General features: G+C 45.7%; 2 protein-coding genes across 3 annotated transcripts; both read right to left on the bottom strand.

Annotated features, from left to right (window-relative positions):
* Window positions 1-16,791: 16,791 nt before the first annotated feature.
* LOC123445262 (SAC3 family protein A) lies at window positions 16,792-24,893 on the bottom strand. Of its 2 annotated transcripts, none has more exons than XM_045122230.1 (14): window positions 24,497-24,893; window positions 23,100-23,936; window positions 22,351-22,551; window positions 22,076-22,285; window positions 21,681-21,779; window positions 21,047-21,150; window positions 20,038-20,203; window positions 19,385-19,852; window positions 19,104-19,244; window positions 18,813-18,872; window positions 18,323-18,453; window positions 18,111-18,244; window positions 17,815-18,020; window positions 16,792-17,522 (listed from the first exon to the last, which is right to left on the bottom strand). In XM_045122230.1, the coding sequence occupies exons 1-14, from the start codon at window positions 24,548-24,550 to the stop codon at window positions 17,424-17,426; spliced, it is 2,910 nt and encodes a 969-aa protein (XP_044978165.1). In that variant the 5' UTR covers window positions 24,551-24,893; the 3' UTR covers window positions 16,792-17,423. The 2 variants fall into 2 exon arrangements, with proteins under 2 accessions (XP_044978165.1, XP_044978171.1); XM_045122236.1 differs by having other exon boundaries at window positions 22,076-22,273.
* Window positions 24,894-25,155: 262 nt separating this feature from the next.
* LOC123445279 (histone H4) lies at window positions 25,156-25,779 on the bottom strand. Its single transcript, XM_045122246.1, has one exon. The coding sequence runs from the start codon at window positions 25,713-25,715 to the stop codon at window positions 25,404-25,406; it is 312 nt and encodes a 103-aa protein (XP_044978181.1). The 5' UTR covers window positions 25,716-25,779; the 3' UTR covers window positions 25,156-25,403.
* Window positions 25,780-72,089: the final 46,310 nt, after the last annotated feature.

Below are 72,089 nucleotides of genomic sequence, written 5' to 3'. Positions count from 1 at the left end.
TGATAATGCTTGTGCAACTAACCCCTCTTGTGAGCATGTACATCCTGTGGAGGAAAATTCCAAGTTAAAGGAGAAACTTGAGAAGGGTCTTGTGGCATGCATACAAGGTGAGAAGAGTCTGAACGATCTCTTGAGCACTCAAAATGGTGTTGTAGGAAAGGAAGGACTTGGACTTACCTCCAAGTCAAAAGGTAAAAGGAAGAACAAGAACAAACGATCTCTCACCCTCATGGACATCTTTGTCAAAGAGGGTGAGGGGACTCAAAAGGTGAACAGGAACAAGGTGGACTATGGGAACCCCAAGAAGGGCAAAACCGTTCCTACTAACACAACCGGCAAACTCAATTCTTCTTATGTTTTGTGTTGTGCTAGTGATGGGCATGTTTATGCCAGATTTGTTGGTTCCTACGATGAGGATATTGAATGGGCTATCTGGGTTCCTAAGACCCTTGTCTCTAACATGAAAGGACCCATTAAAAAATGGGTACCTAAAACCAAACCTTGATCTATTGCAGGAGTTTTCTTCCCGTGGGGTGTCATGGTTGCTCGATAGTGGAGCAACAAATCATATGACCGGAAGCAAGGACTTAGTGGTGGATGTGCGTCCTTCTCCATCTATGCCCACCCATGTCCAATTCGCCGATGCATCCTCTTCAAAGGTATTGGGATTTGGTAAGGTGGTTGTCTCTCAAGATTTATCTATTGAGAAGGTCATGCTTGTCGAGTCACTTGCCTACAATTTACTTTCGGTTCGTCAACTTGCAATTATGAGTTTTTCCACATTCTTTAATATTGACATATGGTCCTCCTAAGGAGCAAGACTCTTAAAGTAGCCTATGTTGGACATGTCGAGAATGGTCTTTACGTGGTGAACTTCTCAAAGCGACCCACTAAGACTGCGACATGTTTAATGGCTAAAGTTGACGTGGGCTGGCTTTGGCATCGCCGTTTAGCTCATGTCAATATGAGATCTTTGCAAAGTCTCCTGACAGGGGACCATGTTCGAGGACTAACAAATGTGAGCTTTGCTAAACATCGTGTTTGCAGTGCCTGCATTGAAGGAAAGATTCATGAAACTGCTCATCGTCCAACGACTCTTATCTACACTAAGAGGCCATTGAACTTCTCCATATGGATCTGTTTGGTCCTCCATCATTTGATAGTCTTGGAGGCAAAAAGTATTGCCTAGTGATTGTTGACGACTACTCAAGATATACCTGGGTATACTTCTTTAAAAAGAAGAGTGAGACTCAGCCAACGGTCATCAACTTTGCTAATGAAGCGCAACGTCAACATGAAGCAAAGATCTTGATGATTAGGAGTGACAACGGCACAGAGTTCAAGAACTACACCTTAGATGAGTTTCTAGGTGATGAGGGAATAAAGCACCAATATTCTGCACCATATACCCCTCAGCAAAACGGCGTGGCAGAAAGGAAGAACCGGACCTTGATAGACGCTGCAAGGACAATGATGGCAGAATTCAAATCTCCATATAACTTCTGGGCAGAGGCCATCAACACAGCATGTCATGCATCCAATCGGCTCTACATCCGCAAAGGCTTGAACAAGACTCCGTATGAGATTTTAACTGGAAAAAAACCCAATCTCAAGTACTTCTGGGTATTCGGTTGTAAGTGTTTCATTCTCAAGAAAGGAGCACGGCTAGCTAAATTTGATTCTAGAGCACATGAGGGTATCTTTGTTGGTTATGCTACAAACTCTCATGCTTACCGTGTCCTCAACAAGTCCACCGGACTAATTGAGGAGACGTGTAACGTAGAGTTTGATGAAAATAATGGCTCCCAAGTGGAGCAAAGTGGTCTTTGTGATGTAGGTGATGAAATTCCTCCCCAAGCCATAAGAAGAATGGGGATTGGTCAAATACTCCCCATTGAGGAACCCCTTGTGGCCGAAGGAGAAGGACAAGCTCTACTCAAGTGGAGCCATCACCCCCACAAGCCCCACACGCTTCCGATGAACAAAGAGAAGACTCTCAACAAGTTGAACAAGCTCAAGGTCAAGATCAATTGCCCAATAATGGTGATGTGTCCCATGATATTCAAGCACTACCCCAAGACTCCGAACCGGCTCATGGTCAAGATCAAGTGCAACCCCGAGATTCAGACCAAGTAGAAGCACAAGATCAAGAGCAAGAGCAACCACTAATACAAGAACAAGATGATCAGGAGACTGTCTCACAATTCTCGTCTGGAGCTCCAACAACCGGCTCAAGACGCAAGGGCAAGCAAAAGAAACAAGTCGATGCCCCCCCATTATCTAATGAAGAACTCTTGGAACGTCAAGCAGCCAAGAATGCGAACAAGCTGAGAGTCAAGTCACATCTTATGAAGAATGTACTTGGCAGTTTAAAAAGGGGAGTATCCACCCGTCAACAGCTTTGGAATTATTGTGAGCATCACGCGTTTGTCTCGTATTGTGAACCTCAACAGGTACAGGAAGCGCTCGATGATGAGGATTGGCTTATGGCCATGCACGAAGAACTTAACAACTTCGAGCGCAACCAAGTCTGGGATTTAGTGCCTCGGCCAACGGAGGAACATAATGTCATCGGAACCAAATGGATATTCAAGAACAAGCAAGATGCCAATGGAATTGTGATTCGAAACAGGCAAGATTGGTGGCTCAAGGCTACTCCCAAGTCGAGGGTATCGACTACGATGAAACCTTTGCCCCTGTTGCTCGTCTAGAATCTATTCGCATGTTACTTGCATTTGCTTCTCATCATAACTTCAAATTACAGCAAATGGATGTGAAAAGTGCTTTTCTTAATGGTCCTTTGAATGAGTTGGTCTATGTCAAACAACCCCCGGGATTCGAACATCCCAAGCTCCCCAATCATGTGTACAAACTTAATAAGGCACTCTATGGCCTTAAACAAGCCCCACGCGCGTGGTATGAGTATCTTACTGAGTTGTTACAAGATCGTGGGTTTGAAATTGGGAAGATAGATCCAACTCTTTTTACTAAGAGGGTTAAAGGGGATTTGTTCATATGCCAACTATATGTTGATGATATTATCTTTGGCTCTCCTAACATTTCATTCAATGAAGAATTTGATGCACTAATGACTGAGAAGTTTGAGATGTCCATGATGGGAGAGTTGAAGTTGTTCCTCGGGTTCGAGATTAGAGAAGGTCTAGAAGGGACATTCATCAAACAAGCCAAGTACACTCAAGACATGCTCAAACGGTTCGAGCTCGAAGATGTCAAACCGGTCAAGTTCCCCATGCCAACAAGATGCAAGCTTGACAGTGATCCCAATGGTAAAGCAGTGGATCAAAAGGTATACCGCTCTATGATTGGATCCCTCCTTTACCTTTGTGCATCTAGACCGGATATTATGTTGAGTGTAGGGATATGTGCACGGTTTCAATCCGCACCAAAAGAAAGTCATTACATGGATGTTAAGCAAATCTTTCGATATTTGGCTCATACACCAAACTTTGGCCTCTGGTATCCCAAAGGAGCAAACTTCAATCTAGTTGGCTATTCTGACTCAGATTGGGCAGGAGATTGTGTGGAGAGGAAGTCAACGTCTGGAGGATGCCAATTCCTTGGTCGCTCTTTGGTAAGTTGGTCTTCAAAGAAGCAGAATTGCATCTCCTTATCATCCACCGAAGCTGAGTATGTGGCAGCTGCAAGTTGTTGTGCACAATTGCTATGGATGAGGCAGACTTTAAAGGATTATGGTGTCACTTGTGACAAAGTGCCTCTTCTATGTGACAATCAAAGCGCTATCAAGATTTCCCTCAACCCAGTGCAACATAGCAAAACCAAACATATTGATATTCGTCATCACTTCATTCGTGAACATATCAAGCTAGGTGATATTGAGGTTCACTTCATCAACACTGAAGAGCAACTTGCAGATATTTTCACTAAGCCTCTAGATGAAGCAAGGTTCCGGGAGTTAAGGCATGAGCTAAATATCATTGATTCAAGTAATGCGGATTGAAACTAGGCATATTGCACCTCACTTTGCATTCCACCTTGGTCTAGATGTAGGCATGGACATAGGGGGAGTGTTGTTCTCTCAGTGAACTTTCCCTCCCCCTATTATGCATAAATCAATCTAGTCTTTCACTTTAGCCATTGTCAAATGGCACTTGTGCTTCAAAGATGAGCATTGGTCATGAACCCAAGGATAATTCTTCGCGGTGTCATACCATTGTCTCAAACATAGGTGGCCTCGGCCACCGCCCCTCCATCCTTTCTTGCGTATAGAAGAAAGGATATACAATGACAAGTCAGTACATTTTCCTAGATGCTATCTATTTTTACTCACTTGTCATGTGCCCAAGTTCATCTCTTTTCCTTAGCCGCGTTGCGACATTTACAGCGGTACTACCGCCAGGGTAGCGGTACTACCGTCAGGACCCCAGCGGTACTACCGCCAGGGGTAGCGGTACTACCGCCAGGGATAGCGGTACTACCGCCAGGATTCCCATCCAACACGACCGGCTAGGAAATTTTTAGGGCTGCCTCAAGGGGGAGCGGTACTACCGCCAGGACCCCAGCGGTACTACCGCTGCATCTGGCGGTACTACCGCCAGGTAGCGGTACTACCGCTAGGTCCTCAGCGGTACTACCGCTGGCCCGTACCCCTTGGGCTATATAAAGGAGGGGGAGCCCAATTTTCTCAACATGTTTCTTCTTCCTCGCGGCTCCTCCCTCCCCTAGCCCGAAAACTCCCTGTTTGGATCTCGTTTCGTGGAGCTCCTTCTCCCCGTTGGTTTGGAAGGGTTGCTCCACCTCTCCTTCCTCCTCCAAGAGCCATGAATCCCGGTAAAGCTCCTCCCTTCTTCTCTTTGGTTGATGTTCTCGTTCTAGAGATAGGAGCATTGGGGATTGAATCCATATCTTTGATCTTATGGCTAGTTCTTGGGTGGCATGAAGGAGATATTTGAGGGGAGTATAGGTCCAATGGATTTTTGTTGATTATGTTGCCATGCCCTAGGATTTACTTGTTTTAGATCTAGCACTTGAACTTTGTTTGGATTAGATCTAAAACTTGTTCTCTCTTGCCTAGGCATGTACTTATTTCGTGTCACTAGTGTTCCTCATGAAAAGTAGGGCTGGGGTGGAGTTCTTCGTGTTCATATACAGCCCATGCCCTCGTAACGATTTTTATCTGTCAGATCTGAAAAGTCAAACCCCAGCGGTACTACCGCCAGGGGTAGCGGTACTACCGCTATGACCCCCAGCGGTACTACCGCCAGGGGTGGCGGTACTACCACCAGGAGCATTCACTGTGTATTCTTCTTATAAGCTTAGCAATGCGTGTTTATTTCTTGTGTGTTTTCAAGATTCGTTGCCTTGACTCTTTTTGTCGCCGCTTTTCGCTGTGTGTTCTGTGTCATAGGTGGCTCTCGCCGTTCGAACCCCCCACGTGACACGCAGTCCAAGCAGTATCGCAACCAAGAGGCTCCCGAGGGGTCTGCCACCTCAGGTCTGCAACCCAAAAAGCAGTCCTTCAAGAAGGTCGCGCACAAGGAGAAGAGGGTCAATGTCCGAACAATGTCCCCCAAGGACTTTCTGTAGTTTCGCACTCAGAACCACTATCTCAACGAGAGGGCTGTGATCAAGGATGTTGACCATGTCTGGGCAAGGGATCAGTGCAGGATCTACCGGGATGTTGTCGCGCATTTCAAGAAAAACTATGTCTCCGTTCAGTGGATTGACCTAGCTCATCTTCAGCGAAACCTGGACTATTTCGGTGATGCCCTCTCTCTGATTGACAAACTGGGCATCAAGGACATCATCACTTACAAGACAGATTTTGATCCCACTGTTGTTGCTCAGTTCTATGTCATGGTCCACTTCTCTCCTGATGCTGAGCGCTCTATGGTGTGGATGACTGGGACTCAGAAGATGACCGGTACCTGGCTTGAGTTCATGCAATTCCTCAACATTGACTTCCAGGGAGCTGATACTCCACTTGGGCTGCGTCCTCATGCTGCAGCCCCCACCGATAGGGCCCCCGCAAAGGACAGATTGCAGAAGCTCTATGTGAGGAAGGGTGTGCTCCCCAAGCATCTGGACGTCATGCACCGGATCCTTCGCAACACCCTCTTTCCTCGCATTGGTAACTTCGATGAGGTTCATGGTTCCTTGGCTGAGATGCTGCTGCTTTGTGAGGAGGCTATGTCTCAGGAGTCTGCCCCTCTGGATATTTCTGATGTGATGTTCACGGAGCTATGGAACTACATCATCATGCGTAAGGTTCCCATCTACGGGCCCTATCTGTTCGCATATATTCGCCATAAGTGGCAAGAGGCTTTTCCGGAGGAGGTGCTTTACGCTCAGTCAGACTACATTGTGCACGACCCGATCAAGCTTCGCGTCAAGGACAAATGGGCCAACCCATCCACTTCCTCTCAGCACATGGATACTGACACTGAAACTGCTGCTGACAGAGGAACCGCCTCTCAGTCCCGCTCCTCTGCCATGCCATCTTGGGCCATCAAACTGCAGGACAAGATGAAGACTCTATTCTGTATGCAGGCTAAGGGTCAGTACCAGACGCACGTGGCTCAGAAGGAGAGCCGCTAGAGGCATAAGCGTGTTCCCAGGACTCTTGATGTGGACATCTCCAGTGGCTCAGAGGACGACATCACTCCAGAGGCTACTTGGATGCAGGCTCAAGGATACCAGTGGTCTGGCGATGAGGCGGAAGAGGAGGAGCAGGCCGATCAGGAGGGGACCGATGAGTCTGGCGATGCTGAGGATGAGGAGTAGCTACCTGTGGCATTAGGTGTGCCCCTTTTTGGTGTCTTGTGCCAAAGGGGGAGAGAGTCTAGGAGCTGGATTTGCTTTCATATTCAAACTTTGTGTTGCTTTGCTTTATTTCGTGTGGTTTGCTTCGAACTTGGTTTGCTTCTAGTTTGCTATCTTTTGTGAGACATGAACTTATGTGTGATTTATTCCCATCATATGTTGTGAGTCATATGCCCCGTATTGTCATATATCTCTATCTTTTTGTTCTCATATTATTCTCTGTGCAAATCCGGTATTGTCATCAATCCACCAAAAAGGGGGAGATTGTTGGGGCATAGTTTATGCCTAAGTAATTTTGGTGATTGATGACAGTACCGTACAGGACTAATCGTGTGTGTTAAGGTTTCAGATAACACACGTCAACGGCACAAGACGACACGTCTCCTCATACATGGAACGGAAGCACGGCGCTCTCTACGATTCTCTTTATTTGAGTCATAGGAAAGTCGTACTATTAAGAGGGGATCCGTAGTGGAAAGGTTTGGGTGGAATCTATCTTTGCACGCGCACACTTCACATTCTCCCTTTCCTTCATCTTTGGAGCGGCCCCCGCCACTTTGTTTCTCGCATCTGTGCAAAATGGTCCCCAACGGTAGTACCGCTGGCTCTAGCGGTAGTACCGCTGGATAGCTAGCGGTAGTACCGCTAGCTGGCGGTAGTACCGCTCCAGGAGCTTTGTTCCACCTGCCTAGCAGTAGTTCGTGGACGAACCTTTTTTTTGCGAAGACTTCTTGGCGGTAGTAGTGCTTTTGCACTACCAAGGGGCCAGCGGTAGTACCGCTGCTGTCGGCGGTAGTACCGCTGGAGTCCCAGCGGTAGTACTGCTGCATCCGGCGGTAGTACCGCCCCTGTTCAGTGGTAGTACCGCTGGAGTGCCAGCGGTAGTACCGCCGCAAACAGCGGTAATACCGCTGGAGCTCGGGCAGAGAGTGGGAAAACGGTCTGATTTTCCCCCCACTATATAAAGGGTTCTTCTAGCTGAGGAACTCTATCTCTTACCTCTCTAAGCTCCATTGTTGCGCCCCAAGCTCAAAAGTACCCGATCTCTCTCCCTAGCCAATCAAACGTGTTGATTCTTTAGGGATTGGTTGAGAAGGCCTAGATCCACACTTCCACCAAGAGAAAAGTTGATTCCCCCACCAATCCCTTGCGGATCTTGTTACTCTTGGGTGTTTGAGCATCCTAGACGGTTGAGGTCACCTCGAAGCCATATTCCATTGTGGTGAAGCTTCGTGGTCTAGTTGGGAGCCTCCAAGCTTTGTGTGGAGTTGCCCCAACCTTGTTTGTAAAGGTTCGGTCACCGCCTTCAAGGGCACCTATAGTGGAATCACGGTACCTTGCATCGTGCGAGGGCGTGAGGAGAATACGGTGGCCTTAGTGGCTTATTGGGGAGCATTGTGCCTCCACACCGCTCCAACGGAGACGTACTTCCTGTCAAAGGGAAGAAACTTCGATAACACATCCTCGTCTCCATCGGTTCCACTTGTGGTTATCTCTATCCTTCACTTTGTATTTGCATATGCTTGTGACTATATCTTACTTGTCTTAATAACCCTCGTTGTTTGCTTCTTTAGGGTTCACCTCATTGTCGTATTATTTGTGAACCCGTATGTTGTTTACCTTAACTTGCTAAGATTATTTAAAAAGTGGTCGTTGTCTATTCACCCCCCCCCCCTCTAGCCAACCATATCGATCCTTTCACAAGGCAAGCCTCCCCTCCCTCCTCCTATATATATGGAGCAATTAGGGCTGATTTGAGACAACTTTTCAAAGGCAGCTCGACCACATACCTCCACGGTTTTACCTCTAGATCGCATTTCTGCGGAGCTCGGGCGGAGCCCTGCCGAGATCAGATCACCACCAACCTCCGGAGCGCCGTCACGCTGCCGGAGAACTCATCTACCTCTCCGTCTCTCTTGCTGGATCAAGAAGGCCGAGATCATCGTCGAGCTGTACGTGTGCTGAACGTGGAGGTGCCGTCCGTTCGGCACTAGATCGTGGGACGGATCGCGGGACGGTTCGTGGGACGGTTCGCGGGGCGGATCGAGGGACGTGAGGACGTTCCACTACATCAACCGCGTTCACCAACGCTTCTGTTGTGCGATCTACAAGGGTACGTAGATCGGAAATCCCCTCTCGTAGATGAACATCACCATGATAGGTCTTCGTGCGCGTAGGAAAAAATTTGTTTCCCATGCGACGTTCCCCAACAACTACCGCTAGGGGTAGCGGTACTACCGCCAGGACCCCACGGTACTACCGCCAGGGGTAGCGGTACTACCGCCAGGACCCCAGCGGTACTACCGCTAGGATCCCAATCTACCACGACCTAACTAGGACATTTTTAGGGCTGTCTCAGGGGGAGCGGTACTACCGCCAGGAGGATTCTTTGTGTATTCTTTTCATGTGCTTGGCAATGAGTGTTTACTTTTCTGCCTTTTCTTGTTCATTGCCTTGACTCCTTTTGTCGCCCTTTTTCGATGTGTGTTTTGTGTCACAGGTGGTGCTCGCTGCTCGAACCCCCCACGGGACACACAATCCAAGCATTATCGCAATCCTGAGGCTCCAGAGGGCTCCGCCACTTCAGGTCTGCAACCCAAAAAGCAGGCCTTCAAGAAGACCGCTCACAAGGACAAGGGGCTCAACGTTCGCACCATGCCCCCTAAGGACTTTATGCGGTTCCGCAACCAAAACCACTATCTCCAAGAGCGGGCTGTGATCAAGAATGTCGAGCATGTTTGGGCAAGGGATCACTGCAGGATCTACCGTGATATCATCAACCATTTCAAGAAGAACTTTGTCCCCGTTCAGTGGATTGACCTGGCTCACCTTCAGCGGAACATGGACTACTTTGGTGATGCTCTCTCTCTCTAATTGACAAACTAGGCATCAAGGAGATCATCTCTTTCAAGACAGACTTTGACCCCAATGTTGTTGCCCAGTTCTATGTCACGGTCCACTTCTCTCGTGATGACGAGCGCTCCATGGTGTGGATGACTGGGACTCAGAAGATGACCGGTTCCTGGCGTGAATTCATGGCATTCCTCAAGGTTGATTTCCAGGGAGCTGACACTCCACTTGGGTCGCGTCCTCATGCTGCAGCTCCCACTGATAGGGCCTCCGCCAAGGACAGATTGCAGCAACTCTATGTGAAGAAAGGTGTGCTCCCCAGGCATCTGGACATCATGCATCGGATCTTCCGCAACACCGTCTTTCCTCGCATTGGCAACTTCGATGAGGTACATGGCTCACTGGCCGAGATGCTACTGCTCTGTGAGGAGGCTATGACTAAGGAGTCTGCCCCTCTTGATATTTCTGATGTGATGTTCACTGAGCTCTGGAACTGCATCATGATGCGCAAGGTTCCCATCTACGGGCCCTACCTGTTTGATTATATCCGTCAGAAGTGGCAAGACACCTATCCGCAGGAAGAGTTATACATTCAGGCTGACTAAATTGTGCACGATCCTGTCAAACTTCGCGTCAAGGACAAATGGGCCAACCCATCAACTTCATCTCAGCACATGGACACTGACATAGAGACTGCAGCTGACAGAGGAACCGCCTCTCAGTCCCGCTCTTCTGCCATGCCATCTTGGGCCATGAAACTGCAGGATAAGATGAAGACTCTCTTCTGTATGCAGGCTAAGGGCCAGTATCAGACGCACGTGCCTCAAAAGGAGAACCGTCAGAGGCACAAGCGTGTCCTGAGGACACTTGATGTTGACATCTCCAGCGGATCAGAGGACGACATCACTCTAGAGGCTGCTTGGATGCGGGCAAAAGGTTACCAGTGGTCTAGCGCTGAGGAGGAAGAGGACAATGAAGAGGAGCAGGACGATCCGGAGGCTACGGACGAGTCTGGCGATGCTGAGGATGAGGAGTAACCACCTGTGGCGTTAGGTGTGCCCCTTTTTGGTGTCTTGCGCCAAAGGGGGAGAGAGTCTAGGAGCTGGATTTGCTTTGAGAGTTGAACTTTGCTTAGGTTTGCTTATCTTTCGTGAGACATGAACTTGTGTGAGATTTATTTCCATCATATGTTGTGAGTCATATGCTCCTTATTTTCATATATCTCCATCTTTTTGTTCTCATATTATTCTCTGTGCAAATCCGGTATTGTCATCAATCCACCAAAAAGGGGGAGATTGTTGGGGCGTAGTTTATGCCTAAGTAATTTTGGTGATTGATGACAGTACCGCAAAGGACTAACCGTGTGTGTTGAGATTTCAGATAACACACGTCAACGGCACAAGACGACTCGCCCCCCTCTTTCGTGGAACAGAAGCACGGTGCTCTCTACGATCCTCTTTATTTGAGTCATAGGAAAGCCGTACTATTAAGAGGGGAACCGTAGTGGAAAGGTTTGGGTGGAATCAATCTTGCACGCGCACACTTCACCTATTTAACCCCTTGCCGGCAACTTTGGAGTGGCTCCCGCCCTGGTGTTTCTTTCTTCTTTGCAAATGGTCCCCCAGCGATAGTACCGCTGGCCCTAGCGGTGGTACCGCTGCAGCCAGCGGTAGTACCGCCCCTGGTCAGCGGTAGTACCGCTCCAGGAGCTTAGTACCGCCTGCCTAGCGGTTGTACGTGGACGAACCTTTTTGCGAAGACTTTCTTGGCGGTGGTAGTGCTCATGCACTACCATGGGCCCAGCGGTAGTACCACTGCAGCCAGCGGTAGTACTGCTCGAGTGCCAGCGGTACTACCGCTGCATCCAGCGGTACTACCGCTAGGCACGGGCTGTGAGTGGGAAAACGGTTGGATTCCCCCCCCCACTATATAAAGGGTTCTTCTAGCTGTGGAACCCTATCTCTTACCCTCCCAAGCTCCATTGTTGCTCCCTAAGCTCAAAAGTGCTCGATCTCTCTCCCTAGCCAATCAAACTTGTTGATTCTTTAGGGATTGGTTGAGAAGGCCTAGATCCACACTTCCATCAAGAGAAAAGTTGATTCCCCCACCAATCCCTTGCAGATCTTATTACTCTTGGGTGTTTGAGCATCCTAGACGGTTGAGGTCACCTCGAAGCCACATTCCATTGTGGTGAAGCTTCGTGGTTTTGTTGGGAGCCTCCAAGCTTTGTGTGGAGTTTGCCCCAACCTCGTTTGTAAAGGTTCGGTCGCCGCCTTCAAGGGCACCTATAGTGGAATCACGGTACCTTGCATCGTGCGAGGGCGTGAGGAGAATACGGTGGCCTTAGTGGCTTATTGGGGAGCATTGTGCCTCCACACCGCTCCAACGGAGACGTACTTCCTGTCAAAGGGAAGGAACTTCGGTAACACATCCTCGTCTCCATTGGTTCCACTTGTGGTTATCTCTAACCTTTACTTTGTGTATGCTTATGTTGTTGTCTATCTCTTACTTGTCTTAGTAGCTCTCATTGTTAGCTTCATTAAGGTTCACCCCATTGTTGTAATATTTGTGAACCCGTACGTTGTTTACCCTAACTTGCTAAGATTAATTAAAAAGTGGTCGTTGCCTATTCACCCCCCCCCCCTCTAGTCAACCATATCGATCCTTTCAACGTTGATGCAAGCTTTGACACTAATCTAAATAACTATGAGTAGTAAAACGGATTCGTACAGTAGAGTAGATATTTGGAGTATTTCCGAATAGCACGTAGTAGCAACATCTATAAGATGACATAAAGATTTGTAAAGAACACACGGATCTGAAAGTTTCAGAACCGTTGACTAAAACCTCTCTCACGAGCAAGACGTGATCAGACCCCACAACTATATGCGTGTTTGATTCGTTGAAATCACATGGTGATGTGAACTAGATTATTGACTCTAGTGCAAGTGGGAGACTGTTGGAAATATGCCCTAGAGGCAATAATAAATTGGTTATTATTATATTTCTTTGTTCGTGATAATCGTTTATTATCCATGCTATAATTGTATTGATTGGAAACACAAATACATGTGTGGATACATAGACAAACATTGTCCCTAGTAAGCCTCTAGTTGACTAGCTCGTTGATCAAAGATGGTCAAGGTTTCCTAACCATAGACAAGTGTTGTCACTTGATAACGGGATCACATCATTAGGAGAATCATGTGATGGACAAGACCCAAACTATGAACGTAGCATATTGATCGTGTCATTTTATAGCTATTGTTTTATGCGTGTCAAGTATTTGTTCCTATGACCATGAGATCATATAACTCACTGGCACCGGAGGAATACCTTGTGTGCATCAAACGTCACAACGTAAGTGGGTGACTATAAAGGTGTTCTACAGGTATCTCCGAAGGTGTCGGTTGAGTTAGTATGGATCAAGACTGGGATTTGTCACTCCGTGTGACAGAGAGGTATCTCGGGGCCCACTCGATAATACAACATCACACACAAGCCTTGCAAGCAATGTGACTTAGTGTAAGTCACGGGATCTTGTATTACGGAACGAGAAAAGAGACTTGCGGGTAACGAGATTGAAATAGGTATGCGGATATCGACGATCGAATCTCGGGCAAGTAACATACCGAAGGACAAAGCGAATGACATACGGGATTGCATGAATCCTTGACACTGAGGTTCAACCGATAGGTTATTCGGAGAATATGTAGGATCCAATATGGGCATCCAGGTCCCGCTATTGGATATTGACCGAGGAGTACCTCGGGGCATGTCTGCATAGTTCTCGAACCCGCAGGGTCTGCACACTTAAGGTTCGGCGATGTTTTAGTATAGTTGAGTTATATGTGTGGTTACCGAATGTTGTTCGAAGTCCCGAATGAGATCAGGACGTCACGAGGGTTTTCTAAATGGTCCGGAGACAAAGATTGATATATAGGATGACCTCATTTGATTCCCGGAAGGTTTTCAGGCATTACCGGGAATGTACGAGGAGTGACGAATGGGTTCCGGATGTTCACTGGGAGGGGGCCAACCCACCCAGGGAAGCCATAGGACCTAGGGGTGGCGCACCATCCCTTGGTGGGCTGATGGGACAGCCCAATAAGGCCTATCCGCAAGGGATAAGAAAATCAAAGAGAAAAGAAAAAAAAAGAGGTGGGAAGGAAGGGAAGGACTCCACCTTCCAATCCTAGTTGGACTAGGATTGGAGGTGGACTCCTCCACCTCCTTGGCCGGCGCACCCTTGGGGTCTTGGACCCCAAGGCAAGCCTCCCCTCCCCTCCTCCTATATATAGTGGAGTTTTAGGGCTGATTTGAGACAACTTTTGCCACGGCAGCCCGACCACAAACACCACAGTTTTTCCTCTAGATCGTATTTCTGCGGAGCTCGGGCGGAGCCCTGCAGGAGTAGATCCTTCACCACCACCGGAGCGCCATCACGCTGCCGAAGAACTCGTCTACTTCTCTGTCTTGCTTGCTGGATCAAGAAGGCCAAGATCATCGTCGAGTTGTACGTGTGCTGAACGCGGAGGTGTCGTCCGTTCAGCACTAGATCGGAGCGGATCGTGGGACGGATCGCGGGACGGTTCATGGGACGGTTCGCGGGGCGGATCGAGGGACGTGAGGACGTTCCACTATATCAACCGCGTTTCTTAACGCTTCCTGTTGTGCGATCTACAAGAGTACGTAGATCCAAATATCCTCTCGTAGATGGACATCACCATGATAGGTCTTCGTGCGCATAGGAAAATTTTTGTTTCCCATGCGACGTTCCTCAACACTACGAACTACAGCCCCCCGGTTTATATAGATACTAGGGGTGCTAGGTTTACACAACGACGATTACATTAAGGAAAGGAATATGCAGTTTAGCACGTTGTCTTGGTTTGCACGCCACGTCATAGAAAGAGTCCACCTTGATCAATATCTTCAACAACGGTTGAACGGTCCAGGAGTCCGGTCCATGAGAACTGATAAGTGGCCTGAAGGCCCCCCCCCATTAATCCTAAACCCCTCAGACACGAAGGCGGGGGTGAAGACGAACGAGGAGGTTGCCTATCTGGCGACGACGGGACCTCCTTGATCGGGGAACAGCTGGTTGGGATTGCTGGTCCGACAGGGCAGAAATGCATGAATTGTGAGACTGATGTTCTTTTCGAAACAGTCATATAAACACGAAGCATATTTGCTTCTTTTTGTTGTGATTGTGCATGCGATCTAGCGCATTGTGTGGATCGGATCGGAATACATTTGAATTTGAATTTACTGACGGACATATACAAGTTAGCGTTGGATGTCCCCTCATGTATCTGTGTTCACGGACTGGTCCCCCTGTCCACGGCCAGATGCGAGTGAAAATTTACGGGTTGTCGTTGAAGATGCCCTAAGGGCAACTCCATGATCAATCCGGACATGTTTAGTCATCCACCAAATCTACCATAAATGTCCAGATTGAATGGTCCAGACACGTTTAGTCATCCAAAGACGATCATCTAATTTGTTTGAACTAGTCCGGACAGCTGAAATTCTGGTAATCAGCATTGTAGTCATTTGCATGTTGTACTCCGACAACGTGTCCGTTCCGGCTTGACTGCATTCACTCCGATTGAACGGCCTCTAGCCTACCGTATTCATGGTGGCACGGCGACATATAAGCCTACTCCAACTTTAAAGCCGATTGGGCTCCTCCTTTGCAAGTCACACTCGCGTACAATCCTCCTCTCCCACACATCTACTTGCCGCCGCACAAAATCATACCAACGATCCGATGGCCAAGAAGTATGACCCCGCGAAGTGGTCGTCGACGCATGACTCTGGATTCGAGGCAGCTCTGAATCCATTTGGTGTGCGGTCCATGGTCTCTGGTGGCCTCGTCGTCCACAAAGTCCATCCCCTTCATCATGGTAGCTCCCTTGCGGCCGGACCAGGTGCCGCTCTTGGAAGAGGAGGAGGATGAGTTGATGTTGGATGAGGAGCAAGCGCAGGAAGAGGTCACCCTCGTCGTCGGGGAGGGGGGCATCCTTATGGGCTAAATGCCGCGCAGGAGGATCCTGCCCCCGATGAGTACCCGGATTAGAATTCCACAACACAGTCCATTGTGCAGATCTCGAGTGAGATGGAGGAGAGATCTCGTCCAAGCAACGTATATCAACCACCACAAGCTTCGGATAGGAGGGGAGGTGTCGCGGCCTCGAAGGCCACCCTTACGTGGTCATCGTCCGGCTAGTTCGGGCTAGTTTAAATTTAGGTTGAACTTGTTTAATTTCACCAGTTTGGTTGCATATATCAAGTTTCAATTTTGTTGTTTTCCTTCAATTTCATCCAGGTTTGTGGGCGATCCGTTTCAAATGGCCCGAACATTTGATGACTCCGATTGAATGGCCATCACTCCACCCGCTGTCCGCAGATTTGTCTGTTTGATGATCCATGTTGGAGTTGCCCCCAACGACACTTGCCTAAAAAGGTACAGCTCCTAAATGGAGCGAGTGAGTAAACATAGGTTGGGTGCCGGCAATTATAGTGGTTGCCAACTAACACTAGGTGTGTATAGAATTTGCCTAGCTGCTGCGCTTTTTTGCGTTATGAGGTTCCTTCACCAAATTTTTAGGCATGTACTAATGCATCGTTTCTTATCATACTATCATAAAGCATTAATAATTTCACATACAATCATATCAATCATTATTTTTTATGAGTTATATTTACATTTAATAATTTAAGGTAATGCATGCATATGATTGGTTTAGAACCATTTTTTGTCTATGACCATGTGCAAGGATTGTATGTTAGCTAAGATACAACCTCACTTTCATTCTTCATTAACTAGTACTCCCTCCGTTCCTAAATATAAGTCTTTTAAGATATTTCACTAGTAGTCTACATACGAAACAAAATGAGTGAATCTACACTCTAAAGTATTTCTATATACATCCGTATGTAGTCCACTAATGAAACTTTTTTAAAGACTTATATTTAGGAACAGAGGGAGTGTATCATATCAGCAAAATGTCTATAAAACCACGCTAACAAACTAGCATTGGCACAGGCCTTACCGCCTTCTTGATAAGATAAAGCTCACGGGCAACTACCGAGATGGCGCAGGGAGGTTTCCGCGTCACGTCGTGTACGCATCGCTTATAGCTAGAGAAAAAATCTCAAATTCTTTGCAGTTGGGGCAAGATTATATACATACATAGCGTTCCTTTCTCTACATCAGAATTTAGTGGTGTTGTGCCAAACGAAACTTTAGTCTAAATGTCTAATAGCTACAGAAGAATTTAGTAGTGCTGTGCCAAACGAAACTTCGTCAGCATTTAATAGGCTCCGTTGGCAAAAATAGTCACTGGAACTTCTACAAAGAAATGAAATATGCGGTTTCTACAACATTTCCCTCGGAGAGCGGCCTGACAGATAAAATGTGGCTCTCTGCGGGTAGCCGTTGCTCATGTTGGTCGATGCTCCGAATTTGCGTTGCGGCAGCTCACTGGAGTGTGCAACTGCAGCCGTCCAGTGCACAGGCCATAGTCCGGTGGGGCTGTCTATCCTTGCTCCAACTTTCCAGCCCCACAGATGCATCTTGAGCTGATCCATTTCATGTTCCTAGTCGCACATACTCCCTATGTACCTAAATAGGTCTAGTTCTCCCCACTAACTACAAGTATTTAGGTACAGAGGGAGTAACAGCGTATTCTCATCCGGGCAGGTGCAAATGCATGCATCCATATGCACCAACACGCCGATGAGTTGCACCGCCATACGTACACCTTCTACGACGTACGTGCAAAGAAGTCGTTAACTGCAAGTGACGCATCGCCATGTGCAACCGCATTCTCTGGCTCCGGCATGAAAAGCATACTAGAAGAAGCCTGTGGAGCAACGTAATGCCGGAAAAAAAATGCCAGATTAGAACATCAAAATAGATTAAACCAGTAGTTTACATTTACTAAAACGTATATACTGTTCTCTAGTATTGGACAGACAGGGTTAGCAACACTGTAAAGCACTTCGTTGGCATGTTCTGCATCAAGTGCTTTACAGATCAAACCCCCCTGCACACTATGCCAAGACAATGATCCAACTTTGCATAACTGAATTAAAACATACTTTCGAGGAACAGAATTAAGGTATGTACTACATTGTCCAGAGAGAGAACATTACCTTTGTGTCTATCTGCAATTCTCCACTGTTATCTACTGAAAGAACAGCACCATGTGCTTTTAACCATATTTCACATTCTTCCGATCTGTCGTCCCCATTCAGTAAGAATCCCAAAACCTGTGCAACATACCCCACAGGTACTGTGGGGCGATATGATCTAGACATACATTTTATAGCCTCGAAACGCATCCTCTCCACATACAGATCTGTTGAAGAGGAGAGCTACAGACATCAAAACCTCTTAAGAAAACAGAAGTGCACTGAATTAACATGGAAGGTGGTAAATTGCCCTTTACCCATGAGGCATGAGTTCAAGTTGGGCCCTTGCTTGTATAATTTGAAAAATATTACATAATTGCCCGATGAAACAGCAGCATGAACTGCAAGGGCATGCTTGACAGCTCCATCTTGTTTGGCTTCTTTTGATAAGCTGAAAATAATGTATATATCAAATTTGGTCCACTTATGAACTAAATAGGTTGCTATGGTACTGTTTATAAAATGATACCTTGCCATTGATGACAGCAGGTCTCGTTTGTTACTAGAGTGTAGCATGACGCAGAGCAAATTGTAGGCAGCGAATTCAAAATAACAACCATTGTTTCCCTCTCTATATAACCTCTTCAGTTGTGACTGGCACTGAAAAAAGTTGCCCGTAGAGTTTAAATTATGTCACTAATGCAGCAGTTGAATGACAAATATGAACACTACAAAGTTCTAATGCCAATAACTATTCCTGAACCAGTAGCACTACCAGAAAAGCAATCTTTTTCTTAGTAAAGCATACACTGGATGAAACCTGATAACTAGAATAGCTCTAAGAAAGTGTAACCAAACTTCTGACTGCTACTAACAGGAAAGCAAAACCCTTCTTGGGCATTCCGTACAACACTATATACAAAGTTGATTGCAATGACTATTGGCTAGCAAACAGAACGTGCGTACCATTGTTTGATACTTCGAAATAATCAGAATCAGATAAGACGAGACAAACTGACCTGGTTAAATTCAGGTAGATCACCAGCTTGCAATGCTAAACGCGCATGAGTTTCATAAACCTGAAATAGGAAATCTGAAGGTCACAAAACACTGGATTGCTAATTTATTTCCTAGTGCAGAACATTAAAAAATATTTTCTTTTGGTCAACTGCAGGAGATAACTAATATATCGAGTATGGTATCCTGACTAGCAACTAAATAGACATATAGACATTGTGCATTTCTCGAGTTGCTGATATAATGATGTCCACAGTTCCAGGCAACTGGATGCCATGAAGAATGAAAACTACCTTCACAGTCAGTTCATTCTGGATCCTCTGAACCGTAAGATCTTGGCGAATGGACTTCAGTTGATCACACTTGTAAAGATAATTCTTTTGAGATGTTTCAACCATGGAAAGAGCCTTCTCCAAGACATGTTCTGGTCTTACCTGCAAAGAGCATATTCAGATAAATAAGCAAACTAACAGCAGAAAGGATAGACTGCCAGCTAGAAATAACAATGTTGCACTGATGCTACCAATGCCTTTCGGTTTATAGAGTTAAGAAAGACAATTAGTGAGTAATATACCGTGGAAGGATCAGGCGCTGATGTAAGGCGAAGATAGCGTTTCTCAATTTCCTGACATGTTCCCTTGACTGTCAGTGCATCCCAGTCCATATCCTCGACAGCCAAGCTGCTGCCATCTTTATAACTTCCGGTAACAAGAGCTGAGATAGGTCTTCTTGTATGTATATGAGCCCCGGCATCTTTATTCACTGCAGAATTTCTTGATTTTGATGATGAATCCTTACTCTTCTCAAAACGCTTAGATCTGTGTTCCCTGCGTTTCTTTTCCTCTGGTGAATTTGCTAATGCAGATGCATTGGCGTAATATTTGGTCAGATCCTTCTCCTTATCACTATCACTGGAGGCGTTTCCATTCTGTACCACACTTGAATAACTACCCATCTTTTGCTTCTTCGAAAGCCGGTGGGCGATTTTGTTTGAAGGTGTATGTGGAGACTGGAGAGACTTCCCTAAATTCCAACTATCACCCTGCATAACACGTAATTAGGTATTTCAGAGAAAGAGCTAACTTAAGCATAAATATAAGCATGTGATAATGCATAAATCGATAATGACAATTTGGAAATTAAAGGCTTCGGATAACAGTGCAGAATCCATTCTGTACGTTCCGTTTGATAACAAAATTTGAACAAGAGCAAAATGCCAGTTCTCACCATCCTGATTTGGGCTTTCAAATTATTGTGGGTGTTACCATTCATCAATGCTTTTGCTAGTTGCTCCACCTTTTCAGTAACCTTTTCCTCAGGAACAGGCTCCCACCTACTTTTCAGTCGTCTTTTAGGAGTAGATTTTGACAAGGAACTTGAATTGTTTGCACTGCTGTAGAGGACCAAAAAAGTAAAAGATTACAAAAAAGTATCAGACTTCTATGATCCTGCGAACCACAGAAACAGAAGAAGGCCTAATTTTCTCAAGTCAAATGAAGGAACTGTAATTACAAGTTCACAACATGTATATGGTGTGCAACTAATGGGTTTACATGGCTTGCAATTTACCAGGCTCATAAATTATACAGCCATTTTATTAATCTTGTGTTTATTTCCTTCAGCAGTTAAGGACATGATTTCCAGTAAACCCTTGAAATGTACCATAATCTGTTTATTGCCGCTTTTATTCCATTAGCCACTAGGATCAATATGATTCACAATCAAACAAGGTTAGATTTTCATGATTATTAACTAAGTGATACTTCCCTAGCTCCACTGTATAGATCTTGCTTGAATTATCAGTGTTAAAAATGTCCACGAAGTGCCGAAGCTCATCTAGTGGTCATTATACAACTATTGAAATAATAAAATGCTCTGGTCTTTTCTTAGTTTGCAGCACTTCTCTAGGGTGTTAGTCCAAGATGATACAAATATATGGAAATAGTGTGAACTGAAAAATGCAATCATTATAGAGGTGTTAAAAGCACTCAAAAGCAAAGGGGGGGCAGCCCGGTGCATGTAGCTCCCGCTTGCGCAGGTTCCGGGGAAGGGTCCGACCACTTTGGGTCTATTGTACGCAGCCTTTCCCTACATTTCTGCAGGAGGCTGTTTCCAGGAAGCAACAGACCACAAAATTGCACTGCCTAATGTATTCAGGTCTAAATGACACTGCATCGTCACCTTACAGATTTATTTATTGTTTTGGCAGGGGTGGGCATATAAAAGAAGCACGGACCTTGTTTCGGTCATGGTCAAAAGATTCTCTTGCAAAGGAATCAGCGGCTCAGTGTCCCAGTTCTTAGTAAGGAGAGTTCCATTGCTAATAGCTTTGCCTGTGATCTGAAAATAAACATAAAGAAAAGAGAGAAACTGATATGACAAAACCGATCAAACAATTTCAACCATTCAAATGATGTAGCAGAACCAAGAGAATCAATAAAGGGGGGGAAATGAAACCCGGTATTCAATCAGATGCTCAGTTACTGAAACAACTTCAGTTACAGAACTAACATCAGGCATTTGCTCGTGAATAGCAGCATATGTAGTCATGAGACATCAAACATGCCAACTTCATTATGCATATATCATCAATATAGGGTGGATAGCTCATCAACTCTGTTATGGCTAAGGGCATGTACAATATAGGGTGGATAGCACATCAACTCTGTTATGGCTTACAAAAGAAAACTGCTTTTCGTTGCAACCTAGGAAAATTAAGGTACTAATTTAATAGCACCAATGCTTGAGTAGGCATCGGTTTATAACAGACATGTAGGCAGATAACAACCCCATCTGACTGACATTGATAAAATGATGGCATTTTTTACAAATGGTGGAAACTAACAAAAGCCAACAAAACGGGACTTCACCTGTTGTATCATACTTTGGCAAGCAGCCCTCTGGGCCTCATCCTTGCAACGGCTAAGATTCCTCGTGGCATAATTACGCAGCGAAAAAGGAAGGGATCTCTAAACATGGGATGAAAAAAATGTTTGTGAATACACAAATACCACAAAATATGACCAACCGCAGTTGTGGAGTTATAAACATAAGATTTACAGTATTATTTCGTAATCCTGGTTTTAAAAATGATGAACCAATGCACTTCATCAATACTGAACAAATTTAAGTAAGACGGTCGGGATTAAACAATTAAGATGCACTTTGGGCCTTCATTTGATAATAACTTACCTTGTGATTCAAAAACAAAGACCTAAGCCCATAACAGGTACTAACAACGACAAAAAAAGGAGGAGAAAATTACAGCGTCTGGGCCATGTTGAACTGCTGCACCATCGTTCTTCGGCACAGAAACACTAACATAGGCAGGTTTCTTTGCCAAATCAGCACCTACAATTTTCTTCTCACTCTTTGGTATTACCATAGAGAAACCTGGAGCAATTCGAGGAATGATCGGAATCTGTGTTTTGTTTTCGCTAAAAATACCTGTCGTCAAAGAACCCTGCATATTTGGCTGAAGGTTTATCAGAAAACATGGTTAATTGAGAAATTATTTGAGCTTAAACCTTTTGAACCTACACTCTTCTGTTGATCACCATGGTTGTTCAAAGGTGCCTGATTCACATTCATATTGTTTTGTGGATATGCTGGTGCCTGGTTGGCGTAATAATTTTGAGCCACTGGGACACCTGGAGCCTGATAGGCATACTGGTTTTGCAACACTGGAGTTACTTGCGCATGTTGGACGTATTGATTTTGAGGTTCTGGCACGCTCGGAACCTGTACAGTAGTAAAACTTAGGTGAAAAGTAATTCTCTTACCATGATGGAAAAAATTGCAAATAACATGCTACAATTCACATGCCATGCCATTATGTATCAACTCGCAATTCAAGGGGTTCAAAAATAGTATGTCAAAGGCCCTAAAGACCTACAGACAACAAAACTCGGGAAGGGGCATTTTATAAGAAATAGAAGGGGCATTGCAATAGTCCCAATAGAGTTGAAAACCAAGCAAGTGCACGGTTGTAAGCTCACCCACCCGTGTTCGATCCGCAGGGTGTCTCATTTCTACCTAACAACATACAGGTAAGGGAGGGAACTTCCCCCTTTCACCGCCTTTTTTAAGTCCCAATAGAATATCTGGAACCATTTTTTGTTTCCAGAGCAATTAAACATGGCTAGACAAACTAAAGCTTATGAAAAATCATTGTCCAGAATAACAAAGATAGCTAGACAGACTAAAACTTGTGAGAAACAATTGACAGAGTCTGACGGAAAAAACTATGCACAGTAACTAACAATTTACAATGGAAGGAAGGAACATACCTGTACGGGAGGTGCAACAGAAGCACCTGAATTACTTTTCCATGGCGTAGTACCCGGCGGAGGTGGCTCCATACTAGGATAAGAGTAACCAGAAGTGGTGTTAACGGCTGTATTATCTATGTTACTGCTCCCAGCAACTGGATTGCCAGCAGGAGTTGGCACAGATTGATTGTAATAGTATGGCCACTGGTTGTACTGTTGCTGATATGAGAAAGAATTGGCAGGGACTGTACTGGAACTTTGGGCTGCATTGGTATCGGAGGATGGGTAGTTCTGGTATGACTGGGCATAATTGTTTCCTGAGCTTCCATCATTACGAGTGTCGGTCTGATAATAATAGTTGCTGGTTGCATATCCTGGCGCAGTCTGGTGACCACCAGCATTGTAATATGTGTTACTTGAAGGATCAATGTAAGACCCAGAATTCTGAAATGAAGTAAGAGGCTGATAAGCTGCACCTGGATGTTGGTTTGCCCCTCCTTGCTGTGCAGAACAACTATTTGTTGCTTGTGGGTAGTTATAGTAATAATTTGCATATTCTGCAGGATTGTAGCCCTGCTGAAGTGAACTTGCGTAAGGCACATGAGAATGACTTGCATTTGTCAAGCCCATAGTCGACTGTACAGCAGGAGGTGCACTGCTTGCCACATTTTGATTATCTCCTGAAACAGATACATCCCTCTGTGGGTCATAGTATACTGCATCTTGGCTTTGATTGGCTACTGGATAGTTCCACGAAGCTGCTGCTGCTGCTGCCCCAGTTGAAGAGGACCATGAATGATCCCCAGAAACAAAAGGCGGGTAAGCAGGCTGGTTTGTCTGGCCCGTGCCGCTAACCTGCCATTAGCAAAGGAAAATCATCATCATCATTCTGATAGATTCAAAAGGGTCATCCTCAGTGTGGCGCTAATCATCTATAAAGGCCAGTTCAGTTTGCAGGGGGTATAAAATGTTTTAGTTCTGCATCGCAGCATTAGTGAAATTCGTAAACGCTAGAATGGTCTACTAGGCTTCCATAAGATTCAGTAGTACCGCACTACGACGCCCTTATAAACTGCAGCAGGGGCGTAGAATATTATCGTATCTCACACCTAAGATAATGGGGGAAATTGCAACGAAACACGACAAAACAACACTCGCATGAATTACTCAGTCAGCTAAGAACTCTAATTTCCCAAGCACATGCCCAGGTTAGCTCGAGTACTAAAACTACACCTTATGCCCGGAATCAACTGCACAGCGTATCATCACAAGGCTGAACCCCCAACAACTGCAGTGAATACCACAGCTTAATAATAATTACGAATTGGTTACCTCCCGATTACGCCGGACCAATAACAAACATTTTTTCCTGAAAATAATAAAATAAAAATCAACAGGCGAGTCACGTGGCGTACCTCGACGCGCGCGGCGTCGGATCCAGCGGCCGGCGCAGCTCCGTGGCTGGCCATCGTCCCCGAGCCCGAACCCTAGCGGCGACAAGGCCGGCCGATTCGGCCCAACCGGAGACGACGAGTGGGTGGGTGGGTGGGGGAAATCGGCGGCGGACGAATCGAATTCGGAAGAAAAAAAAACACACGGGGAGATCGGGTCAACGGGTTGGTTCGGCGGGGCGGATTCAGGAGGAAATCGAGTGGTCCGGATTCAGGGGAGATTTTCCGGGGGCGGAGGCGGCGATGCAGAAAGCGAGGGTGGGAGAGGGGTGAGGGTGCGGAAAGCGAGATGCGGGAGAAAGGAGCAGCCCCTTTTCGGATGCGTTGCGTTGCGGCTTGGTTGGGTGTCGTCGTAACGAGTTCGTCGGAGACAGAAGGGAGCGTGCCGGAGACGGAATGAATAACTACCGCGGCGCTTGCGTTGCGTGTACGGGCCGTGGGCCTTGGATGGGCCCGCAGACTGTTCTATTTGAGCCCAGCTACTATTAGCAACCTGGCCTTTTTCGTTGAAAAAAAAAAACAGATCTCCAGGGATTCAGACTTTCAGAGAGCTGTGGGGGGATTCAGAGAGCGGTAGGAGTAAATCACAACATCTCAACGAACTCGGAGCATTTGCTCGCACGGGCAGGAAGACGGTACATTCGATTCCACAACTGGGCTCATGGAGCTACGGGCTCACTAGAGGAATTGTGCGATGGGCTAATGGGAGAACAGGTAGTAACATTGCTCCGGATACGACTGCTACTGAACAAAAGACATGGCTGTTTCTTCGCGCCTGCGGCCACGGCGGGGCAGAGTTGTTGGCCGACGGCGGTGCGGACTGCGGACGGCGAGGAGGCGACGGGCTGCGGGCGCAGATGGACGCCTAGGCCTAGCCGCCGAATCCGTAGAGGGTGCGTCCCTGGCGCTTGAGCGCGTAGACGACGTCCATGGCGGTGACGGTCTTGCGGCGGGCGTGCTCGGTGTAGGTGACGGCGTCGCGGATGACGTTCTCGAGGAAGATCTTGAGGACGCCGCGGGTCTCCTCGTAGATGAGCCCCGAGATGCGCTTCACGCCGCCCCTCCTCGCCAGGCGACGGATGGCCGGCTTGGTGATGCCCTGGATGTTGTCGCGCAGCACCTTCCGGTGGCGCTTGGCGCCGCCCTTGCCGAGACCCTTGCCTCCCTTGCCGCGCCCGGACATGGCTGACGATCTCTCCCTGGTTCCAGCTGCGAGCGGGTGTGGAACTGGGACGAGCGGCGGTGGTGGCGTGATTTGGGGGAAGCGGGGACGGGGGGTTAAAAGGGGCGGGAGGAAGGCGCGGACCGCGGAATTGGGAAGGTCGAGACCGCGATCCGGGCATGGTTGCCGCGGATCAGTGACGTGCCCGGTAGATTGGCGGGGTGCATCTGAAATTTCGTTCCGTGAGGCGCGCCAGCTTGAAACTTTTTGGCCACCGGCGCCATGTTTGTGCGTTTCCGTCGTGCAGGTGCGCGCAACGGCGCCAGCAAGAAATGGCAACGGAGCGACTTGCTCTTAGCAGCAGATTGTCCCCTCCGTATCAAATACTAAAAGATACAGAAAAATTTGCTATCCATGATGATAGGTACACATGGACCAAATTTATATCTCTAATTATTTTAGTAAATTATTTTGTACTATAAAATATAATTCTATAGTCAAAATATCATGACTTTAAACCAGTCGAGCTAGCAAACAGGCAATCATGCCAAAAAGGCAAGCAAAAAGACCGAAAGAAGTGAGAACCGTCATTTCTACACAACGAAAAGTCACTTGTGTCAAAAAGATAAATAAAAAAGACAAAATTAAGTGGGTGAAGGTAATTTCTATACAACAAACATGCACTTGTGTCAATGCCATGAAATCCCGACACTCAGGGACGGAGCCAGGATTTGAGCATGGGGGCAAAGACAATGGCATAAGAGATTATTTTTTCCTTTGGTTAACACATTGTCCATTAGTTCTTATAAGAGAAAAAATGAGATAGAAAATACGAGCGCTAACAGAAAGCCAACTATAGAAGAAATATTTTTTAATTAACAGCTTGCATATCAACTAATTTATGCTCTGGCTATTACCTTGGTTCTTGTAATCGTCATTTTGACCATTTTCTCTAAAGGTACATGTTTGGAACATTAACCACCTAATGCAATCAATGGGAAATAATTGTTCGATATCATGTACTAAGAAATTCTAAATGTTTGGAATAAATAAAAAATTCTTACCTTGGTTAGGATTTGGTTAGTGCCCTTCACGAGATTGGATGGTAGCATCATGCTTCGATGGTTGAGAGCTTGAACCAGAAAAACATATGAATCAGTTCAGACTTTTTTCCCGTTCATGTCTACAAAAGCACAAATAAACAACTAATTTTAATACCTATAGTCTGTATAGTTATACTTTTATAATTTGTAGAGGAACAAACTAATCAGATCTGAAAATAAACTACCTTTTTCCCGCTCATCCATGCTTCCTGTTTGCCGGGAACTGTCTGCGATCCGTAGATTGGCGCCCGCCTGTGTCGGCCTCCCTTTCCTTCCTCCACTTCTCGATGGCGGCGCGATTGCGCGATGTAAACATCCTATCACAACAGCTAGGGTCGGTCTTGATTGCAGCAAGGCCAGCGCTATGTGACAGCTTGGAACCAAAGAGATTCATTTTTTAAGATGGGAAACAACGAGATTAGGAGCGATATTTGCGTGCATAGTGGCTGCAACAAACACGCCTTTTGATCATTCACGGTTAAACGTGAGAATGGTTATTAAAAAACCGGGTGTAACAGTTCGGTTCTTACTTTGGGTTTGATTGGTTCAGGTTTTATTGGGCTGAGATTTTTTTAGTTTGGTTTTGGTTTGGGTATATGGAGAAACCAGTTTGGGTATAGTTGGTTATGGGTTTAAACGGTTTGGTTATTAGCGGTTATGAACTATGGGTCCAAACCGATTTTTAGGCATTGGTTATATGAAATAATCAACTACGACCGAGAACGAGTATCTTTGATCCGCGTGCATGCTGTAACGCACTATGTAATTATGTATTATGGGGAAACAACAGATAAAAATCGAAAGTGTTTTCTTGTGTTTTCGCTAAGCAACTTGATTTTAATACACTTGTTAGTGAGCTTATCAGCCATGGACACGTTCTTTTTGTCTCTTACTCTGTGTTGACTGTATCTCAAGGATTACTTTGTTTCTAAACTGTTGTAGATGCACTTATGCCTTTTCTATCTTATTTGTTTCTTAACATGTCAATTTGTGCAATTGTATGTACATTAAAGCAAACCCATGGTTATGTATTGGGTTTAAACCCATGGTTATGTTTTGGGTTTAAATTGATTCGGGTGAAAAAAATAATGGGTTTGGTTTTGGTTGGGCTAAAAATGATACTAAATGGGTATGGTTCAAGTATGGTTTTGAGAGATAAATAAATGGATATGGTTCAAGTATGAAACCATTCTCAGGTTTATTCACGATAGCCTGGTTTTTTTATTGGACCATGATGGCCCGCTTAGCATTCTCGTATGTAGACTTTGTGCTTTTAGCATGTAAAAAAAGGTTGTACATGGGCTCAGGCTTCAAGCTAATAATAGATATGGAAGGATTAGGGGGGCGAAGCTAGCTAACATCAATTAAAAACGTCCAAAAAATACCGAATAACTGATCGCTGCCCCTGCATCCGTCCCTGCTGGCACCGTATATATTTAAAAAGGCATTTATGTCAGAAGATGTGTAGCTACCATCATACATAAAAAATCTTCTTTAAGACGTTTTTGGTATGTGGGTAGTACATTCCACAAACTTGCCCGTGTCTTTTTTTACGAGTGCATTCCACGGACTTGCGTTAATTAACGCGAGCCTATCCAAATTAACGCAAATTTCATAAACTTGCGTTAATTTGGATAGCAGCAGATTGTCGTCCGCAGACTTACGTTAATTCGACAAGATTATACTTCCTCAAATTGGGGTATTTTAAACAACAGAATGATTTTCAAATTCAAAAAGTTAGGCCTCCTTTGATTCATAGGGTAGAAAAGTAATAGGAATAGAAAATTCATAGAAAATGAGATGCATGTATCTCAAATCCTTTGAAAAGGATAACGAAAGAATATGATATTTGTTTCACATCATAGGATTTTTTTTTTCCTTGAGTCTAGACTAATGTTTATTTTTCCTATGAAATGTGGAGGATAAAAAGGATTCCTCCATAGTAATAGGATTCTATTCCTACCAATCCAAGGACTCTGGAGTATTTTTTTTTATAGAAATCCTATCCTATGAAATCCCTACAAAACTCCTACAAACCAAAAGAGGCATTAACGTATTAGTAGGACATATAAATATATCATTGCCATAAACTTATGAACGCAAATGTTGGTGCAATTAACTATTTTGCTCCACACCCCACCCCTCGATCTGTCACCTCATGAGCTTCGTCATTGCCAATCAGACGGCCCTGCCAAGTGCCAAGCTCCTTCGCAAATTCGTCACCGCAACGCCACTCCTCTAACCCTTCACACCCTCCCTAACGGTGTGGCATGAGGAGAAAAATAACAATGTTGCGTGCAGCGGCATGCCATGCCGTGACGACCCATCTGCATCTATAATATACTTTCACAATGGGTAGAATCTGTTTCATGCATTATGAAGTTGTCAGCAGGGTACAAAGTAGCAACTAATATTGTTTCTCCTGAATTACTACCTCCGGTCACGTTTATTATATCCTCCATATTCTTTATCATATTTTGACATTAAGTTTGATTGACAAAAATATAAGTTGTATGTCATAAAATTTTCATAAGTATTCCTTTTTCCTATGTTGGTTTGGATCCTATTGGAATTTTTCTTATGGATTTCTTTGTACTATTTTTATAGCATTTCTAGCATCCACTCAAATCTCTTTGAAACAATCATTTCCTAAGATGCAATCAAAGATCCCAAAACACGTATGATTGGGATGACCACGACACTCCAATCATATGTTTTTCATATTCCGTGTTTTTTAAATACCGCGAATTGAAGAGGCCCTAAAACACTGATATCAAAACGAAGTAGGGCTAAAATCAGGCATATAATTTTGGTCTACAATATATTAAGGCACTAATATAACATTAAAGTATTGTGTAATGAAATCTTGTACCAAGTGTTGACCTTTACTTTATGGTACAAAGACTACTAATGGATCATACATTCACATTGGCGATGTGTCTTGTTTGTTTTTTTGGTACCGCACTAATGTGTCATTCCTTTGTGTGCTTCGTCATTAACTGGCTTAAGTGCGATCGGAGGCACAACTGAAGCACCTAATAACAAAAAGAAGAATGAAGACATACTAAGGAGGGGACCTAAAAGAACACCCCGACAACGTTTGTTGTTGTCGTATGGCTGCCGGCAACTTCAGTTGTCGGCACGTCCACGGTGCGGGCAGGCTCATCGGTTGAAGTCCTTGCCGACAAGTTGCTCTCCGGAATGGTAGATGTCGGGGGCGTCACCGAAGGATCAACTTCTTGGCACTCCTCTTCACGATGCCCGCCTTCTGCGTCTTTGCCGGCTTCGGAGATGGGGGCGTGTGTAGTGGTGCTTGCAGTGGATAGTGGATACCAGTCTCACGCTCGGGGCTGACAACCAGAAAGTCGGGAGATGTTGCGCCTCGCTCGGCGCTTGTCACTAGATCAACAGTCCCTTAGCTTCTTCCAGGACCTATGCTCCAGCATCTCCTCATCTCTGCAAGACCAAGAAAAAACACATGTCAAGACAACAACAACAGTAAGAAATCAAGAATAAATGAAGAAAGATTGAAGCACTCACTCCTCTTCCTCGCAGTCGCTGAGATTGGACAAATCCCAGTAGGGCTCAACACCAGTGGTACTAGGAGGTGGAGATGGTGTCCTGGCGCGCTTCCCTGCTGAAGAAGTCGGGGTTGTGAGGTTCCCAATTCTTCCGCGGTTGACGGAGTTGCTTGCCGAGATGATGAACGCCTAAGCGGTTTCTGTTAGGAAGCTTGCCGCCGAAGAGTTTGTTGTCGGGCAACCGTCTATCAGGGAACCTTGGTGGTTGCCTATGCGCGGGCAAGCTCGTCACTTGTCGGCCGAGGGTGCATCGTCCTCTTCCTGGTTGATTTCTTCACAACGGTGGCATTGGTTCAAACACGAGGAGCAAAGGGCTCTTCCTCCTCCTCCTCTTCCTTCATATGCTTCCCGTCATGTTCTGCTTCACGCCCATGCTCGTCGGCGTGCCCCTCTTCATGAACGTGGTCGCCGGCTCATTGATAACCCACAAGTATAGGGGATCACAACCGTCTTCGCGGGTAGTATTACACCCTGATTTATTGATTCGACACAAGGGAGCCGAAGAATATTCATTGGTCTTAGCAGCTGAGTTATCAATTCAACCACACCTGGGATACCTCTCTACAACAAAGATTTTAGTAGTACGACAAAATAGTAGTAGTAACGGTAACAGCGGCAGTTTGTAGTGATTGTAACAGTAGAAGCAACAATAGTAACTTAGCAAGATTCAGTATATGAAAATAATAGGCACGTGGACGTGTGATGGATAATGATTTAGATGACATCAATGTAGGTAAACGTAGCATAAATTCAAAATTTTCCTACGCATATTCAGATCTTCCTATGGAGAGACCAGCAACGAGAGAGGGGTAAGAGCATCTTCATACCTTTGAAGATCGCTAAGCGGAAGCGTTGCTAGAACGCGGTTGATGGAGTCGTACTCGCAGCGATTCCGATCTAGTGCCGAACTACGGCACCTCCGCGTTCAACACACGTGCAGCCCGGTGACGTCTCCCGCACCTTGATCCAGCAAGGAGGAGGGAGAGGTTGGGGAAGAACTCCAGCAGCACGATGACGTGGTGTCGATGGAGAGACGAGGTCTCCCGACAGGGCTTCGCCAAGCACCGGCAGAGAGGAGGAGGAAGAAGGGCACGGCTGCGCCGAGGGAGAGGGAGAAGTCTGTCTCCCAAGGGCCAAAACCCCTCTCTATTTATAGGAGGAGGGGAAGGGCTGCGCCACCCCTAGGGTTCCCTCCCTAGGAACCGACGGCCACCAGATGGGAAAAGGGGGGGGGCGGCAGCTAGGGTGGGAGGAGGTGGCGCACCACCTGGTGGGCCTAAGGCCCACCTGCGCCTAGGGTTGCCCCCTCTCCCCACCACTTGCGCATTGGGCTGATTGTGGGAGGCGCACCAGCCCACCTAGGGGCTGGTTCCCTCCCGCGCTAGGCCCATCTAGCCTTTTGGGGTCGTTGCCCCCCTTCGGTGGACCCCCGGGGCCACCTCCGGTGGTCCTGGTGGTCCCGGTACGTTACTGGTGACGCCCGAAACACTTCCGGTGTCCAAAACCATCCATCCTATATATCAATCTTTACCTCCGGACCATTCCGGAGCTCCTCGTGACGTCCGAGATCTCATCCGGGACTCCGAGAAACTTTCGGTAACCTTGTATAACAATTCCCTATAACCCTAGCGTCATCGAACCTTAAGTGTGTAGACCCTACGGGTTCGGGAGACAGGCAGACATGACCGAGGCGCCTCTCCGACCAAAAACCATCAGCGGGGTCTGGATACCCATGGTGGCTCCCACTTTCTCCACGATGATCTCATCAGATGAACCACGATGTCAAGGATTCAATTAATCCCGTATACGATTCCCTTTGTCTGTCGGTATAGAACTTGCCCGAGATTCGATCGTCGGTATACCTATACCTTGTTCAATCTCGTTACCGGTAAGTCTCTTTACTCGTTCCGTAGCACATCATCGTGTGACTAACTCCTTAGTCACATTGAGTTCATGATGATGTTCTACGGAGTGGGCCCAGAGATACCTCTCCGTCACACGGAGTGACAAATCCCGATCTCGATTCGTACCAACCCAACAGACACTTTCAGAGATACCCGTAGTGCACCTTTATAGTCACCCAGTTACGTTGTGACGTTTGATACACCCAAAGCACTCCTACGGTATCCGGGAGTTGCACAATCTCACGGTCGAAGGAAAAGACACTTGACATTAGAAAAGCTTTAGCATACGAACAATACGATCTAGTGCTATGCTTAGGATTGGGTCTTGTCCATCACATCATTCTCCAATGATGTGATCCCGTCATCAATGACATCTAATACCCATGATCAGGAAACCATGATCATCTATTGACTAACGAGCTAGCTAACTAGAGGCTTGCTAGGGACACATTGTGATCTATTTATTCACACATGTATTATTGTTTCCTGTTAATACAATTATAGCATGAACAATAGACGATTATCATGAACAAGGAAATATGATAATAACCATTTTATTATTGCCTCTAGGGCATATTTCCAACAGTCTCCCACTTGCACTAGAGTCAATAATCTAGTTACATTGTGATGTATCAAACACCCATAGCAGTATGGTGTTGATCATGTTTTGCTCGTGGAAGAGGTTTAGTCAACGGGTCTGCAATATTCAGATCCGTGTGTACTTTACAAATATCTATTACTCCACTCTCGACATGGTATTGGATGGAGTTGTAGCGGCGTTTGATGTGCTTCGTCTTCCGGTGAAACCTGGGCTCCTTGGCTATGGCAATGGTCCGAGTGTTATCACAGAAGAGTGTCATTGGACCCGACGCGCTTGGAACCACTCCAAGGTCGGTGATGAGCTCCTTCATCCAAATTCCTTCATGAGCCGCTTCTGAAGCAGCTATGTACTCCGCTTCACATGTAGATGCTGCCACGACTTCTTGCTTGCTGCTGCACCAGCTCACTGCCCCACCATTCAAAACATATACATATCCGGTTTGTGACTTAGAGTCATCCGGATCTGTGTCGAAGCTAGGATCGGCGTAACCCTTTATGACGAGCTCTTCGTCACCTCCATAAACGAGAAACATTTCCTTAGTCCTTTTCAGGTACTTAAGGATATTCTTGACCGCTGTCCAGTGTTCCATACCGGGATCACTTTGGTACCTCCCTACCAAACTTATGGCAAGGTTTATATCAGGTCTGGTACACAGCATGGCATACATTAGAGAGCCTACGGCTGAAGCGTAGGGGACAGAACTCATCTTCTCTCTATCTGCTGCCGTGGTCGGCGACTGAGTCTTACTCAATCTCATACCTTGCAAAACTGGCAAGAACCCTTTCTTTGAGTTTTCCATATTGAACTTCTTCAATATCTTGTCAAGGTATGTACTTTGCGAAAGACCTATGAGGCGTCTTGATCTATCTCTATAGATCTTGATGCCTAATATGTATGCAGCTTCTCCAAGGTCCTTCATTGAAAACCTTTTGTTCAAATAGGCCTTTATGCTCTCCAACATCACTATATTATTCCCCATCAATAATATGTCATCCACATACAATATGAGGAAAGCTATAGAGCTCCCACTCACTTTCTTGTACAGACAGGCTTCTCCGTAAACCTGTATGAACCCAAACGCTTTAATCACCTCATTAAAGCGAATGTTCCAACTCCGAGATGCTTGCACCAGCCCATAGATGGAGCGTCGGAGCTTGCATACTTTGTTAGCACCCTTAGGGTCGACAAAACCTTCTGGTTGCATCATATACAACTCTTCCTTAAGGTTCCCGTTAAGGAACGTTGTTTTGACGTCCATTTGCCAAATTTCATAATCATAAAAGGCGACAATCGCTAACATGATTCGGACTGATTTCAGCTTCGCTACGGGAGAGAAAGTCTCTTCGTAGTCAACTCCTTGAATTTGTCGAAAACCCTTTGCGACAAGTCGAGCTTTGTAACCGGTTACATTACCGTTTGCATCGGTCTTCTTCTTGAAGATCCATTTATTTTCTATGGCTCGCTGGTCATCGGGAAAGTCCACCAAAGTCCATACTTTGTTCTCATACATGGATCCTATCTCGGATTTCATAGCCTCAAGCCATTTGTTGGAATCCAGGCCCGCCATCGCTTCTTCATAGTTAGAAGGTTCACCGTTGTCTAACAACATGATTTCCATCACAGGGTTGCCGTACCACTCTGGTGCGGAGTGTGCCCTTGTGGACCTTCGCGGTTCAGTAGTAACTTGATCCGAAGCTTCATGATCATCATCATTAACTTCCTCTTCAGTTGGTGTAGGCGCCACAGGAACAACTTCCCGCGCTGCGGTATTATCCTATTCGAGAGCGGGTGTAATTACCTCATCAAGTTCTACCTTCCTCCCACTTACTTCTTTCGAGAGAAACTCTTTCTCTAGAAAGGATCCGTTCTTGGCAACAAAGGTTTTACCTTTGGATCTAAGATAGAAGGTATACCCAATAGTTTCCTTAGGGTATCCTATGAATACGCATTTCTCCGCTTTGGGTTCGAGCTTTTCTGGTTGAAGTTTCTTCACATAAGCATCACAGTCCCAAACTTTAAGAAACGACAACTTAGGTTTCTTGCCAAACCATAGTTCATACGGTGTCATCTCAACGGATTTAGACGGTGGCCTATTTAAAGTGAATGCTGCAGTTTCTAATGCGTATCCCCAAAATGACAGCGGTAAATCGGTAAGAGACATCATAGATCGTACCATATCTAATAAAGTGCGATTATGATGTTCAGACACTCCGTTGCGATGCGGTGTGCCAGGCGGCGTCAGTTGTGAAACGATTCCACACTTCCTTAGGTGTGTGCCAAACTCGTGACTCAAATATTCTCCTCCACGATCAGATCGTAGACACTTAATTTTTCTGTCACGTTGATTCTCGACCTCACTCTGAAATTCCTTGAACTTTTCAAATGTCTCATATTTGTGCTTCATCAAGTAGATATACCCATACCTACTCAAATCATCGGTGAGTGTGAGAACATAACAATAGCCACCGCGAGCTTCAACGTTCATTGGACCACACACATTAGTATGTATTATTTCCAATAAGTCGGTTGCTCTCTCCATTATTCCTGAGAATGGAGTCTTAGTCATCTTGCCCATGAGGCACGGTTCGCATGTGTCAAATGATTAAAAGTCAAGAGACTCTAATAGTCCATCAGTATGGAGATTCTTCATGCGCTTAACGCCGATATGACCAAGGCGGCAGTGCCACAAGTATGTGGGACTATCATTATCAACTTTACATCTTTTGGTACTCACACTATGAATATGTGTAACATCACGATCGAGATTCATCAAGAATAAACCATTCACCAGCGGAGCATGACCATAAAACATATCACTCATATAAATAGAACAACCATTATTCTCTGACTTAAATGAGTAGCCGTCTCGCATTAAGCAAGACCCATGATACAATATTCATGCTCAAAGCTGGTACTAAATAACAATTATTAAGGTTTAAAACTAATCCGGACAGTAGATGTAGAGGTAGCGTGCCGACGGCGATCACATCGACTTTGGAACCATTCCCCACGCGCATCGTCACCTCGTCCTTGGCGAGTCTCCGTTTATTCCGCAGTTCCTGCTTTGAGTTGCAAATGTGAGCAACAACACCGGTATCAAATACCCAGGAGCTACTACGAGCGCTGGTAAGGTACACATCAATAACATGTATATCACATATACCTTTAACGTTGTCGGCCTTCTTGTCCGCTAAGTATTTGGGGCAGTTCCGCTTCCAGTGACCTTTTCCCTTGCAATAGAAGCACTCAGTCTCAGGCTTGGGTCCATTCTTTTTCTTCTTCCCGGCATCTGGCTTACTGGGCGCGGCAATAGCTTTGCCGTCTTTCTTGAAGTTCTTCTTACCCTTGCCTTTCTTGAAACTAGTGATCTTGTTGACTATCAACACTTGATGCTCTTTCTTGATTTCTACTTCTGTAGACTTGAGCATCGAGTACAACTCGGGAATGGTCTTTTCCATCCCTTGCATGTTGTAGTTAAGCACAAAGCCTTTGTAGCTTGGTGGGAGAGACTGGAGGATTCTGTCGATTATAGCATCATCCGGAAGTCCGACTCCAAGTGAAGTCAGACGACCGTGTAACCCAGACATTTTGAGTATGTGCTCACTGACAGAACTGTTCTCCTCCATTTTACAGCTAAAGAACTTGTCGGAGACTTCATATCTCTCAACACGGGCATGAGCTTGAAAAACTAGCTTCAGCTCCTGGAACATCTCATATGCTCCGTGTTGCTCAAAACGCCTTTGGAGCCCCGTTTCTAAACTGTATAACATTCCACACCTAACCAGAGAGTAGTCATCACTCCGCGTTTGCCAGACATTCAGAATGTCCTGGGCTGCTGCGGGAGCGGGAGGGTCACCTAGCGACGCATCAAGGACATAAGCCTTTTTAGCTGCTTCAAAGATGAGCTTCAAGTTGCGAACCGAGTCCGCATAGTTGCTACCATCATCTTTCAACTTGTTTTTCTCTAGGAATGCGTTGAAATTGAGGTTGACGTTGGCCATCTACAATATTTATAAAGACAACTTTTAGACTAAGTTCATGACAATTAAGTTCATTTAATCAAATTAAGTATGAACTCCCACTTAAATCGACATCCCTCTAGTCATCTAAGTGATACATGATCCATGTTGACTAACCCGTGTTCGATCATCACGTGAGACGGACTAGTCACCACGGTGAGCAACTTCAAGCTGATCGTATTCAACCATACGACTCATGTTCTGTTGGGGCATAGTTTATGCCTAAGTAATTTTGGTGATTGATTACAGTACCGCAAAGGACTAACCGTGTGTGTGATTAAGATTTCAGATAACACACGTCAATGGCACAAGACGACTCGCCCCCCCTCGTTCGTGGAACAGAAGACCGGGGTTCTCTACGATTCTCTTTATTTGAGTCATAGGAAAGCCGTACTATTAAGAGGGGAACCATCGTGGAAAGGTTTGGGTGGAATCAATGTTTGCACGCGCACACTCCACATATTTTCCCTTACCTGCATCTTTGGAGTGGCTCCCGCCTGTGTGTTTCCTTCTTCTTTGCAAAATGGTCCCCCAGCGGTAGTACCGCTGGCCCTAGCGGTAGTACCGCTGGCCCTAGCGGTAGTACCGCTCGGCCTAGCGGTAGTACCGCTGGAGTGCTAGCGGTAGTACCGCCCCTGGTCAGCGGTAGTACCGCTCCAGGAGCTTAGTACCGCCTGCCTAGTGGTTGTTTGTGGACGGACCTTTTTGCGAAGACTTTCTTGGCGGTGGTAGATCTTATGCTCTACCAGGGGGCCAGCGGTAGTACCGTTGCAGCCAGCGGTAGTACCGCTGGAGAGCCAGCGGTAGTATCGCTGGAGCTCGGGCAGAGAGTGGGGAAAACGGTTGGATTCCCCCCCCACACACTATATAAAGGGTTCTTCTAGCTGTGGAACCTTATCTCTTCCTCTCCCAAACTCCATTGTTGCTCCCTAAGCTCAAAAGTGCCCGATCTCTCTCCCTAGCCAATCAAACTTGTTGATTCTTTAGGGATTGGTTGAGAAGGCCTAGATCCACACTTCCACCAAGAGAAAAGTTGATTACCCCACCAATCCCTTGCGGATCTTGTTACTCTTGGGTGTTTGAGCATCCTAGACGCTTGAGGTCACCTCGAAGCAACATTCCATTGTGGTGAAGCTTCGTGGTCTTGTTGGGAGCCTCCAAGCTTTGTGTGGAGTTTGCCCCAACCTTGTTTGTAAAGGTTCGGTCGCCGCCTTCAAGGGCACCTATAGTGGAATCACGGTACCTTGCATCGTGCGAGGGCGTGAGGAGAATACGGTGGCCTTAGTGGCTTATTGGGGAGCATTGTGCCTCCACACCGCTCCAACGGAGATGTACTTCCTGTCAAAGGGCAGGAACTTCGGTAACACATCCTCGTCTCCATCGGTTCCACTTGTGGTTATCTCTAACCTTTACTTTGTGTATGCTTATGTTGTCGTCTATCTCTTACTTGTCTTAGTAACTCTCGTTATTAGCCTCATTAGGGTTCACCCCATTGTTGTGTTAATTGTGAACCCATATGTTGTTTACCTTAACTTGTTAAGATTAATTAAAAAGTGGTCGTTGCCTATTCACCCCCCCCCTCTAGTCAACCATATCGATCCTTTCAATTGGTATCAGAGCCACGTCTCTTTATTAAGGGTTTAACCACCCGAAGAGTATGGAAGGCGAAGAGGGAATTAACCATGGGCAACCCGAGGCCATGGACTTGACTTCGGTCACAAGGGACGACTTGAATACGGCTATGGCCGCCCTTAAGACGTCCTTGACGAACGAAGTCAAGACCATGCTTAAAAGAGTTAATTGAGGGATTTAAAAGTTCTCCCGAACCGGCTATAGTGGTTAAACCCACCGTCACCGATTCGGAGGCCAACTCCTCTAAGGAAGCGGCTAAAGGTATGCGACCTTCCTCATCTCACGAAAAGGATGGGACTGGAACATATGCCTTAGTTCCACCCCCCATGGCCTATGGAGGATCCGTTCCCGCACCGCGTCTTAATCCTGTTGGTCCTCCTCCTAAGCTTGTAAAAGGTGACTTTGCTAACTGGGTATTTTCTATTAAGTCTCATTTGAATCACAGCTCAACAAACTTGTGGAGAATCATCGAACAAGGATATTATCCCCATGATCCAAGCGACCTCACTCCAAGAGAAGATGCAGACAATCAATACAATCACTCTGCTTTGTTCATTCTCCAGTCTGTAGTACCACCTGAAGATCTTCCTCACTTGCGTCCCTTCACATTGGCCAAGGATTGTTGGGAGCATATTATGGTGTTGTATAAGGGAAGCTCAAGCATTCAACGATCCAACTATGAAGTGATACTTGATAAGGCCGATGAGTTTGTGATGAAGGAAGACGAGGACCCTCGTGATCTCTATCGGAGGGTGACCGCTATTGCTGTGGCACTCAAGGATCATGGGAGCAAGGATGTGGATGATACATGGGTCAAGCGCAAGTTTCTCAAAGCCATCATGCCTTTCAACAAAGCCATGTCATCTGTCATTCGTCAGCGGCCAGACTTCCACTCCTTGTCTTCCAGTGAGGTGTTGGATGAATTCATTGCAATGTCAATCATGAACGAAACAGCCGACAATGCACTTGCTCGTGTTCGCTCAAAGATAACTTCACCCAACCCTGCGTTGAAAGCAAAAGCAATGTTTGAAGAAGAAGAAGAGGATTAGGAAGAGGAGAGCTGCCCTGAAGACACAAAGTATGCCTATCATGAGCACATGGCTCTTGCATCAAGGCAATTCTGGGGCAACAAGAGGAACTCAAGACCCACCTTCACCAAGAACAACTCGAGTGGATTCAAACCCAAACAACGAGTAAGGACATGTTATAACTGTGGTAATGTGTGTCACTTCGTGGCCGAATGTCCCTATGAGAAAAGGAAATACAACGGGGGCAAGCTCATTCGCAAAGACAAAACCAAATCATTTCCAATCAAGAACAACTTTGTGAAGAAACCCCACCCAAAAGGGATGGTGGCCCTTGAAGAGTACCCTTCCGATGATGATGATGATGATGATACAGTGGCAACGACAACTGTTGCTATTGCCACTACCTCTCCCCAGAAGGTGTCTCTCTTCAACGCCCCCAACGAGAACCACATCACCAAGTGCCTCATGGCAAAAGGTATCAATCAGGTAACTCCCATCATTAAGACCAACATCGCTTCCGCCCCTTCATTGTTAAATTGTGTTGAAGATAGTGATGTTGGGGAACTTAATGAGCGTGATCTTGACAAGTTTCTGTGCACTATTAAGGGAGAACCCAAGAGCACTTTGTTGCTCTCTTGGAACAACTGGGTGAGGCCACTGACCTCATTGAGTCTCATGAGGAGACCATCTCCGAGCTTCAGGGACACCGTTGTGACTATGCCGATGAAATTGCTGAATTATCTAATGCTCTAGAAAAGGAGCGCACTCTTCGTTTGGCTCTTGAGGAGTCATATAACGATGACTGCGCTAAAATGCAAAAGAAACTAGATCATGATGTTGTTCTTACTCATATGCTTAAGTCTGAAAAGTATGCTCTTGGGGTTGGCCATGACAGACTCAAAGAGGAGTTTGACACACTTGACAAGGCCCAGAAGGTCTTGAAAGGTGTTCATTTCTCTCTGAAAGAGTCTCATGATCAACTCCAAGCAAAGCTTACCAAGGAGATCTCTACTTGTCCTCCCTTTGTGTTAATTGATAATGCTTGTGCAACTAACCCCTGTTGTGAGCATGTACATCTTGTGGAGGAAAATGCCAAGTTAAAGGAGAAACTTGAGAAGGGACTTGTGTCATGCATAGAAGGTGAGAAGGGCCTGAACGACCTCTTGAGCACTCAAAAGGGTGTTGTAGGAAAGGAGGGACTTGGACTTACCTCCAAGTCAAAAGGTAAAAGGAGGAACAGGAACAAACGATCTCCTACCCTCATGGACATTTTTGTCAAAGAGGGTGAGGGGACTCAGAAGGTGAACAGGAACAAGGTGGACTATGGAAACCTCAAGAAGGGCAAAACCATTCCTACCAACACAGCCGGCAAACTCAATTCTTCTTATGTCTTTGTTGTGCTAGTGATGGGCATGTTTATGCCAGATTTGTTGGTTCCTACGATGAGTATATTGAATGGGATATCTGGGTTCCTAAGACCCTTGTCTCTAACATGAAAGGACCCATTAAAAATGGGTACCTAAAATCAAGCCTTGATCTATTGCAGGAGTTTGCTTCCGGTGGGGTGTCATGGTTGCTCGATAGTGGAGCAACAAATCATATGACCGGAAGCAAGGACTTAGTGGTGGATGTGCATCCTTCTCCATCTATGCCCACCCATGTCCAATTCACCGATACATCCTCGTCAAAGGTATTAGGATTCGGTAAGGTGGTCATCTCTCAAGAGCTATCTATTGAGAAGGTCATGCTTGTTGAGTCACTTGCCTACAATTTACTTTCGGTTCGTCAACTTGCAATTATGGGGTTTTCCACATTCTTTAATCTTGATACTGTGGTCCTCCTGAGGAGCAAGACTCTTAAAGTAGCCTATGTTGGATATGTCGAAAATGGTCTTTATGTGGTGAACTTCTCAAAGCGACCCCCTAAGACCGCGACATGTTTAATGGCTAAAGTTGATGTGGGCTGGCTTTGTCATCGCCGTTTAGCTCATGTCAATATGAGATCTTTGCAAAGTCTTCTGACAGGGGACCATATTCGTGGACTAACAAATGTGAGTTTTGCTAAAGATCGTGTTTGCAGTGCCTGCATTGAAGGAAAGATTCATGAAACTGCTCATCGTCCAACGACTCTTATCTACACTAAGAGGCCATTGGAGCTTCTCCATATGGATCTGTTTGGCCCTCCATCATTTGATAGTCTTGGAGGCAGAAAGTATTGCTTGGTGATCGTTGACGACTACTCAAGATATACCTGGGTATATTTCTTCAAAAAGAAGAGTGAAACTCAACAAACTGTCATCAACTTTGCTAATGAATCCCAATGTCAACATGAAGCAAAGATCTTGATGATTAGAAGTGACAACGGCACCGAGTTCAAGACCTACACCTTGGATGAGTTTCTAGGTGACGAGGGAATAAAACACCAATATTCTGCACCATATACTCCTCAACAAAACGACGTGGCAGAAATGAAGAACCAGACCTTGATAGACGCTGCAAGGACAATGATGGCATAATTCAAATCTCCATATAACTTCTGGGCAGAGGCCATCAACACAGCATGTCATGCATCCAATCGGCTCTATATTCGCAAAGGCTTGAACAAGACTCCATATGAGATTCTAACTGGAAACAAACCCAATCTCAAGTACTTCCGGGTATTCGGTTGTAAGTGTTTCATTCTCAAGAAAGGTGCACGTTTAGCTAAATTTGATTCTAGAGCATATGAGGGCATCTTTGTTGGTTATGCTACGAACTCTCATGCTTACCGTGTCCTCAACAAGTCCACCGGACTCATTGAGGAGACGTGTAACGTGGAGTTTGATGAAAATAATGGCTCCCAAGTGGAGCAAAGTGGTCTTTGTGATGTAGGTGATGAAATTCCTCCCCAAGCAATAAGAAGAATGGGGATTGGTCAAATACTCCCCATTGAGGAACCCCTTGTGGCCGAAGGAGAAGGACAATGCTCTACTCAAGTGGATCCATCACCTCCACAAGCCCCACACGCTTCCGATGAACAAAGAGAAGACTCTCAACAAAATGAACAAGCTCAAGGTCAAGATAAATTGCCCAACAATGATGATGTGTCTCATGGTATTCAAGCACTCTCCCAAGACTCCGAACCTGCTCATGATCAAGATCAAGTGCAACCACGAGATCCAGACCAAGTAGAAGCACAAGATCAAGATCAAGAGCAATCACAAATACAAGAACAAACTAGTGAACCTCCTCAAGTCGAAGGACAGGATGATCAGGATACTGTCTCACAATTCCCTTCTGCAGCACCAACAGCCGGTGCCAAGGGAGGCTCAAGACGCAAGGGCAAGCAAAGTAAACAAGTCGATGCTCCCTCGTTATCCAATGAAGAACTCTTGGAGCGTCGAGCAGCCAAGATTGCGGACAAGCTGAAAGTCAAGTCACATCTTATGAAGAATGTACTTGGCAGTTTGAAAAGGGTAGATCCACCCGTCAACAGATTTGGAATTATTGTGAGCATCACGCGTTTGTTTCGTATTGTGAACCTCAACAGGTACAGGAAGCTCTCGATGATGAGGATTGGCTTATGGCCATGCATGAAGAACTTAACAACTTCGAGCGCAACTAAGTCTGGGATTTAGTGCCTAGGCCAACGGAGGAACATAATGTCATCGGGACCAAATGGATATTCAAGAACAAGCAAGATGCCAATGGGATTGTGATTCGAAACAAGGCAAGACTGGTGGCTCAAGGCTACTCCCAAGTCGAGGGTATCGACTACGGTGAAACCTTTGCCCCTGTTGCTCGTCTAGAATCTATTTGCATGTTGCTTGCATTTGCTTCTCATCATAACTTCAAATTACAACAAATGGATGTGAAAAGTGCCTTTCTTAATGGTCCTTTGAATGAGTTGGTCTATGTCAAACAACCCCCGGGATTCGAACATCCCAAGCTCCCCAATCATGTGTACAAACTTAATAAGGCAATCTATGGCCTTAAACAAGCCCCACGTGCGTGGTATGAGTATCTTACTGAGTTGTTACAAGATCGTGGGTTTGAAATTGGGAAGATAGATCCCACTCTTTTTACTAAGAGGGTTAAAGGGGATTTGTTCATATGCCAACTATATGTTGATGATATTATATTTGTCTCTCCTAACATTTCCTTCAATGAAGAATTTGCTGCACTAATGACTGAGAAATTTGAGATGTCCATGATGGGAGAGTTGAAGTTCTTCCTTGGGTTCGAGAGTAAACAAGGCCTAGAAGGGATCTTCATCAAACAAGCCAAGTACACTCAAGACATGCTCAAACGGTTCGAGCTCGAAGATGTCAAACCAGTCAAGTTCCCCATGCCAACAAGATGCAAGCTTGAGAGTGATCCCAATGGTAAAGCAGTGGATCAAAAGGTATATCGCTCCATGATTGGATCCCTCCTTTACCTTTGTGCATCTAAACCGGATATTATGTTGAGTGTAGGGATATGTGCACGGTTTAAATCCGCACCAAAAGAAAGTCATTATATGGCTGTTAAGCGAATCTTTCGATATTTGGCTCATACCCCAAACTTTGGCCTTTGGTATCCCAAAGGAGCAAACTTCAATCTAGTTGGCTATTCTGACTCAGATTGGGCAGGAGATTGTGTGGAGAGGAAGTCAACTTCTGGAGGATGCCAATTCCTTGGTCGCTCATTGGTAAGTTGGTCTTCAAAGAAGCAGAATTGTGTCTCTCTATCATCCACCGAAGCTGAGTATGTGGCAGCTGCAAGTTGTTGTGCACAATTGCTATGGATGAGGCAAACTTTAAAGGATTACGGTGTCACTTGTGACAAAGTGCCTCTTCTATGTGACAATCAAAGTGCTATCAAGATTTCCCCCAACCCAGTGCAACATAGCAAAACCAAGCATATTGATATTCGTCATCACTTCATTCGTGAACATATCAAGCTAGGTGATATTGAGGTTCACTTCATCCACACTAAAGAGCAACTTGCAGATATTTTCACTAAGCCTTTAGATGAAGCACGGTTCCGGGAGTTAAGGCATGAGCTAAATATCATTGATTCAAGTAATGTGGATTGAAGCTAGGCATGTTGCACCTCACTTTGCATTCTATCTTGGTCTAGATGTAGGCATGGACATAGGGGGAGTGTTGTTCTCTCAATGAACTTTTCCTCCCCCCATTATGCCTAAATCGATCTAGTCTTTCACTTTAGCCATTGTCAAATGGCAGTTGTGCTTCAAAGATGAGCATTGGTCATGAACCCAAGGATAATTCTTCGCGGTGTCATACCTTTGTCTCAAACATAGGTGGCCTCGGCCACAACCCCCCCACCTTTCTCTCATATCGAAGAAAGGATATAAAATGACAAGTCAGTATATATTTCTGGTGCTATCTTCTTTTTCCACTTACTTGTCATTTGCCCACGTTCTTCTCTTCTCGTAGGTCCCGTTGTGACATTTGCAGCGGTACTACCGCCAGGACCCCAGCGGTACTACCGCCAGGGATAGCGGTACTACCGCCAGGATCCCAATCTACCACGACCTAACTAGGAAATTTTTAGGGTTGTCTCAGGGGGAGCGGTACTACCGTCAGGACCCCAGCGGTACTACCGCCAGGTAGCAGTACTACCGCCATGACCACAGCGGTACTACCGCTGGCCCGTACCCCTTGGGCTATATAAAGGAGGGGGAGCCCGTTTTTTTTGCTGCCTCTTTCTTCTTCCTCGCGGCTCCTCCCTCCCCAATCCCGAACTCCTCCTATTTCGATCTCTATTCGTGGAGCCCCTTCTCTCCGTTGAGTTGGAGGGTTTGCTTCACTTCTCCTTCCTCCTCCAAGTGCAATGGACCCCGGTAAAGCTCCTCTCCTTCTTCTCTTGGTTGATGTTCTTGTTCTAGGGTTAGGAGCATTGGTGGTTTGGATCCATGTCTTTGCCTTGTTCATGGAGTGCATGAAGGAGATATTTGAGGGGAGTGTAGGTCTTATGAATCGTGCTGATTATTTTGCCATGCCCTAGGATTTACATGTTTTAGATCAAGCACTTGAACTATGTTTGGATTAGATCTAAAACTTGCTCTCTCTTGACTAGGCATGTGCTTATTTAGGTGGTACTTGTGTTCCTCATGTGATTAGGGCTGTGGTGGAGTTCTTAGTGTTCATACACAGCCCATACCCCTTGTAAAATCCATGTAGCCATATCTATGGGGGCTATTTTTCTTACAGATATGAAAATCAAACCCAGCGGTACTACCGCCAGGGGTAGTGGTACTACCGCCAGGACCCCAGCGGTACTACCGCCAGGGGTAGCGGTACTACCGCCAGCAGGATTCTCTGTGTATTCTTTTCATATGCTTGGCAATGTGTGTTTACTTTTCTGCCTTCTCTGGTTCATTGCCTTGACTCCTCTTGTCGCTCTTTTTTGGTGTGCGTTTTGTGTCACAGGTGGTGCTCGCCGCTCGAACCCCCCACGGGACACACAGTCAAAACACTTTTCCAATCCAGAGGCTCCAGAGGGTTCCGCCACGTCAGGTCTGCAACCCAAAAAGCAGGCCTTCAAGAAGACCGCTCACAAGGATAAGGGGATCAACGTCCACACAATGACCCCTAAGGACTTTCTGCGGTTCCGCACTCAAAACCATTACCTCCAAGAGCGGGCTGTGATCAAGAATGTTGAGCATGTTTGGGCAAGGGATCACTGCAGGATCTACCGTGATATTGTCATGAATTTCAAGAAGAACTTTGTCCCCGTTCAGTGGATTGACCTAGCTCACCTTCAGCGGAACTTGGACTACTTTGGTGATGCTCTTTCTCTGATTGACAAACTGGGCATCAAGGACATCATCACTTCCAAGACAGATTTTGACCCCAATGTTGTTGCCCAGTTCTATGTCACGGTTCACTTCTCTCCTGATGACGAGCGCTCCATGGTGTGGATGACTGGGACTCAGAAGATGACCGGTACTTGGCATGAATTCATGGCTTTCCTCAAGGTTGATTTACACGGAGCTGACACTCCACTTGGGTCGCGTCCTCATGCTGCAGCTCCCACTGATAGGGCCTCTGCCAAGGACAGATTGCAGCAACTCTATGTGAAGAAAGGTGTGCTCCCCAGGCATCTGGACATCATGCATCGGATCTTCCGCAACACCGTATTTCCTCGCATTGGCAACTTCGATGAGGTACATGGCTCACTGTCCGAGATGCTACTGCTCTGTGAGGAGGCTATGACTAAGGAGTCTGCCCCTCTTGATATTTCTGATGTGATGTTCACTGAGCTCTGGAACTGCATCATGATGCGCAAGGTTCCCATCTACGGGCCCTACCTGTTTGCTTATATCCGTCAGAAGTGGCAAGACACCTATCTGCAGGAGGAGTTATACATTCAGGCTGACTACATTGTGCACGATCCTGTCAAGCTTCGTGTCAAGGACAAATGGGCCAACCCATCAACTTCATCTCAGCACATGGACACTGACATAGAGACTGCTGCTGACAGAGGAACCGCCTCTCAGTCCCGCTCTTCTGCTATGCCATCTTGGGCCATCAAACTGCAGGATAAGATGAAGACTCTCTTCTGTATGCAGGCTAAGGGCCAGTACCAGACGCACGTGGCTCAGAAGGAGAACCGTCAGAGGCACAAGCGTGTCCTAAGGACTCTTGATGTTTACATCTCCAGCGGATCAGAGGACGACATAACTCCAGAGGCTACTTGGATGCGGGCTCAAGGGTACCAGTGGTCTGGCGCTGAGGAGGAAGAGGAGGAGCAGGACGATTCAGAGGGTGCGGACGAGTCTGGCGATGCTGAGGATGAGGAGTAACCACCTGTGGCGTTAGGTGTGCCCCTTTTTGGTGCCTTGTGCCAAAAGGGGAGAGAGTCTAGGATTTGCTTCGAACTTTGCTTTGATTTGCTTATCTTTCATGTTTTGCTTTGAACTTGGTTTGCTTCTATGTTGCTATCTTTTGTGAGACATGAACTTGTGTGAGATTTATTTCCATCATATGTTGTGAGTCATATGCTCCTTATTGTTATATTTCTCTATCTTTTGGTTCTCATATTATTCTTTGTGCAAATCCGGTATTGTCATCAATCCACAAAAAAGGGGAAGATTGTTGGGGCATAGTTTATGCCTAAGTAATTTTGGTGATTGATGACAGTACCACAAAGGACTAACCGTGTGTGTGATCAAGATTTCAGATAACACACGTCAACGGCACAAGACGACTCGCCCCCCCCCCACGTTCGTGGAACAGAAGACCGGCGTTCTCTACAATTCTCTTTATTTGAGTCATAGGAAAGCCGTACTATTAAGAGGGGAACCGTAGCGGAAAGGTTTGGGTGGAATCAATCATTGCACGTGCAGACTCCACATATTTTCCCTTACCTGCATCTTTGGAGTGGCTCCCGCCTGTGTGTTTCCTTCTTCTTTGCAAAATGGTCCCCCAGCGGTAGTACCGCTGGGCCAAGCGGTAGTACCGCTGGCCCTAGCGGTAGTACCGCTGCAGCCAGCGGTAGTACCGCTAGCTGGCGGTAGTACCGCCCGTGGTTAGCGGTAGTACCGCTCCAGGAGCTTAGTACCGCCTGCCTAGCGGTTGTTCGTTGACGGACCTTTTTGCGAAGACTTTCTTGGCGGTGGTAGCTCTTATGCTCTACCAGGGGGCCAGCGGTAGTACCGCTGCAGCCAGCGGTAGTACCACTGGAGAGCCAGCGGTAGTACCGCTATAGCCAGCGGTAATACCGCTAGAGCTCGGGCAGAGAGTGGGGAAAACGGTTGGATTCCCCCCCCCCACTATATAAAGGGTTCTTCTAGATGTGGAACCTTATCTCTTCCTCTCCCAAGCTCCATTGTTGCTCCCTAAGCTCAAAAGTGCCCGATCTCTCTCCCTAGCCAATCAAACTTGTTGATTCTTTAGGGATTGGTTGAGAAGTCCTAGATCCACACTTCCACCAAGAGAAAAGTTGATTCCCCCACCAATCCCTTGCGGATCTTGTTACTCTTGGGTGTTTGAGCATCCTAGACGGTTGAGGTCACCTCGAAGCCACATTCCATTGTGGTGAAGCTTCGTGGTCTTGTTGGGAGCCTCCAAGCTTTGTGTGGAGTTTGCCCCAACCTTGTTTGTAAAGGTTCGGTCGCCGCCTTCAAGGGCACCTATAGTGGAATCACGGTACCTTGCATCGTGCGAGGGCGTGAGGAGAATACGGTGGCCTTAGTGGCTTATTGGGGAGCATTGTGCCTCCACACCGCTCCAACGGAGACGTACTTCCTGTCAAAGGGAAGGAACTTCGGTAACACATCCTCGTCTCCATCGGTTCCACTTGTGGTTATCTCTAACCTTTACTTTGTGTATGCTTATGTTGTCGTCTATCTCTTACTTGTCTTAGTAACTCTCGTTATTAGCTTCATTAGGGTTCACCCCATTGTTGTGTTAATTGTGAACCCATATGTTGTTTACCTTAACTTGTTAAGATTAATTAAAAAGTGGTCGTTGCCTATTCACCCCCCTCTAGTCAACCATACCGATCCTTTCACGTTAGACCTTTCGGTCTCTTGTATTCGAGGTCATGTCTGTACATGCTAAGCTCGTCGAGTCAACCTATGTGTTTCGCGTGTGTAAATCTGGCTTACACCCGTTGTATGCGAACGTTAGAATCTATCACACCCGATCATCACGTGGTGCTTCGAGACAACGAACCTTCGCAACGGTGCACACTTAGGGGAATACGTTCTCGAAATTTTAAGAGGGATCATCTTATTATGCTACCGTCGTTCTAAGCAATAAGATGAAAAACATGATAAACATCACAATGCAATCATATAGTGACTTGATATGGCCATTATCATCTTTGCCCTTTCGATCTCCATCTTCAGGCATCGCATGATCATCATAGTCACCGGTGTGACACCATGATCTCCATCATCATGTCTCCGTGAAGTCGTCACGCCAACTACTACTATCACTACTACTATAGCTAACCGTTAGCAATGAAGTAAAAGTAGTAAGCACATGGCGTTGCATCTCATACAATAAATTAAGACAACTCCTATGGCTCCTGCCGGTTGTCATACTCATCGGCATGCAAGTCGTGAAACCTATTACAATAACATGATCATCTCATACATCATACATGCAACATCACAACTTTGGCCATATCACATCACATGTCAAACCCTGCAAAAACAAGTTAGACGTCCTCTAATTGTTGTTGCAAGTTTTACGTGGCTGATTTGGGTTTCTAGCAAGAACGCCTTCTTACCTACGTGATAGCCACAATGATGATATGCCAAAGCTATTTACCCTTCATAAGGACCCTTTTCATCAAATCCAATCCGACTAGAGTAGGAGAGACAGACACCCGCTAGCCACCTTTATGCACGGTGTGCATGTCTGTCGGTGGAACCAGTCTCACGTAAGCGTACGTGTAAAGTCGGTCCGGGCCGTTTCATCCCACAATACTGCCAGAAAAGAATAAGACTAGTAGCGGCAAGCAAATTGACAAATCATCGCCCACAACTTTTGTGTTCTACTCGTGCATAGAATCTACTCATAGAAAACCTGGCTCGGATGCCACTGTTGGGAAACGTAGCATAAATTCAAAATTTTCCTACGCATATTCAGATCTTATTATGGAGAGACCAGCAACGAGAGAGGGGTAAGAGCATCTTCATACCTTTGAAGATCGCTAAGCGGAAGCGTTGCTAGAACGCGGTTGATGGAGTCGTACTCGCAGCGATTCCGATCTAGTGCCGAACTACGACACCTCCGTGTTCAACACACGTGCAGCCCGGTGACGTCTCCCGCACCTTGATCCAGCAAGGAGGAGGGAGAGGTTGGGGAAGAACTCCAGCAGCACGATGACGTGGTGTCGATGGAGAGACGAGGTCTCCCGACAGGGCTTCGCCAAGCACCGGCAGAGAGGAGGAGGAAGAAGGGCAGGGCTGCGCCCAGGGAGAGGGAGAAGTCTGTCTCCCAAGGGCCAAAACCCCTCTCTATTTATAGGAGGAGGGGGAGGGGCTGCGCCACCCCTAGGGTTCCCTCCCTAGGGTTCGGCGGCCACCAGATGGGAAGGGGGGGCGGCTAGGGTGGGAGGGGGTGGCGCACCACCTGGTGGGCCTAAGGCCCACCTGCGCCTAGGGTTGCCCCCTCTCCCCACCAATTGCGCATTAGGCTGGGTGTGGGTGGCGCACCAGACCACCTAGGGGCTGGTTCCCTCCCGCACTAGGCCCATCTAGCCTTTTGGGGTCGTTGCCCCCCTTCGGTGGACCCCCGGGGCCACCTCCGGTGGTCCCGGTACGTTACCGGTGACGCCCGAAACACTTCCGGTGTCCAAAACCATCCGTCCTATATATCAATCTTTACCTCCGGACCATTCCAGAGCTCCTCGTGACATCCGGGATCTCATCCGGGACTCCGAACAACTTTCAGTAACCTTGTATAACAATTCCCTATAACCCTAGCGTCATCGAACCTTAAGTGTGTAGACCCTACGGGTTCGGGAGACATGCACACATGATCGAGACGCCTCTCCGGCCAATAACCATTAGCGGGGTCTCGATACCCATGGTGGCTCCCACTTGCTCCACGATGATCTCATCGGATGAACCACGATGTCAAGGATTCAATTAATCCCGTATACGATTCCCTTTGTCTGTCGGTATAGAACTTGCCCGAGATTCGATCGTCGGTATACCTATACCTTGTTCAATCTCGTTACCGGTAAGTCCCTTTACTCGTTCTGCAGCACGTCATCGTGTGACTAACTCCTTAGTCACATTGAGCTCATGATGATGTTCGACCGAGTGGGCCCAGAGATACCTCTCCGTCACACGGAGTGACAAATCCTGATCTCGATTCGTACCAACCCAACAGACACTTTCAGAGATACCCGTAGTGCACCTTTATAGTCACCCAGTTACGTTTTGACGTTTGATACACCCAAAGCACTCCTACGGTATCCGGGAGTTGCACAATCTCACGGTCGAAGGAAAAGACACTTGACATTATAAAAGCTTTAGCATACGAACAATACAATCTAGTGCTATGCTTAGGATTGGGTCTTGTCCATCACATCATTCTCCAATGATGTGATCCCGTCATCAATGACATCTAATGCCCATGATCAGGAAACCATGATCATCTATTGACTAACGAGCTAGCTAACTAGAGGCTTGCTAGGGACACATTGTGATCTATTTATTCACACATGTATTACTGTTTCCTGTTAATACAATTATAGCATGAACAATAGACGATTATCATGAACAAGGAAATATGATAATAACCATTTTATTATTGCCTCTAGGGCATACTTCCAACAATCAATTATGTAACATTTACACACCACAGCAACAGAGAACTAGCTTCAGTCCATCAATGTAATGTAGGCAAGTATTCCGTATATAATCATATGTGCTTGCAATAAGAACTTGTATGATATCTTTTGTCCTACCCTCCCGTGGAACGGGGTCCATAAGGAAACTAAGGGATATTAAGGCCTCCTTTTAACAAAGAACCGAAACAAAGCATTAATACATGGTGAATACATGAACTCCTCAAACTACGACAATCACCGGAAAGAATCCCAATTATTGTCACCTTGGGGTATCCGGATCATATGACACGTGATAGGTGCATACGAATTGCAATATAGGATCTAAACACTTCCATATTCAAAGAAACATATATCAACCCATATGCATAGATTACCCCAATGTCACCTCGGGATCCGCAAGTTGAGTACCAAAACATATATCAAGTGAATTGATAGAATACCCCATTGTCACCACGGGTATCCACATGCAATACATACGTCAAGTGTTCTCAAACCCAAAGTATTCAATCCAACATAATGAGATCTCAAAGGGAAAGTATTCAATTCATCACAACAAGATAGCAAAGGAAGAACACAATATGATCCGACTATATTAACAAAAGCCCGTGATACATCAAGATCGTGGCATCTCAACAACACAAGAGAGATAGAGAGATCAAACACATAGCTACGGTACATACCCTCAGCCCTGAGGCTGAACTACTCCCTTCTCATCACAGAAATCGTTCGGATGACGAAGATGGCCTCAAGTGATGATTTCCCCCTCCAGCAGGGTGTCGGATAGGGCTATGGATGGGATTTATTCTACATAGAGTCTCGCGACGGTGAAGCGGAAGTTCTAGGTTTATTTCTTAGGGTTTCTCTATTTGTAGGATTTTCCAGCGTTGGAATCATGCTAAACGGAGCCAGTGGGTGGTCCCGAGCTAAAATGGCACGTCATAGGCACTGGCCACGCCCTATGGCCTTGGGGGAAACTAGTGGGGCCCCTACTGTGGTTCTTCGCTCTAGCATTTCTTATATGTTCGAGAGAAAAAAGCATCAAAAAGTTTTTGGCGATTGTGAGAACTTCTATTTTTTGCACAAAAACAACACCATAGTAATTCTGTTCGAAATAGTGTCAGTCTATGTTAGTTCCAATTAAATCATATAAAGTGCATCAAGATCATATAAATGTATTGTAAACATGGGTAAATATGGAATGAATGCTTCATAAATTATAGATATGTTGGAGACGTATCAACCCTATATATTGGGACATCATGGAGCCTCAGGCCTACACAAGCAGGACGCGACGCGCCACCCATGTGCTCACAATGTGGCCTTCGGTCAAGCCAACTCTCTTCAAGAGGGCAGTGGCCTCCGCCAGAACCTTGACCTTCAAGGTTGGTTTGGTGAGCGGAGCCCGTGAAAGAAATCCCCGTGGGGGCTCATCCACGAAGGCCGGCAAATCATCGCCAAGGTCCTCCACGTAGAACCAGGAGTTGTGCCACTCCCAAACGGACTTCGGGAGATCAAAGGAGAAAAAAAGTTGAATTAGGACGGAGCTGCAGGATGGCCCCTCTCACGTCGCAAACAATGCCCTCTCTTGACTGCATGCATACTCAAAAGAAGTAGCCGAACAAATCAAAATTTGGAGCTATTTCAAGATAGCACTTGCAGAAAGTGATGAAATCGGCAATGTGGAGCACTCCATTGGCGGAATATGATGGAGCTGGCAGCCGAAGAAAAATAGGAGGCCGCACACAAAGGGGTGGTTCGGAAAACGAGCCCCCGCTTGACTTATGTCCTTAATGCATAGCTTGGTGTGCTACCCCCCAAGCGTCAGTTGTGGATGTTGCGAACATCTGACACACATGTTTTGATGACTACATGATAGTTCGGTGTGTCATGCTTTACAACTTATAATTGAGGCTCCAAAACGTTTTTGAACGTCACGGAACATATGAGATGTTTCGAGAGCTGAAATTAGGATTTCATGCTCGTGCTCGTGTTGAGAGGTATGAGATCTCTGATATGTCTCAAACGCATCTATAACTTTTGATGGTTTTACGCTGTTATCTTGTCAACTTTGGATGTTTTGTTTACCTTTTATATCTTTTTTGGGACTAACTTATTAATCCAGTGCCAAGTGCCAGTTCCCGTTTTTTCTGTGTTTTTGACTCTTTTCAGATCTGATTTTGGAACGGAGTCCAAACGGAATAAAATCTCCGAAATAATTTTTTCCAGAACGGAAGAAGATCGGGAGAGTTGAGGGCCAACGCAGGGGGCCCACAAGCCCTGTTGCCGCGGCCAGGGGGGCCCGCGGCAACCAAGCTTGTGGCCTCCCTAGCGCTCCCCTGCCCTAGCTCTTTGGCCTATAAATTCCCTAAAAATCCAGAAAAAATCAGGGCATCCAAGAAAACACTTTTCCGCCGCCGCAAGCTTCCGTTTCCGCGAGATCTCATCTGGAGACCCTTCCCGGTGCCCTGCCGGAGGGGACTTTGGAGTTGGAGGGCTTCTACATCAACATCATTGCCTCTCCAATGACTCGTGAGTAGTCTACTTCAGACCTACGGGTCCGTAGTTAGTAGCTAGATGGCTTCTTCTCTCTCTTGGATCTTCAATACAAAGTTCTCCATGATCTTCATGGAGATCTATCCGATGTAATCCTCTTTGGCGGTGAGTTCATCGAGAGCCGATGAATTGTGGATTTGTGATCAGATTATCTATGAATTATATTTGAGTCTTTGCTGGTTTCTTATATGCATGATTTGATATCCTTGTAAGTCTCTCCGAGTCTTGGGTTTTGTTTGGCCAACTAGATCTATGATTCTTGCAATGGGACAAGTGCTTGGTTTTGGGTTCATACCGTGTGGTGACCTTTCCCAGTGACAGAAGTGGCATCAAGGCACACATCGTGTTGTTGCCATCAAGGGTAACAAGATGGGATTTTATCGTAGATATGAGATTGTCCATATACATCATGTCATCTTGCTTAAGGCGTTACTCTGTTCTCATGAACTTAATACACTAGATGCATGCTGGATAGCGGTCGAATTGTGGAGTAATAGTAGTAGATGCAGAAAGTATCGGTCTACTTGTTTTGGACTTGATGCCTATAGATATAATCGTTGCCTTAGATAACGTCACGGCTTTGCGCGGTTCTATCAATTGCTCGACAGTAATTCGTTCACCCACCGTCTACTTGCTTTCATGAGAGAAGCCACTAGTGAGCACTACGGCCCCCGGGTCTATTCACAACTATCGTTTCCACTTTCATGTTTACTTTGCTTTGTTTACTCTTTGCTTTCAGTTCTCACTTTGAAAACAATCTATAAGGGATTGACAACCCCTTCATAGCGTTGGGTGCAAGCTCTTTGTGTTTGTGCAGGTACTTGAACTCTCCTCCTACTGGATTGATACCTTGGTTCTCAAACTGAGGGAAATACTTACCGCCGGTGTGCTACATCACCCTTTCCTCTTCAAGGGAACACCAATGCAAGGCTCCAAGGCCGCGGGGAAATCCTTTGCATATTTGCTAAGGAAGTCCCTATAGGCGTAGCCGTAGCAGCAGGATTCCTGGCGCCGTTGCCAGGGAAGGTCTGTTGTCGCAGTAGCAGAAGGATTTCTGGCGCCGTTGCTCGGGAGAATATCTATCCAAGTAGGTGTCACAAACTCATCTCTTGCATTTACCTTTTTTGCCAGTTGCCTCTCGTTTTCCTCTCCCCCACTTCACATTTGCCGTTTTCATTTGCCTTTCTCCTTTGCCGTTTCCCTTTACCTTTTTGCCGTTTTCCTTTGCCTTTTGCCGTTTTCCTTTGCCAGTTTTCTTACTTGCTTGTGTACTTGTTGGTTTGTTGAAGTCATCATGGATGAAAACACCAAACTTTGCGACTTCTCGAGTACCAATAATAATGGTTTTATTAGTACTCCGATTGCTCCCGCCACTAGTGCGGAATCGTATGAAATCAACGCAGCTTTGCTGAATCTTGTTATGAAAGAGCAATTCTCTGGCCTTCCTAGTGACGATGCCGCATCCCATCTCAATACCTTTATTGAGCTTTACCATATGCAAAACAAAAGAGATGTGGATAATGACGTGATTAAGTTGAAGCTTTTTTCCTTTCTCGTTGCGAGATCGCGCAAAAACTTGGTTTTCTTCTTTGCCTAAAAATAGTATCGATTCTTGGGATAAGTGCAAAGATGCTTACATATCCAAGTATTTTCCACCGGCTAAGATTATCTCCCTACGTAACGATATCATGAATTTCAAGCAACTTGATCATGAACACGATGCACAATCTTGGGAGAGGATGAAGTTAATGATTAGAAATTGTCCCGCTCATGGCTTGAGTTTGTGGATGATTATACAAGTCTTTTACGCTGGTTTGAATTTTGCTTCTCGCAATATCTTGGACTCCGCCTCAGGTGGAACGTTCATGGAACTCACGTTAGGAGACGCTACAAAACTCCTAGACAATATCATGACCAACTACTCTCAGTGGCACACTGAAAGGTCACCTGCTAGCAAAAAGGTACACGCTATAGAAGAAATTAACTCGCTTAGTGCTAAGATGGACGATTTGATGAATTTGGTTGCTAGTATAAATGCTCCTTTAGATCCTAATGACATGCCACTATCTTCCTTGATTGAGAGTAGCAATGCTAGTTTGGACGTTAATTTTGTTGGTAGGAATAATTTTGGCAACAACAATGCTTTTAGAGGAAACTATGTTCATAGGCCTTTTCCTGGTAACTCCTCTAACAATTATGGCAATTCCTACAACAACACTTATGGAAATCACAACAAATTACCCTTTGATTTAGAGAGTAATATCAAATAGTTCATCAACTCTCAAAAGATTTTCAATGCGTCCATAGAGGAAAAACTACTTAAAATAGACGATTTGGCTAAGAGCGTTGATAGGATGTCTTGTGATATTGATGCTTTGTAAGTTAGATGTGCTCCTCCCAAGGTCAACTTGGATGAAACTTTAAAATCTATGCGTGTCTCCACGAATGAGAGCAAAGAAAGAACCACCCAAATTCGCGCTAGGCATGAATGGTTTAAAAGGGTGCGTTCTAGTGATGCAAATCACGAAGATCTTAAAGTGCTTGGTGTGACTCCTCTTGAATCTTTGTTTTCGCGTGTCAAACCTATTGATGAAGGGGCTGGATATGAATCCACTTTGGTTGAAAAATGCCCCAATGATTCGGAGTCCACCTATCTTGATGATAAAGGTGTGGAGAGTGGAGTAGAAGAAATCAAATTTTTGGGTAGTAATGAAACTCCCACTTTGGATTTCAAGGAATTCAATTATGATAGTTTCTTCTTGTTTGAATGCATTTCCTTGATGCAATCCATTGCAAACTCTCCACATGCTTATAGCCAAAGCAAAGCCTTTACCGCACATATCGTAGATGCTATGATGAAATCTCTTGAAGAGAAGGTCGAATTAGAAGTCTCTATACCTAGAAAACTTCATGATGAGTGGGAACCTACTATCAAAATCAAGATCAAAAACTATGAATGCAATGCTTTGTGTGATTTGGGTGCTAGTGTTTCCGCGATTCCAAAGTCTTTATGTGATATTCTTGGTTTTCATGAGATTGAAGAGTGTTCTCTTAATTTGCATCTTGCGGATTCTACTGTCAAGAAACCCATGGGAAGGATCGATGATGTTCTTATTGTTGCAAATAAGAACTATGTACCCATGGATTTCATTGTACTTGACATAGATAGCAATCCTTCATGTCCCATTATTGTTGGTAGACCTTTCCTAAGGACTATTGGTGCTATCATCGATATGAAGGAAGGGAATATTAGATTTCAATTTCCCCTAAAGAAGGGCTTGGAGCACTTTCCTAGAAATAAAATAAGATTGCCTTATGAATCTATGATGAGGGCTACTTATGGTTTGAGCACCAAGGATGACTATACGTGATTCCATGACCTTATGCCTAGCTAAGGGCGTTAAACAATAACGCTTGTTGGGAGGCAACCCAACGAATCTATCCTTTTTCTTTCTGTTTTGTGTTTTCCACACTTTCACAATTCTGTTATGATTGTGTTTTTTGTGTTTCTTTTTGCGTTTGTGCCAAGCAAAACCGTTATGATTAGTCTTGGGGATGATCGTTTGGTCATGCTGGAAAAGACAGAAACTTTCTGCTCACGAAAAGCATTTTCATTTTTTTTCTGTAAGAGATTTTGAGTTGATTCTTTTTGCTGCTGATTTCTACGCAAATTCTTCAGACTGTCATAATTTTTAAGAATTTTTGAAGTGCGAGAAGTATACGAAGTATACAGATTGCTACAGACTGGTCTGCTGTTAACACATTTTTTTTTGTTGAGTTGGTTGCTTATTTTGATGAAACTATGGATAGTATCGGGGGGTATTAGCCATGGAAGATTTAAAATACAGTAACCCAACATCAACATGAGTAGAATTTAAAGTTTTCTACAGTACCTAAGGAAGTGGTGGTTTGCTTTCTTATACTAATGTTATCACGAGTTTCTGTTTAAGTTTCGCGTTGTGAAGTTTTCAAGTTTTGGGTGAAGTTCTTATGGAAAAAAAGATAAAGAGTGGCAAGAACTCAAGCTTGGGGATGCCCAAGGCACCCCAAGTTGATTCAAGGATGCCGTAAAAGCCTAAGCTTGGGGATGCCCCGGGAAGGCATCCCCTCTTTCGTCTTCAATCCATCGGTAGCGTTACTTGGGGCTATATTTTTATTCACCACATGTTATGTGTTTTGCTTGGAGCGTCTTGTATCGTAGGAGTCTTTTATTTTTGTTGTGTCATAATCATCCTTGCTGCACACCTAGAGAGAGAAACATGCACTCACCGTGATTTTTTCGAGCTTCACTTATATCCTTTGGCTAGACAATTCAGCTCACATGTGCTCCACTTATATCTTTTGAGCTAGTTGCTTTTGCTCTATGTGCTTCACTTATATCTTTTAGAGCACGGAGGTGCATGGCTTGGTAGTTGATCTATGCTATGAAAGTAGTTTCAAAAGGGGTAGTTATCCAAAGGGATATGAAAACTTCCGCCTTCATGTGCATTGAATAGTTAGAGAAGTTTGATTCATCTCAATTAGTTTTGAGTTGTGGTTGTGGTAATATTGAAGTTATATTAGTAAGGTGTTGTGGATCTAGAAATACTTGTGTTGAAGTTAGTGATTCCCGTAGCATGCACGTATGGTGAACCGCTATGTGATGAAGTCTGAGCATGATTAGTCTGTTGATTATCATCCTTTGTGTCGCTGTCGGGATCGCGCGATGGTTTATACCTACCAACCCTTCCCCTAGGAGTATGCGTTGAATGCTTTGTTTCGATTACTACTAAAACTTTTGCAACAAGTATATGAGTTCTTCATGACTAATGTTGAGTCCATGGTTTAGATGTACTTTCACCTTCCACCATCACTATCTTCTTTAGTGTCGTGCAATTTTCGCCGGTGCACAAAACCACCCATATAGCCTCCCTCAAAACAGCCACCATACCTACCTACTATGGCTTTTTCAATGCTATTCCGAGATATATTGCCATACAACTAACACCATTACATGTGCCACCACTTCTACATTGCCATTGCATGATCATAAGATAGCTAGCATGATGTTTCCATTGATGTCTATGCCATGCTAGATCATTGTCACGGTACACTACCGAAGGCATTCCATATAGAGTCATCATTGCTCTAAGTTTTGAGTTGTAAGTGTGATGATCATCATTGATGCATCATTGTCCCATGTGAGGAAATAAAAGAGGCCAAAGATGCCCACCAAAAAAAGAGGCCAAAGAGCCCACAAAAAAAGAGAAAAAGAGAGAAGGGACAATGCTACCACCTTTCCACACTTCTGCATATTAAGCACCATGATCTTCATGATTGAGAGTCTCTCGTTTTGTCACCACCATATAGCTAGTGGGAAATTTTCATTATATAACTTGGCTTGTATATTCCGATGATAGGCTTCCTCAAAATTGCCTTAGGTCTTCGTGACCAAGCAAGTTGGATGCACACCCACTAGTTTTCTTTAAGAGCTTTCACATACTCTTAGCTCTAGTGCATCATTTGTTTGGCAATCCCTACTCATTCACGTTGATATCTATTGATGAGAATCTCCATAGCTCATTGATATGCCTAGTCAATGTGACCATCTTCTCCTTGTTTACCTTGCAACCTCCACCACACTCCACACCACTTATAGTGCTAAAACCATGGCTCACGCTCATGTATTGCGTGAGAGTTGAAAAAGTTTGAGAAAGTAAAGGTGTGAAATCAATTACTTGGCCAATACCGGGGTTGTGCATGATTTAAATTTGTTGTGCAAGGATGATAGTGTAGGGAACGTCGCATGGGAAACAAAAATTTTCCTACGCGCACGAAGACCTATCATGGTGATGTCCATCTACGAGAGGGGATGAGTGATCTACGTACCCTTGTAGACCATACAGTAGAAGCGTTAGTGAACGCGGTTGATGTAGTGGAACATCCTCACGTCCCTCGATCCGCCCCGCGAACAATCCCGCGATCAGTCCCACGATCTAGTACCGAACGGACGGCACCTCCGCGTTCAGCACACGTACAGCTCGACGATGATCTCGGCCTTCTTGATCCAGCAAGAGAGACGGAGAGGTAGAAGAGTTCTCCGACAGCGTGACGGCGCTCCGGAGGTTGGTGATGACCTTGTCTCAGCAGGGTTCCGCCCGAGCTCCGCAGAAACGCGATCTAGAGGAAAAACCGTGGAGGTATGTGGTCGGGCTGCCGTGGAAAAGTCGTCTCAAATCAGCCCTTAAACCTCCGTATATATAGGTGGGAGGGAGGGGACCTTGCCTTGGGGCTCAAGGAGCCCCAAGAGGGTCGGCCGAGTCCAAGGGGGAAGGCTCCCCCCCAAACCTAGTTGGACTTGGTTTGGTGGGTGGGAGTCCTTCCTTCCCTTCCCACCTCCTCTTTTTTTCTTTTCTCTTTGATTTTCTTTCCTAGGCGCATAGGGCCCTTTTGGGCTGCCCCACCAGCCCACTAAGGGCTGGTGCGCCACCCTCATGGCCTATGGGCTTCCCCGGGGTGGGTTGCCCCCCCGGTGAACTCCCGGAACCCATTCGTCATTCCCGGTACATTCCCGGTAACTCCGAAAACCTTCCGGTAATCAAATGAGGTCATCCTATATATCAATCTTCATTTCCGGACCATTCCGGAAACCTTCGTGACGTCCGTGATATCATCCGGGACTCCGAACAACATTCGGTAACCAACCATATAACTCAAATACGCATAAAACAACGTCGAACCTTAAGTGTGCAGACCCTGCGGGTTCGAGAACTATGTAGACATGACCCGAGAGACTCCTCGGTCAATATCCAATAGCGGGACCTGGATGCCCATATTGGATCCTACATATTCTACGAAGATCTTATCGTTTGAACCTCAGTGCCAAGGATTCATAGAATCCCGTATGTCATTCCCTTTGTCCTTCGGTATGTTACTTGCCCGAGATTCGATCGTCAGTATCCGTATACCTATTTCAATCCCGTTTACCGGCAAGTCTCTTTACTCGTTCCGTAATACAAGATCCCGCAACTTACACTAAGTTACATTGCTTGCAAGGCTTGTGTGTGATGTTGTATTACCGAGTGGGCCCCGAGATACCTCTCCGTCACACGGAGTGACAAATCCCAGTCTTGATCCATACTAACTCAACTAACACCTTCGGAGATACCTGTAGAGCATCTTTATAGTCACCCAGTTACGTTGCGACGTTTGATACACATAAAGCATTCCTCCGGTGTCAGTGAGTTATATGATCTCATGGTCATAGGAATAAATACTTGACACGCAGAAAACAGTAGCAACAAAATGACACGATCAACATGCTACGTCTATTAGTTTGGGTCTAGTCTATCACGTGATTCTCCTAATGACGTGATCCAGTTATCAAGCAACAACACTTTGTTCATAATCAGAAGACACTGACTATCTTTGATCAACTGGCTAGCCAACTAGAGGCTTGCTAGGGACGGTGTTTTGTCGATGTATCCACACATGTAAATGAGTCTTCATTCAATACAATTATAGCATGGATAATAAACGATTATCTTGATACAGGAATTATAATAATAACTATATTTATTATTCCCTCTAGGGCATAATTCCAACAGTCTCCCACTTGCACTAGAGTCAATAATTTAGCCCTCACATCATCATGCGAATTTCATTGTAATAAATCTAACACCCATACAGTTCTGGTGTTGATCATGCTTTGGCCGTGGAAGAGGTTTAGTCAGCGGGTCTGCTACATTCAGATCCATGTGCACTTTGCATATATTTACGTCCTCTCCCTCGACGTAGTCGCGGATGAGGTTGAAGCGTCGTTTGATGTGTCTGGTCTTCTTGTGAAACCGTGGTTCCTTTGCTAAGGCAATGGCACCCGTGTTGTCATAGAACAAGGTTATTGGATTCAGTGCGCTTGGCACCACTCCAAGATCCGTCATGAACTGCTTCATCCAGACACCCTCCTTAGCCGCCTCCGAGGCAGCCATGTATTCCGCTTCACATGTAGAATCTGCTACGACGCTTTGCTTGGAACTGCACCAGCTTACCGCACCCCCATTAAGAATAAATACGTATCCGGTTTGCGACTTAGAGTCATCCGGATCTGTGTCAAAGCTTGCATCGACGTAACCTTTTACGGCGAGCTCTTCGTCACCTCCATACACGAGAAACATCTCCTTAGTCCTTTTCAGGTACTTCAGGATATTCTTGACCGCTGTCCAGTGATCCACTCCTGGATTACCCTGGAACCTACCCGCCATACTTATGGCCAGGCTAACATCCGGTCTAGTGCACAACATTGCATACATGATAGAACCTATGGCTGAAGCATAGGGGACGGAGCGCATATGCTCTCTATCTTCATCAGTTGCTGGGCACTGAGTCTTACTCAATTTCGTACCTTGTAAAACTGGCAAGAACCCTTTCTTGGACTGTTCCATTTTGAACCTTTTCAAAACTTTATCAAGGTATGTGCTTTGTGAAAGTCCTATCAGGCGTTTTGATCTATCCCTATAGATCTTGATGCCTAGAATGTAAGCAGCTTCTCCTAGGTCCTTCATAGAGAAACTTTTATTCAAGTAATCCTTTATGCTCTCCAAAAACTCCACGTTGTTTCCAATCAGCAATATGTCATCCACATATAATATTAGAAATGCCACAGAGCTCCCACTCATTTTCTTGTAAATACAAGATTCTCCAACCACTTGTATAAACCCAAATGCTTTGATCACCTCATCAAAGCGTTTGTTCCAACTCCGAGATGCTTGCACCAGTCCATAAATGGATCGCTGGAGCTTGCATACCTTGTTAGCATTCTTAGGATCGACAAAACCTTCGGGTTGTATCATATACAACTCTTCTTTAAGGAAACCGTTAAGGAACGCCGTTTTGACATCCATCTGCCAGATTTCATAATCGAAAAATGCAGCTATTGCTAACATGATTCTGACGCACTTAAGCATCGCTACGGGTGAGAATGTCTCATCGTAGTCAACTCCTTGAACTTGTGAAAAACCCTTTGCCACAAGTCGAGCTTTATAAATGGTCACATTGCCGTCAGCGTCCGTCTTTTTCTTAAAGATCCATTTGTTCTGAATAGCCGTGCGGCCCTGAGGTAGTACTTCCAAAGTCCACACTTTGTTCTCATACATGGATCCTATCTCGGACTTCATGGCTTCTAGCCATTTGCAGGAATCTGGGCCCACCACCGCTTCTTCAAAATTTGCAGGTTCATTGTTGTCTAACAACATGATTGATAAGACGGGATCACCGTACCACTCTGGAGCAGCACGTGGTCTCGTCGACCTGCGTGGTTCGACAGAAACTTGAACCGGAGTTTCATGATCATCATCATTAACTTCCTCCTCAACGGGCGTCGCAATGACAGAGGTTTCTCCTTGCCCTGCGCCACCATTCAGAGGGACGAGAGGTTCGACAACCTCGTCAAGTTCTATCTTCCTCCCACTCAATTCTCTCGAGAGAAACTCCTTCTCGAGAAAAGCTCCGTTTTTAGCAACAAACACTTTGCCCTCGGATTTGAGATAGAAGGTGTACCCAACTGTCTCTTTTGGGTAACCTATGAAGACGCACTTTTCCGCTTTGGGTTCCAGCTTTTCAGGCTGAAGCTTTTTGACATAAGCATCACATCCCCAAACTTTAAGAAACGACAACGTTGGCCTTTTGCCATACCACAGTTCGTATGGTGTCGTCTCAACGGATTTTGATGGTGCCCTATTTAAAGTGAATGCAGCTGTTTCTAATGCATAACCCCAAAATGATAACGGCAAATCGGTAAGAGACATCATAGATCGCACCATCTCTAATAAAGTACGATTACGACGTTCGGACACACCATTACGCTGTGGTGTTCCAGGCGGTGTCAACTGTGAAACAATTCCACATTGTCTTAAGTGAGCACCAAACTCGAAACTCAGATATTCACCCCCACGATCAGACCGTAGGAACTTGATCTTCTTGTTACGATGATTTTCCACTTCACTCTGAAATTGCTTGAACTTTTCAAATGTTTCAGACTTGTGCTTCATCAAGTAGACATAACCATATCTACTCAAATCGTCAGTGAAGGTGAGAAAATAACGATATCCGCCGCGCGCCTCTACGCTCATCGGACCACACACGTCGGTATGCATGATTTCCAACAAGTCACTTGCACGCTCCATAGTTCCGGAGAATGGAGTCTTAGTCATCTTTCCCATGAGGCATGGTTCGCACGTGTCAAGTGAATCAAAGTCAAGTGACTCCAAAAGTCCATCAGCATGGAGTTTCTTCATGCGTTTTACACCAATATGACCTAAGCGGCTGTGCCACAAAAATATGGCGCTATCATTGTTAGCTCTAACTCTTTTGGTCTCAATGTTATGTATATGCATATCGCTATCAAGATTCAATATGAACAATCCTCTCACATTAGGTGCATGACCATAAAAGATGTTACTCATAGAAATAGAACAACCATTATTCTCTGACTTCAAAGAGTAACCGTCTCGCAATAAACAAGATCCAGATATAATGTTCATGCTCAACGCAGGCACTAAATAACAATGATTTAAGTTCATCACTAATCCTGATGCTAACTGAAGTGAAACTGTGCCGACGGCGATTGCATCAACCTTGGAACCATTTCCTACGCGCATCGTCACTTCATCTTTTGCCAGCCTTCGTCTATTCCGCAGTTCCTGTTTCGAGTTGCAAATATGAGCAATAGAACCAGTATCGAATACCCAGGCACTACTACGAGAGCCGGTTAAGTACACATCAATAACATGTATATCAAATATACCTGATTTTTCTTTGGCCGCCTTCTTATCTGCCAGATACTTGGGGCAATTGCGCTTCCAGTGACCCATACCCTTGCAATAGTAACACTCCGTTTCAGGCTTAGGTCCAACTTTGGGTTTCTTCGTCGGATTGGCAACATGCTTGCCGCTCTTCTTCGAATTACCCTTCTTGCCTTTGCCGTTTCTCTTGAAACTAGTGGTCTTATTCACCATCAACACTTGATGCTCTTTACGGAGTTCAGACTCTGCGACTTTCAGCATCGCAAACAACTCGCCGGGAGACTTGTTCATCCCTTGCATGTTGTAGTTAAACACAAAGCCTTTATAGCTTGGCGGCAGTGATTGAAGGATTCTGTCAGTGATAGCCTCTTGCGGGAGTTCAATCCCCAGCTCAGCTAGACGGTTTGAGTACCCAGACATTTTGAGCACATGTCCACTGACAGACGAGTTTTCCTCCATCTTGCAAGCATAGAATTTATCGGAGGTCTCATACCTCTCGATCCGGGCGTTCTTCTGAAAGATAAACTTCAACTCTTGGAACATCTCAAATGCTCCATGACGCTCAAAGCTACGTTGAAGTCCCGGTTCTAAGCCATACAAGACTGCACATTGAACTATTGAGTAGTCCTCCTTACGTGCTAACCAAGCGTTCTTAACATCCTGATCAGCCGTAGCGGGTGGTTCATCTCCTAGCGCAGCATTAAGGACATAATCCTTCTTCCCAGCTTGTAAGATTAGCTTAAGATTACGAGCCCAGTCTACAAAGTTGCTTCCATCATCTTTCAACTTAGCTTTCTCTAGGAACGTATTAAAATTCAGGGTGACTGTCGCGTGAGCCATGATCTACAACACAAATATATTCAAAGTGGACTTAGACTATGTTCAAGATAATTAGAGTTTAACTTAATCAAATTATTTGCTAAACTCCCACTCAAAAAGTACATCTCTCTAGTCATTTGAGTGGTTCATGATCCACTTACACTAGCTCAAGTCCGATCATCACGTGAGTTGAGTATAGTTTCAGTGGTAAGCATCCCTATGCTAATCATATCATCTATATGATTCATGATCGACCTTTCGGTCTCATGTGTTCTGAGGCCATGTCTGCACATGCTAGGCTCGTCAAGCTTAACCCGAGTGTTCCGCGTGCGCAACTGTTTTGCACCCGTTGTATGTGAACGTTGAGTCTATCACACTCGATCATCACGTGGTGTCTCGAAACGACGAACTGTAGCAACGGTGCACAGTCGGGGAGAACACAATTTCGTCTTGAAATTTTAGTGAGAGATCACCTCATAATGCTACCGTCGTTCTAAGCAAAATAAGGTGCATAAAAGGATTAACATCACATGCAATTCAAAAGTGACATGATATGGCCATCATCACGTGCTTCTTGATCTCCATCACCAAAGCACCGGCACGATCTTCTTGTCACCGGCGCCACACCATGATCTCCATCAACGTGTTGCCATCGGGGTTGTCGTGCTACTCATGCTATTACTACTAAAGCTACATCCTAGCAAAATAGTAAACGCATCTGCAAGCACAAACGTTAGTATAAAGACAACCCTATGGCTCCTGCCGGTTGTCGTACCATCGACGTGCAAGTCGATATTTTCTATTACAACATGATCATCTCATACATCCAATATATCACATCACATCGTTGGCCATATCACATCACAAGCATACCCTGCAAAAACAAGTTAGACGTCCTCTAATTTTGTTGTTGCATGTTTTACGTGGTGACCATGGGTATCTAGTAGGATCGCATCTTACTTACGCAAACACCACAACGGAGATATATGAGTTGCTATTTAACCTCATCCAAGGACCTCCTCGGTCAAATCCGATTCAACTAAAGTTAGAGAAACCGACACTTGCCAGTCATCTTTGAGCAACGGGGTTACTCGTAGCGATGAAACCAGTCTCTCGTAAGCGTACGAGTAATGTCGGTCCAAGCCGCCTCAATCCAACAATACCGCGGAATCAAGAAAAGACTAAGGAGGGCAGCAAAATGCACATCACCGCCCACAAAAACTTTTGTGTTCTACTCGAGAAGACATCTACGCATGAACCTAGCTCATGATGCCACTGTAGGGAACGTCGCATGGGAAACAAAAATTTTCCTACGCGCACGAAGACCTATCATGGTGATGTCCATCTACGAGAGGGGATGAATGATCTACGTACCCTTGTAGACCGTACGGCAGAACCGTTAGTGAATGCGGTTGATGTAGTGGAACGTCCTCACGTCCCTCGATCCGCCCCGCGAACAATCCCGCGATCTAGTACCGAACGGACGGCACCTCCGCGTTCAGCACACGTATAGCTCGACGATGATCTCGGCCTTCTTGATCCAGCAAGAGATACGGAGAGGTAGAAGATTTCTCCGGCAGTGTGACGGCGCTCCGGAGGTTGGTGATGACCTTGTCTCAGCAGGGCTCCGCCCGAGCTCCGCAGAAACGCGATCTAGAGGAAAAACCGTGGAGGTATGTGGTCGGGCTACCGTGGAAAAGTCGTCTCAAATCAGCCCTAAAACCTCCGTATATATAGGTGGGAGGGAGGGGACCTTGCCTTGGGGCTCAAGGAGCCCCAAGGGGGTCGGCCGAGTCCAAGGGGGAAGGCTCCCCCCCCCAAACTGAGTTGGACTTGGTTTGGTGGGTGGGAATCCTTCCTTCCCTTCCCACCTCCTCTTTTTTTATTTTCTCTTTGATTTTCTTTCCGAGGCGCATAGGGCCCTTTTGGGCTGCCCCACCAGCCCACTAAGGGCTGGTGCGCCACCCTCATGGCCTATGGGCTTCCCCGGGGTGGGTTGCCCCCCCGGTGAACTCCCGGAACCCATTCGTCATTCCCGGTACATTCCCGGTAACTCCGAAAACCTTCCGGTAATCAAATGAGGTCATCCTATATATCAATATTTGTTTCTGGACCATTCCGGAAACCCTCGTAACGTCGGTGATCTCATCCGGGACTCCGAACAACATTCGGTAACCAACCATATAACTCAAATACGCACAAAACAACGTCGAACCTTAAGTGTGCAGACCCTGCGGGTTCGAGAACTATGTAGACATGACCCGAGAGACTCCTCGGTCAATATCCAATAGCGGGACCTGGATGCCCATATTGGATCCTACATATTCTACGAAGATCTTATCGTTTGAACCTCAGTGCCAAGGATTCATATAATCCCGTATGTCATTCTCTTTGTCCTTCGGTATGTTACTTGCCCGAGATTCGATCGACAGTATCCGTATACCTATTTCAATCTCGTTTACCGACAAGTCTCTTTACTCGTTCCATAATACAAGATCCCGCAACTTACACTAAGTTACATTGCTTGCAAGTCTTGTGTGTGATGTTGTATTACCGAGTGGGCCCCGAGATACCTCTCCGTCACACAGAGTGACAAATCCCAGTCTTGATCCATACTAACTCAACTAACACCTTTGGAGATACCTGTAGAGCATCTTTATAGTCACCCAGTTACGTTGCGACGTTTGATACACACAAAGCATTCCTCCGGTGTCAGTGAGTTATATGATCTCATGGTCATAGGAATAAATACTTGACACGCAGAAAACAGTAGCAACAAAATGACACGATCAACATGCTACGTCTATTAGTTTGGGTCTAGTCCATCACGTGATTCTCCTAATGACGTGATCCAGTTATCAAGCAACAACACTTTGTTCATAATCAGAAGACACTGACTATCTTTGATCAACTGGCTAGCCAACTAGAGGCTTGCTAGGGACGGTGTTTTGTCTATGTATCCACACATGTAAATGAGTCTTCATTCAATACAATTATAGCATGGATAATAAACGATTATCTTGATACATGAATTATAATAATAACTATATTTATTATTGCCTCTAGGGCATAATTCCAACAGATAGAGCATAGCCAGACTATATGATTTTGTAGGGATAACTTTCTTTTGGCCTTGTTATTTTGAAAGTTCATGATTACCTTGCTAGTTTGCTTGAATTATTATTGTCTCCACGTCAACAGCAAACTATTGTTTTGAATCTAAAGGATCTGAACATTCACGTCACATAAGGGAAGTTACAAAGGACATCTATGCTAGGTAGCATGAAAGCATCAAAAATTCATTCTTTATCACTTGCCTGCTCGAGGACGAGCAGGAGTTAAGCTTGGGAATGCTTGATACGTCTCAAACGTATCTATAATTTTTGATGGTTTCACGTTGTTATCTTGTCAACTTTGGATGTTTTGTTTATCTTTTATATCTTTTTTGGGACTAACTTATTAATCCACTGCCAAGTGCGAGTTCCTGTTTTTTCTATGTTTTTTACTCTTTTCAGATCTGATTTTGGAACGGAGACCAAAGGGAATAAAATCCCCGAAATAAATTTTTCCAGAACGGAAGAAGATCGGAAGACTTGAGGGCCAAGGCAAGGGGCCCACAGGGAGCCCACAAGCCCTGTTGCCGCGGCCAGGGGGCCCGCGGCAACCAAAGCTTGTGGCCTCCGTGGCGCTCCCCTGCCCTAGCTCTTTGGCCTATAAATTCCCGAAAAATCCAGAAAAAATCAGGGCATCCACGAAAACACTTTTCCGCTGCCGCAAGCTTCCGTTTCCGCGAGATCTCATCTGGAGACCCTTCCCGGTGCCCTGCTGTAGGGGACTTTGAGTTGGAGGGCTTCTACATCAACATCATCGCCTCTCCAATGACTCGTGAGTAGTCTAATTCAGACCTACGGGTCCGTAGTTAGTAGCTAGATGGCTTCTTCTCTCTCTTGGATCTTCAATACAAAGTTCTCCATGATCTTCATGTAGATCTATCCGATGTAATCCTCTTTGGCGGTGTGTTTGTCGAGATCCGATGAATTGTGGATTTGTGATCAGATTATCTATGAATTTTATTTGAGTCTTTGCTGATTTCTTATATGCATGATTTGATATCCTTGTAAGTCTCTCCGAGTCTTGGGTTTTGTTTGGTCAACTAGATCTATGATTCTTGCAATGGTAGAAGTGCTTGGTTTTGGGTTCATACCGTGTGGTGATCTTTCCTAGTGACACAAGGGGCAACAAGGCACGCATCATGTTGTTGCCATCAAGGGTAACAAGATGGGCTTTTATCGTAGATATGAGATTGTCCATCTACATCATTTCATCTTGCTTAAGGCGTTACTGTGTTCTCATGAACTTAAAACACTAGATGCATGCCGGATAGCGGTCGACGTGTGGAGTAATAGTAGTAGATGCAGAAAGTATCGGTCTACTTGTTTTGGATGTGATGCCTATAGATATAATCTGTAGTGCCCCAGATGTAACCTTGCCTTATTTGGAACCTATTGTAAGTGGGTCCACCTTGTCAGGGATATGATGATATCATTTGTGCCATGACTTCATGTGATGTTCCTTTTTGTTTCCTTCCCTTGCATGCATGCATAACATATCATTTCATACCATGTCTTGTCTTGAGTATGCATTGTGTTCTCATGTGGTGTGGGTACCTTGTGATTTCATGTGGCTAGTAGTAATAGTATTGTGGTGGCACTAGTTTTCAAAAGAAGGCCCTTTCTCTCAATTTATCCCTAGCTCCTTACTCCAACTATTCCTTCCCTGATTTTAAAATGTCCAATGTTTAGGGGATATTGTGGGTGTTAAGTTGTGCAAGTTTGGTGATTTTAAAAGTGTTGTAAACAGGTGCAATAAATACAAAACGGAGGTATTAATTCTGTTTTGTGAAATATTGCTTGCTCCTAAAAATCTTGTTCTTGTTTTATTTAAATAGGTCATATTTTTCTATGACCAGGGGGTATTTTCTTTTGAATTTATCCCCACTTGTTTGCTTTTCTTATTTCTTTTCCTCTTGGCTTTTTCTTTAAAAAGAAAAACACAGGAATTCTTTTCTTCCTAAGTGGCGCCAATGGGCTCCTCCCACCTAGGCCGGCCCATCTCCCTCGCTATGTGCGCAAGGGTCGCGTGCCTTCTTCTTTCCCTGACGCCGTTCCCTCCCAGTGCCTCCTTTCCGTCAAGCTCCACAGAGAGCACGCCCGACGCCGTGAGCGCGGACGTCGAGGTCCCCCCTTATAACCTGGGTGTCCGAGCGCCCCCTCGGCCTAGGGTTCCTCTCCATCCCTCCTGCCGCCGCCACCTCTCCTCTCCCCCATCTCCATCTCATCTTCTTCCTCCCTCCTCTGGTAAGTTCTATAGATAGACCAGAGAAGGTGCCAGTGTCTACCCCGCCGTCATCGTCGTCTCCGACGCCGTCCGCCATGTCCGGGAGCTCGGGGTGGTTGCCCGCGCTCCATTCCCGGCGCTAGGAGCCCCAGGGAACGACGGCACCGACGGCCCCGACCACGTCTTCGCCGCGAACTCGGTGGTCTACCTCCTCTTCTTCGGTTCTGCAGACACGGACTTCCCCAAGCTTCTTCCTCCTCCTCCATCCGGACTCCTCCTCCGATCCGAGCCCCTACTTCCTCCCCAAGGTGAGGTTGCACCTCCCCTCTCTTCTATCCCCTAGACCGGCCTGGATCGGGCGAGTTGCTCGCGTACCTTCTTTGTCTGTTAGTAGATGCAGAAGTTACAGTAGTGTTGCGGTGCAGTAGCAGTAGTTTGTGTGGTAGTAGCAGTAGATGTGGTGCATAGCAGGCGCATCTCTTGTTTGTGATGGTAGTTCTCGTTCCGTCACGCAGCAGCAGCAACAACAGGCGTGCCCGGCGGCCTCCCTGTCGCCGGATTGCGTGCGTGTGCAGAGAAGACTGAAGGCACGGGTTTTCTTGATTCAGTTCCCTTCTTTGTAAGTCATCGATGCACTAGCGCAGTGGTTGGTGTCTTGCGGTTGTGCTCGAGAGGTCCTGGGTTCGATCCCAGGGGAAGCCTCCTTTTGTTTTGTCGGTTGTATTCGGTGTTGTGGTT

The sequence above is a fragment of the Hordeum vulgare genome, chromosome 1H (genome assembly GCF_904849725.1).
Source record: "Hordeum vulgare subsp. vulgare chromosome 1H, MorexV3_pseudomolecules_assembly, whole genome shotgun sequence".
Classification (NCBI taxonomy): domain Eukaryota; kingdom Viridiplantae; phylum Streptophyta; class Magnoliopsida; order Poales; family Poaceae; genus Hordeum; species Hordeum vulgare.
The sequence above is the reverse complement of the archived record's forward strand: the minus strand, read 5'-3'. Positions and strand labels throughout refer to the sequence as shown.

Coding starts and splice junctions, on each gene's coding strand:
- LOC123445279 (XM_045122246.1), bottom strand. CDS start 25,715: ATGTCCGGGCGCGGCAAGGGAGGCAAGGGTCTCGGCAAGGGCGGCGCC.
- LOC123445262 (XM_045122230.1), bottom strand. CDS start 24,550: ATGGCCAGCCACGGAGCTGCGCCGGCCGCTGGATCCGACGCCGCGCGC. Junction 22,286..22,350: donor ATGGTGATCAACAGAAGAGT/GTAGGTTCAAAA, acceptor ATAAACCTTCAG/CCAAATATGCAGGGTTCTTT. Junction 17,523..17,814: donor AATTGCAGATAGACACAAAG/GTAATGTTCTCT, acceptor GTTGCTCCACAG/GCTTCTTCTAGTATGCTTTT.